The sequence below is a fragment of the Chenopodium album genome, chromosome 7 (assembly GCF_948465745.1).
Source record: "Chenopodium album chromosome 7, dcCheAlbu1.1, whole genome shotgun sequence".
In the NCBI taxonomy this organism is placed as follows: domain Eukaryota; kingdom Viridiplantae; phylum Streptophyta; class Magnoliopsida; order Caryophyllales; family Amaranthaceae; genus Chenopodium; species Chenopodium album.
Genome location: NC_137840.1, coordinates 69,161,792 through 69,216,116, shown reverse-complemented (window position 1 = coordinate 69,216,116; position 54,325 = coordinate 69,161,792). Strand labels below are relative to the sequence as shown.

General features: G+C 33.9%; 6 protein-coding genes across 8 annotated transcripts in view; 3 read left to right on the top strand and 3 right to left on the bottom strand.

Annotated features, from left to right (window-relative positions):
• Positions 1-733, bottom strand: part of LOC145639310 (general transcription and DNA repair factor IIH subunit TFB4-like) — a 7,213-nt gene extending 6,480 nt beyond the window's left edge. For both annotated transcript variants that reach the window (XM_081690520.1, XM_081690522.1), the window contains exons 1-3: positions 660-733; positions 455-543; positions 78-369 (exon numbers count right to left, since the gene is read on the bottom strand). In XM_081690520.1, coding sequence (XP_081546646.1) covers positions 78-369; positions 455-543; positions 660-690 — 412 coding nt within the window. In that variant the 5' untranslated portion in view covers positions 691-733. The remainder of the gene's footprint in view (positions 1-77; positions 370-454; positions 544-659) is intronic.
• A 1,268-nt stretch (positions 734-2,001) lies between these two features.
• Positions 2,002-3,322, top strand: LOC145640588 (aspartic proteinase nepenthesin-1-like). The gene is made up of 3 exons (XM_081691840.1): positions 2,002-2,366; positions 2,494-2,982; positions 3,085-3,322. The coding sequence occupies exons 1-3, from the start codon at positions 2,002-2,004 to the stop codon at positions 3,320-3,322; spliced, it is 1,092 nt and encodes a 363-aa protein (XP_081547966.1).
• A 66-nt stretch (positions 3,323-3,388) lies between these two features.
• On the bottom strand, positions 3,389-7,191 carry LOC145638241 (lysM domain-containing GPI-anchored protein 1-like). Its single transcript, XM_081689207.1, has 5 exons — positions 6,223-7,191; positions 5,182-5,299; positions 4,911-5,072; positions 4,796-4,827; positions 3,389-3,925 (listed from the first exon to the last, which is right to left on the bottom strand). The coding sequence occupies exons 1-5, from the start codon at positions 6,902-6,904 to the stop codon at positions 3,630-3,632; spliced, it is 1,290 nt and encodes a 429-aa protein (XP_081545333.1). The 5' UTR covers positions 6,905-7,191; the 3' UTR covers positions 3,389-3,629.
• A 2,640-nt stretch (positions 7,192-9,831) lies between these two features.
• On the top strand, positions 9,832-23,988 carry LOC145639309 (uncharacterized). Of its 2 annotated transcripts, none has more exons than XM_081690519.1 (17): positions 9,832-10,952; positions 11,313-11,370; positions 14,379-14,551; positions 14,806-14,973; positions 15,086-15,379; positions 15,494-15,582; positions 16,351-16,435; positions 16,604-16,804; positions 17,420-17,479; positions 17,712-17,791; positions 17,874-18,181; positions 18,324-18,415; positions 18,502-18,631; positions 19,452-21,607; positions 21,704-21,993; positions 23,349-23,516; positions 23,628-23,988. In XM_081690519.1, exons 1-17 carry the CDS (start codon positions 10,563-10,565, stop codon positions 23,755-23,757), a joined length of 4,872 nt encoding a protein of 1,623 aa, XP_081546645.1. In that variant the 5' UTR covers positions 9,832-10,562; the 3' UTR covers positions 23,758-23,988. The 2 variants fall into 2 exon arrangements, with proteins under 2 accessions (XP_081546645.1, XP_081546644.1); XM_081690518.1 differs by having other exon boundaries at positions 11,310-11,370.
• Positions 23,989-33,997: 10,009 nt separating this feature from the next.
• On the top strand, positions 33,998-35,987 carry LOC145638240 (uncharacterized). The gene is made up of 3 exons (XM_081689206.1): positions 33,998-34,544; positions 35,195-35,316; positions 35,472-35,987. The coding sequence occupies exons 1-3, from the start codon at positions 34,137-34,139 to the stop codon at positions 35,620-35,622; spliced, it is 681 nt and encodes a 226-aa protein (XP_081545332.1). The 5' UTR covers positions 33,998-34,136; the 3' UTR covers positions 35,623-35,987.
• Positions 35,988-37,843: 1,856 nt separating this feature from the next.
• On the bottom strand, positions 37,844-42,052 carry LOC145638239 (UDP-galactose transporter 1-like). Its single transcript, XM_081689205.1, has 5 exons — positions 41,633-42,052; positions 40,243-40,492; positions 39,941-40,148; positions 38,755-38,986; positions 37,844-38,317 (listed from the first exon to the last, which is right to left on the bottom strand). Exons 1-5 carry the CDS (start codon positions 41,738-41,740, stop codon positions 38,096-38,098), a joined length of 1,020 nt encoding a protein of 339 aa, XP_081545331.1. The 5' UTR covers positions 41,741-42,052; the 3' UTR covers positions 37,844-38,095.
• Positions 42,053-54,325: the final 12,273 nt, after the last annotated feature.

Here is a 54,325-nt window from a genome sequence, read left to right as displayed (position 1 = left end):
CAATAATGTCCTCAAACTTAAACATTCATTAGCAATTAAAACTACAAAAAAGCTCGAAAAATCGAACCAAAGGATACAACAAAGAGCCATGGACAGGGAACCCGATAAAAGAGAGGAACCCACGCCATTAGCAGCACCAACGGAGCTCAAACTCTCATCATTACTCACAAAATCCTCCAAATTCTTGAGCACTTCCGAGCAAAAAGCCGGCATTTTAGCATCATCAGAGCTCTGATTGGAAGAAATCGACGACGAAACCGACGTTAACGAAGAATCGTAAATGTAACCACAAGTATTGTGACCAGTCGCAATGATCACAACTTGGTTCAGCTGATTGAGCAGCAAAATTGAATTGATAAATGAGAGAATCTGCAAAAAAAAGATAGAATTATTACGAATGAAACAATAATGAAGAAAATTAAGGAATGAGAAAAATTAGGGTTTAGGGGTTTACGTGAGAAAGGAAATGGGAGAAGGAGATAGAAGATGAAGTCCAGAAATATGGATTGGTGTCGAGTAATAGTACCACCAAACTTACATCGTCTGCAAAATTCAAAAATTAAAGGTTTGAATTTGGGGATTTATTATTGTTAGGGTTTATAATTGGGGAAAATTCGTGATGAATTGAAGGAGGAGAGAGAAAGAATGTTGGTGATTACCAGTGTAGAGCTTGGAAGCAATCGGAGCCATTGCCGACGACGTGTGTATTTTCTGACTTGAATTTATTTTGATGACTTCACTTATTCACTTTTGTTAGATGTGTAGTTATGTTTAACTTCTTGTCCTTTGGTTTGGGTCGGGTTTTGACCGATTGGGTTAGGATCAGTTAAAGTTAAATCGTATTCGGATGATGAGTTTTTTTTAACCAAGTCCGGAGTAGATAAAAATTGAACATTTTTTTCCAACTTTTTTTTTCATGTAAGAAAAAAAAATTAAAAAACCTTCCTCCTAACTATTTATTGGATTTATTTAAAAAAAAAAAAAAAACAAAACATGATCGGTTTTTACCTTGTTTTTTTATGCCTTGTTAAACGCAAGAAAGTTTCCATTATTGTGACCTTTAGTTTATACCAGGATTTCGTAACACATATGAACTTCTTAATAGTAACATCAATGAACAAGCATAGAAACGTTCAAGACATGGACATGAATATAAATGAATGAATGTATGAGTGAATGGATATATGGGTTAGGAGTCTTATGTCATCCATGCATGAGCTCTGTCAAATTATTGTTGTTTTTAATTTTGACAAAAGAGAAATGATTAGCAGTATATTTTTGGAAAGATTATGGATAGTCCTAAATAAACACCGAGTAAACCTTAGTTCTCGAGTTTTACTGTTTTAGCCACGCTTTAAAGTTTAAACACTGGTATAATCAACTTTAATGAAGGAAACTCCCTCAATACCCCAATTTTAATTTGATAATAACTCCATATCAGAAAGAAAAATCAAATTACAATTTAAAATTCTAAAGCTACATAAATTTTTTTGGTATGTTTGAAATTTGAACATGTAATGTTGATATATATTTCCTGAATTCTTTTTTAATCGCAACGTATTTCTTTTAGGAAAGTTATACGGAGTAAAGTAATTGAAACATCACATGGACAATGATTCTTTCTATCTCTCTCCTCATCATCTCTCTCCTCATCACATTAATCACCCTTTTTTATTTTTCTTTTCTATCTCTCTACACTCGTAAATTACCGTGTAACTCTCCTATATTACAATTTAAAAAGAACGAAATAAGTACCAGTGGGAAATTAGGTGCAAGTGCAAGCCCTGCAACGGCATTATATAGCATCATAGTGCTAAGTTGCTCATCAATCTATTTTAAAGTTGTTATTCGGTTATTCCACTAGCAGTAATAAGTTGCTTTAAATTTTGACTCACAAAATATAAACACGATCATACTAAGAATTTAAGATTACTTCGTACTTCATACTCCATACTATTCTTAGGTAACGCTCCACAATATTAACGAAAGGAGTATATGTAAATGGATCCTTATTTGCATTTGCATCATCACAATTCCATTGGTGGCCATCTTTTCAAAATGTTCAACCCACCTCTACTACAATTCTCTTCACCAATTATTCTTATGATCGTCAATTTCATTCCATTAGTATTGACAATATCCACTTCACTTGCAGTCACCCCTTCTTCCCAAGTGAGTTTTCGAGTTGATATTGCACGTATTAATTCCAAGTTAAAACTTCCCAACTCGCAAACAGCTAAAAGCACCATCAAGCTTGAAGGGTTTAGCACACAGGCCGCGAACCCTACACCATCTCCTAGTTTCAAGTCATTAGTTCTTCAAGCTGATGGCGAGTTCATAATGAACATGAACACAATGCATGCCTTGTATGGCTTGCTACCATCAAGCCACCCCTGTTTTTGACCCTAATGCTTCATCCTCTTTCTCTCCTCTCCCTTGTTCCAGCCCTTTATGTGCCTCTAAAACGAAAAAATGCACGAGTAATTTGTGTAGATATAAGACCTTATACGGGGATATGTCTTTCACACAAGGGTACCTAGCAACGGATACTTTCATCCTAGGTAACTCGACACACAATGTGTCTATACCGAACATAGGATTTGGCTGTGGGAATAATAATGGAGGGTCCGGTCTAGACACCGTGGCAGGCATTATCGGTCTAGGACGTGGCCCTCTGTCCCTCGTCACACAGCTTAAGGTGAAAAAGTTCTCGTATTGCTTGCCAGTGCTAGGAGAAAACAAAAAGGGTACCCATTCTTTCGGGTCTCTGGCAGATGAGGGCTTTAATACTAGCAGTTCTCAGGGTACCCCAATTCTCGAAAACCCAGTATTACCATCTCGGTACTATGTATCTCTAGAAGGGATATCTGTTGATGATACTCTTCTTCCGATAATGAAATCAACATTCAGGTTGAAGAAAGATGGGACTGGTGGGATGATTCTTGACACTGGAACCACATTAACTTACTTGGGGCAAGAAGCGTAACAGGTGCTGAAGCAAGAGTTTGTGAAGCGAACAAGGCTGCCTGTTGTGTTCTCCTCATATACAGACCTGGATTTGTGCTTTCGTACACCTGCTGGTAGAAATGCTTCGAGCCACAGTTTCCCTAAACTGAAATTACACTTCAAGGATTTGGTGTTGGAGCTGCCCAAAGATAACTACCTGACTGATGCCAGCAGCCCGAGGATGGTGTGCCTGACAATCATACCGAGTAATGGTGTATCAATGTTTGGAAGCCAGCTGCAACAGAACTTTGTAATTCTTCATGATCTCGAGAAGCAGACAGTATCCTTCTTTCCATCTCAATGCGCATATGGTTAGATGAGAATTTTTTGTATTGGTAGAGCAAAAACCAATCAAAGCAAAAATTATCACAAGAAAAACTAAAATGAACAAGGAATAACATAAAGCAGCGTCTGGCTTCTGATTCAAATTTCAAGACATTATCAAGAAAGGTGATAATTGCCGATAGTAGAAACTCATTAGTCATTGAACAAATATCGAATTACATGATGAGTTAACCAAATGCTCTACTGATACAAAAAAATTCTCATCAGGCATCCAAAAATTAGTAATTGTTACAATTAGGTCACATAGATACAACAAACAAGTTCAAAGTGGTAGAATATCAGAAGCCCTGACGAGCCCCCAGGCACACAAGGAGCACACATAAAGCAATTGTGAATTGTAAGGCAGCAAATGGATTCACCAATGAGCAACCTGAGGTAGCAATCCCAGCAGTGCTTGCAGCAGGTCCGCTGCCTGGAAATGAACCTAGAGGTGGTAAAGCTGCGCCTGTGGAACCAGGCACCCTAGCTCCCCGAGCATGTGAGGGTGATGGTGCTGGTGCTGATGCCGGAGCGTATATGGAATCCCGAGTAGCTGTAGTAGGAGGTGGAAAGACAGCAGGAAACTGCTGAGGCCCTGAACCATTTCGAAATTCAAATAGACCAAAGTCATTATGTTGTAACTAGACAGCTTAGCAGTGTTATGCAAATATACAATGATGCTATATTACATAGAATTGAAATAATATTAAGAGGAAACTAGAGTTATTGGTGCCACAAGTTAACAGCAAAAGGAAAAATAACAAGGTACATACTATGGTTCTGCAGATCTTGTTTAATTTAAATGTTAAAAAAATAAAACAGGCATAATGATCCTTTTATGTAGAAACATGGCTGCATATAAAGTGTTCAAATTTTCCATGCAAAAGTTAATAAGAATATTTGATAATGGCCTCATCTTTTAGTGAACGGGAAAAAATTAACACGTGGAATAGATGAACTGGTATCAATACCCCTAGCATCTCTAATTGAGATGGTACTAGCTGGATTCCTCGTGATTAGAAGGTGCTACCCCTTATTTGAACCCCACTGTTGGCTTTAATAAACTTTGGTTGTTCCTTGTGGATTTTAATCTCTTGTAGAAGTAGATGTACAGAACCTCATAAGTAAACTAGAGAATTGAAGTTTCCAACACAACAAAACCCTTTTTACAGGATCGCGAGGTCTGATGTTGCAATATATGATGAGTATGTGACTCATTCTGAATTCCTAGTAATACCATACTTGTATAGAATATGACTCAGAGACCCAGACCCTAACAGAACAATTTTTTTTTTTTTTTTTTTTGACACACTAACAGAACAATGGCTCATGCAACACATACTAGCAGCGGGAAAAATAAAAGAAAGACTCCTCTAATAAGCATTCCTCTTGTGGGCAATTAGGAAGACACAAAAGCATTAAACTGGACACATGAAGAACCCTATACATTAGTTCTAGGTTTTACCTGGGCAACGAGGTTGAAGAGATATGGACAACCTGCAAAACATCAATACAAATTTCAGCCAGAGAATTTTCAACCATAAATACCAAGAAAGATGGCAGCTTATAGATGGACATACGTAGTCAGAATTGTGCCATTTGAAAAACCATCGTAATTACAAGAAGTAACATTGCAACCAGCACTGGTTTGTTGAATAGTAGAATTTCCAAGCATAAGGTTGCTACCACGGCATTGCATGCTTGAGCAAGATACCGCCAATGATGCTGGCATGCAATACAAACTGTAAACATAACCACAACCATGCTTAATCTACCGAGCAAATTAGTAAACCAATACCTCCAAATAAATTTAAAAGGCGAATATCATCTTGAATTGTATAAGTTACTTACTTGCGGCTCCCTGGGCCACAACTGCACTGTACACAGTGACTTGCAGAGATTGCATAACTTCCATTTGGAACAATTAGGCCATAATCAGAAGCAGTTGTGGGAAAATTTGATGCACATGCTGCAAGGCAATGACAAAATTAGAAACTTTTCCATCACACCATTGTTTAGATAAAAGATACCGAGAGAGGATTCCAACAAAGTGAACCTCATTGCTTGTTTGAATACTCTTTAAATTTGACAATGTGAAGGCACTCAATCGTCAATCATAATCACAAGTAAACACACACACACCAACAAAGTGAACCTCATTGCTTGTTTGAATACTCTTTCAATTTACAACATATAGGTGACAACAGTCACAACACACGCGCGCGCACGCACTGACCCACCCACACACACACACACACAATATAATTCATTGTTTTGTGTTAACATGGCAATTTTAGCTAGAATTAACTAAATAAATTCTTAGATAATTCCTTGATGTATGCCAAAAAAAAAAAAAAAAGTAATACTACCTTGTTCAAAAAGCTTGTATTTTTCATACAAAGGTACTAAGTAACTAAGGTAGTACGGAGTAGTATACTACAATTCTAATCTTCAATAAACTTTTTTTTTAATGAATTCCAATCTTCAATATGGCCTTATTAGAGTACATAGTATTAAAATAACACATTTTTCTACTATAAATCTATAATGCACTTTCATACAGGAGTCTGCATTTCAGTTAATTTAGCATTTTATACATACTTGTATAACATAAAGTCTTCATGAGTCATAACAACCAATGTTGTAGCACAATGCAGAAAACTCCCATACTTGAAAGCTCAATCAATGTTGCAAGCTATACAATAAACATGGGCACATGGTACATCTTAAAACAGAACGAACTGGATGTATTCAATTCATGACAAAATCACGCGTCAATCAGTGTTATAAACAATGCTAAACCATCTTGTCATTCAACTTCATATAATGGGTTACATACATCATTTTCCAACAGTTAAAACAACAACAAGAAAAACAGGACAGTGTTCTCACCAGACAGTGGCACTGACAGTATATCTCCAGGAAAAATAGCAGTACTTCCCATAGCATTAACATTCATCAAATCAGTAATGGTATTCCTATACCTCGCCGCGATACCAGGCAATGTATCAGCAGGCTGAACAACATATGACAAATAGATAGCAGGCAAAGAGTTATCAGTATTATTAAAACAAGTACAAGGCAAAGGCACAACCAAATTCTGTCCAACATCAAGAACAGCAGTATCAGAAATTGAATTAGCTTCTCTAAGCTGATCTGCAGACACTAAACCCCCATAAATCGAGTCTGCAATCGAGGAAAGCGAATCCGAAGGCCGGGTTTTGTAATGGGTAGACACTGATTTTCTAATACCATCAACACAAGAACAACTAATGGGGATTCTGAGGAATAACTGGGATGGTAATATATGGTTTTCGACATCCGGGTACGAAATGTCGATTGAATTTGCGGTTAATAGAGCAATTGGGTCGATTCCAAAGAGGGCAGCTACCTCAGAGACTTTAAGGTCAGTGTATAAAGTGTAACCAAGCATAGCATTGCATGAGTCTGAGTTTGAACAGGGTTCAATGGTTGATTTTGAGCTTACTAATGATAAAATTGACAAGATTGTGAGTATGAAAACGGTTGATTTTGAGCTAAACAGTGAATTTGAAGTGGGTTTTGAGTTTAGCATCTTTAGGTTGCTTTTTTTTGGTCTGAAATGAGTGAGAAAAACCCAGAAACAAGAAAAATGGAAGAAAAAGTTTGGTTTTTTTGTTGGGTCTTTGCTTAAGTTAGGATTTTTCTGGGTGACAAAAAAACCAAAAAAAAAAATCTGGGGTTTTTGAGAAAGATGTAAACGGTTGGAAATTTGAAATGGGTTTTGAGGGTTTGGGAAAAACTGGGTTTGAGGAGAGAGATTGGAGGCGGAAGAAGAGGGAGGAGAAATGGAGAAGTCTGTTAAAGTTGTAAAAGTAAGGAAGAAGTGGACAAAAGTTGTGCAAGACAGAGGTGTGGGGGTCTTGATTTTCGAGCTTTTTTTGTGAGTTGTGACAAGGCTATTTTCAATTTTACCATGATTCCATGAGTTCTTTTTTTCCCTTGGTCTCACTAAAATTGTACTCCCTCCGTTCCTGAAAGAACGACTTATTTGGCCTAATTTTAGTCCTAAAAAGAATGACCCATTTACATTAAAATACCCACCAATTTGCAATAATATCTGTGCAAAATTAGCTTCTCCATATCAAAAATTGATTTTCCATGTAATTTTATTACTTTAGTGTCTGTTCTCTTACGTAGAAATTCAGTTCAGTTCAGCTCAGCTCCTAATTTCCCTCTCTTATAAAATATTCAGTTCAGTTCAGTTCAGCTCAGCTCCTAATTTCCCTCTCTTATAAAATATTCAGTTCAGTTCAGCTCAGCTCCTAATTTCCCTCTCTTATAAAATATTTAGTTTAGTTCAGTTCAATTCAGTTCAGTTCAGTTCAGTCAATGAGAACAGGCCCTTATCTTTCTTTTTTTTTTACAAACCCTAAATTTATCTTTTCAATATACTTTTACTTCTTTTTATTTAACTTTCTTAATAACCGCGTAATCAACCCAAATGGGTCGTTCTTTCGGGGACGGAGGGAGTACAATATTAGGGTCTATCTATTTTCATACGATTATTTTCGGCTTAATTCAGTTCAGTTCAGCTTCAAATTTTCTTCTCTTATAAAATATTCATTTCACTTCACTTCAGTTCAGCTCTAATAAGTTTAGTTTAGTTCAACTCATTTCAATCAATAAGAACAAGACCTAAGTCTATTAAAATAGATTGGTATTGATATAAAGTACTATCATAAATTCATAATACAATTTATTTTTATAATTTTTATTAATACCTGTATTTACTCATGTAAATTATAAAAATAAGGTCAAATTAGTAAATCGATATATTTGCAAAGTTTGAATGTGTCAGTTATTTTCGGACATAATGTCTATGTACTTTGTAGTCTATATCATTTCATTTGGAAACATTTTTTTTCCATTTTGTGGTGATAATTGAGTTGTTAAGGGAAAACAATATATTCTCTTCGTTTCGTAATAATCGCAACTTAATTATATTTCTTTTTTTATAAAAAAATAAAAAATAAAAAATAAAAAATAAAAAAAAAACATTACTTGAATATAGCCAATAAATGTTGTGAGAAATAAAATTAAGACTTGTGTTCTTGAATAAACTTTGCTTGTAATACACTCCATGATTAACATATTACTAGCTTGCTAACTTCATTCTCATAAGTCATAACAACTTATATTGACATATTACATTTAGATTTATAATTAATAAATGAAAGCAATGACGAACCTTTATGATGCTTAATGCAAAACCTTGTCATGGGTACTAAAAATTTGTTCTAAATGATGAAGTACAAACATATACCCAGTATTGGCCTATTGGGTTTCAATAATCATCTAACTTGCAATACACTCCCTCCGTTTTTAAATACTTGCTCAACTTTTTTTTTTTTACTAGCTGTTTTAAAATACTTGTTTCATTTCTTTATTTAGAAAGCCTTTTGCCTTTACAATATTAAATTATATTCTCTCACATAGTGGACCCACCATGATCATATTTTATTATTTTAATATTCACTCTATTTCAATATTCTCCACTACTTTTGCAAGTACCCATATTCTACTCACCGCAATACCTCTATATTTTATTACTTTCTCCAATTTCTCCTACAATTTCGCGCATGGAGAAAATGAGCAAGTATTTTAAAAATGGAGGGAGTACTTTCTATGTTTTTTTAGTATTTCATAGTGACATGACACATAAATCGATGCAAAACTTTAATCGATATTATCTTTAATTATCATTAACTATAAATTTTAACAATTGAATAGTAATAATCTACAAGTACAAATTTGGTCCACTTATCGTTTCTTTCTTTTTCTTTTTTTAAAAAAATCTTAATGTCAATTGACTCTCGGCACATGTGCAAAATATCATTTTAAATGGTATCATTATATAGTTTAATTACTGGTAAAAGTTTTTTCAATTTAACAATACATGTTTATCAATACATTACGTATAATATAAAATTACTTTAGTATGAAGCGAAATAGTATATAGTGTAACAATTGAATATTAATAGTCAATTCATTGAGACGAGTCAAATAAGATTCAACATGACAATATTTGAAGAAATCTCAGTGGACCCCCCATCAAGGATTGAGGGAAGTAACTGTCTCAAATTCATCTATTGTCAGAGTAAACGAAAACCCTTGTGAGATTGCACCGAGTGAAACATTGAGTCTAGATGCAAAAATATATAAGGTAGAGGCATCCTTTCACATGAAGTTCAGAACCAGATATTTGAAGGAAATAGCGAATGCAATATTATGAAGAAAATTGAAGAGCCCGAGGTCAATACGCTAAAGGGTGCGACTAGCCAATTTAGTAATGGAAGAGAATGTGATTTCCTTGATTGGACAACAAAAGGAGAGGGGATTTTGTTGTGAAGGGAAGCGACTCCTCCAATCTTTTAAGCCGAAAAACCATGTCAAGATCATCTTCCAAACATAAGAGTTTAAAGATCGACAAGTTTGTCCGTGGAGGTATGTATTGTGCTGGTATGAAACGACAAAATGATGTCCTCCCACTATTGGTCCTTTCCTACCATCCTCGAAATAACTAATGTTTGTATTTGTTTAAGTTCGTATGTCTATTCTTATAAAAAAAAAAAAAAGGTTCATATGTCGTGTATATTTGTATTTGTTTAAGTTTTTATGTCTGTTAGTGTTATGTTTTTTAAGGCTGTGATTTTTAAAATTTAGAATCTAGCTACATACTAGAAAAAAGAGTTTTAAACATTATTCTTACCGGAGTTTTTTTTTATTTTTTTTTATGATAGTTAAGGAAAAAAAAAAACAACATAGACACATACTTTGCATGTAATTAAGCCCCCCCCCCCTCTTCTTCTTTTTTTTTTTCCTTAAGAAGTATTTAAGCTTTTTTCGCCAATATTTTTTTTTGACAAGTATCAATATTTAATTTTTTTTTGGGAAGTCATCAATATATATATATATTTTTTTTTTGGTGGGAAGTCATCAATATTTAATTATGTACACTGTAGTTTATCATTTTTTTTGAAGTTAGATCAAAAAAAATAAATTAAAAACCATCCTAATTAATTTAGGAATCCAACAAGCTCATCCAAATTGCGCGGGAATCAATCTTTGATTCCCTCAATCACTCTTTCTCTCTCCTATCACATGTAAAACTCTAGTGTACTCCCGCTTAAAAAACCCCTAAATTCGATTGATAAGCCCTAATTTTCCACAAACCCTAGCTCATCAATTCCATGGATAATCAACCTGATCAACCCGATCAACCCCCAATTTCCAATGTCGTCGATCTTCAATCACCGGATCCGAAGCTCGTTCGTCGGAAATTTGTACAAACAACGCTATTTCCTCTCAAACCGCACGACACCAAAGTCGAGGAAATTGCCGCCGACGATGGTGATGCGGCGGAAGTTGGCGGCAGTCAAGGAGGAAAGAGAAAAAGGGGTAGACCTAAGGGAAGTACTACGCCTCAGAAACGGGGGTCTAAGAAGGCGAATGATGCTAAGGTTGAGGTGATTGCCGACGATGATGACGAGGAGGAAGTGTGTGGGAGTCAAGGAGGGAAGCGAAAGAGAGGACGGAATGCAAAAGGGAATTCTACGCCGTCGAAAAGGGGGTCTAAAAAGGTAGAGATTGTTTTATTTGATGTGGGTTTGGGTTTTTAATTTTTTATGCTTTAATTGTTTGATTGAATTGTGAGAAAGTTGTTTAATTTGAGCTCGATTTTGTGGTATTTTAAAAGTTTGATTTATTTTTTCGATATGTTTATTGAACTAATATGAATGTGGTATGCTAAAAGTAAGCTATGATTATGATTTAGTTGAGTATGGTTGAATTTGGTGGAGTGTTGTTTAGATAATCTTATGCAATAGGGAATGTGTTCATAGTTGTGTGTTATATTACCTTATCTTTTTTTCTGTACATGTTTTTGTTCATCTCACGAATGATGTTCTTGTTAATCTATGTGCATTGTGGTTGAAAAGCAGGCGGCTGTCAATGGAAAAGATGCTTCTGTTGTTGATCTCGATGATACGGAATCTCCAGGTAGTCCTAAATTAATTTTCTCTTGTTGGTGTCTGTGTTGAGATTTTGTTGTAGTTAACTAGTTGTCCTAAATATTAATGTTAAACAAATTGATGTTACCTGGAGTTTGTCTCTCTAGCTTTAGGGATGGTAGGATTAGGTTTATATGACATATGTGTTTATGACCATGATGCTTCTACAACGGTTTGGAGGCCATGTCAATCATGTGGAAATCTCTAGCAAATCATAAGGTGCTGATGGGGTACTCAACAGAGCTGATCTCAACTGAAGAGGCAAAGAGTATTTTTTGGTAGAAATTATAAAGGTAAAGGGAGGGGATAGGAGGGAAGGAAAAGAGGGGGTGAAGTTTGAGCTTGCATTATCCTTTCGATTTTTCTCAAGTCTCGACATAGGAAGATTTTATGCTAAAGAGGCAACAAGCCAACAATCACTACATGATTCCAAAACATCATAAGCCCTTTCCTAAAAGGTATTGCCATTACACACCAACCATGGCACTACTTGACTGCCATAGATGTGTACCCCAAAGAACCCTGTGATTTATTATTTGTGAAAGCAGCACTTGCATTCGCCCATCAAAGTGGGATGGAAAGACCAAAACTATCTTTTATATCTTACTGTCTACCTTTAGTGTAAGTAGAGCATGAAAATGTATCATATATGGATTGTCATATTTCTCGAGAAATGAGGAATTTTGCATCCTTATAGTATAAAATGCAAATTAGGAAACAAGGCTCTACTTGGCCATTGCACCTTAGATATTAAGAGTGTATTCAAAACTGCAGCCTACATAAACTCATAAAGGCGGTAAACATCATGGGGGTTTTGCCATCCAAATGCAATTGGAAGCAGGAATATAGTAAGATTTGGTATTTTGCAAAGTGCTCTATGCCCCATAGAAACATTTACAAAGTAAATGACTTGAAAAATGGACGATCCAGATTCTTGACTAGCATTATTAAAGCATAAAAATCCAGGAAAATCTTACAGATGGACAACATCATGTTGTACAAAGAAGCTTTAAGACAAGCTAATAAACCTCGCAAACTATAAGCTGTGAAATAGAAGCCTGGTGAAAGATGGACATATGATAAAGTCGAGGGGAAATAATGGATGCTTTCTTGTCCAAGAACCCTCCATAACCGTTCATTAGTCACATAAATGGACTCAAACTTGGCCAAAAATCAAATTATAAAGATATCTCTAAGAGTCTAAGGTAGACTTCGATGGCGTTAGATAGCAAACTTAGTGCTACCTTAAGCCTTGCGGCAATTTTTGCTGAAGATAAAGTTTTAACTTGGTCTTCCTTGTGACTTAGAGTCAGGTACCAAACGAAACATCTTTAGCTGCTTACCCACTCAGATAGCACCGTGCTTCAAAACCTAAATTCCTTCCCTATTGTGGTCTATGAACTAAATCTCACACAACAGACTGATGCACTCTCCCCTCATTGACTTTTGATTGGAGAAAATTTGCATATATTCTCTTAACTTTCTTGCTACTCCATAGAATTATTTGAAATTTGCTCACAAGTTGATTCACTTAAATAAAAGTGAGTATGTTTTTGAAAGTAGAATAGGATAGTAAAATCTAACTCTGAAAAAAAAAGTCAAAGGTGACTTTTTTTTTTTGTGTGTGTGTGTGTGTGTGTGTGTGTGGCAATCTAAGGATCAGTCAGAATTTTCAGCTTGAGTTTTTGGTGTGTGTGTGTGTGTGTGTGTTTATGGGAGTGTTGTTGGACTTCAGCACTTTATTTTTCAAACCAACTCAGACACCGTTGAGTATCTGAAGAGCTAATTGTCCCTAAGTAATGATATTTGTAGGAAATCAAACAAGCTGAATATTGGGCCCATTATTATCTTCAGCTGGTTATGAGCAACAACTGATCTGCCTGTCTTAATGGACTGCAGTTATTAAACAATTTTGGCGTGTGAAACATGATAAAGCACCCATTTATACTGTGTCATTTCCTCACAAACGAAGGGAAAATCACTTGTGTTGGTTCGAGCATGTAATAGACTAACTTACTGCAATTATAATTTAAGACAATTTGCAAGAACCAAGGCTTAAACTTGAGTATTTGATTCACTGATGATTGAATTACAAAGGATAGGCATAACTTGAGGTTATGAATCTCACAGTAGCTTTAGGCCACAAGTCTCTCATGTGTTTTCACTAATTTCTGGATGATCTCTACTGCCCCCTAACTACAATACATATACTCAAGACTTAACTAGAACATGTGACATTAATTAACTAAAATAGAAACCCACAAAGGTTATGATTAAAGGAGGCTGCCTTCTTTCCTCAACTTCCCCTTAATTGGCCTTGTCCTGTTGTTCATTGTTCCTTCTCACAATTGACCCTTGCTGCTGCCCCTGTTTTGCGCGCCTGGAGTACACCAAAAGTGGTGGTTGAATTGGTCCGATAGCTCTGTTGACCTTATTGACCCGTTCCATAACAGAGCATGTAAGACGGATACCCCGGGGACACCGGTACGAAGAGTGGAAGAGTGAGATCATGGAGAGATTTAACGAGGTAGAGGGAGACAAAAAGTGACTTGGCTTGAAGGAGTTAGGAAGGATATGAATTTGCATGAGAATGAGGTATTTGATCCTAAGGGATGGAGGATGAAGATTTTTGTGGGTGACTATACAGAATAATCACTTTTGGTTAATGTAGCCGACCGCACATATAAGATTAAGACTTTGATACTTTGATTGATTGTGCTCAAGAAATAACATAGACATTATGAATGGAGGGAAAGTTCTCCAATTCACATTTACCTATTCTATGACTAAAGTTTTTTTTTTTTGTTTTTTTTTTTTGTTTTTCACTAGTAGATCAACGTTAAATTTTATTTCTGCACTTACCTCTTATATTTGATTATCAGTAGATAAGACGCTAGTTAGAAATTTTGTCTTGGAATGCTTATACTTTTGGCGTCATACAATGCTTTACCCATTTTTTTGTGGTAATATATTTTAATTTGATATTCATTCCTGAAGATGATGCAAGCCCTCATCAACTAAAAACAAAGCAACGCGCTTCAACAAAAAATGGAAGAACTAATGGAAATAAGGCGACATCCACGTCAAAGCTATCAACTCATCCAATAGCTACCCTGCAATCTCCACAGCCTGTTCCTGATCTGTGGCTGGAGGCTAAGAAGACTGCCGAGGTTTGCTTCCAACATCATCCTTCTAATTTCTTTCTTAGGCAATATTTTTTCAATTCAAGTGATAAAATATGTTGATTGCTTATGTTTGGTTTAAGTCATGAAGACTTAGCTCAGCTCTAATTTACTGTTTTGCTCTCTGCCAGTCTTATTATTTTTTTTCTTCTAAAAAAATGTATAGTGAAAATTCAGCCTTTAATGAGTTGTTCTCTTAATGTGTAATTTTCTACGTGGCTAACTCTATCAATTCTAATCAGGAAAATTCACGGATTTTTGCTGGAAAGCAGATACACCCATTTTTCTCCTCGTGGAAGGCAGGAAAGAAAGATTTGGAGACTATTGAGGTGGAGAATAATGGGTGCTTTGATAAAAGGAAGGAGAGAAATGTTGAGATCGGTCCTATTCATGTTTTTGATAACGTTAAGGTAGATAAACTGTTCTAGTAGGCTTCATCACACTTCACTCTCAATTAAATGCTTTCTATCTCCAGTTGAGTTGAAGACAATCTGTTTTTTTTTCTCACGTTTGATTTAACAGGATGATTTATATTCTCTTGATTGGAGCAATTGGACCTTTGATGAGGGGATCTTCAGCACCTCTTGTAATCAAGAAAGGAAAAGATCTTGCTTCGAAGGCATTATTGGTTCCCTAAATTTTGATGATATTTCGAGAGCTTCAAATACTTCCAGAACTTCACAGCTTCTTAAGGATGTTTCTTTGGCTCATTTCTGTAGTACTGATGAAGACTCGTCTGTAATTTTTAAGTACACCTCTCCTATAGTCATCGATGAAGACGTGACACCATGTGACTCGTTGAAGAACTTAGAAAAGGTAAGCACATCATTTTTATACACGAGGTTACGTCTCAAGATTAATTTAAGTCAAATAAAATCTTTGTTTGGTTTGCATTTTACCTGCTGCTCTGACTAAGTGCTGCTTTGTTAGAATTCTGAAGAAACTGAACCTTGTATCTTTGGTAAGGTCGGCCAGGTCAGCACACATTTTGAGCAGCAAAATGTTTTTCCACAGGAAAGGTAGTCATGCACTCTTTGCTTTTAAATTTCAGTGGATGTATCAAGTTTTTGTGTTTAATTATAATGAACATAGATGTGCCATTATATCATATGTCTGTATGTACCATTCTGGTTCTTGGCTCTCCATTTCTATTAGTCTTTTACCATTTCCTGTAAGATATACTCTTTCCCTGTGGAGCTTGTATTTTTTTTTAAAGGACTATCTTATAAAGTCACCAAGGGGTGACATACTGACATCCATATACAGAAGGAAGGCTTGACATAGCCTGTAGAGAGTGTATAAGTTAAATCGTGGAGGCCCATACTTTTAAGTATTTTGATTCAAGGAAAGCCCTAAAGTAGAAAATAATAGTGAAACTGTATTGTAGCAATCCCTAGAAGCAGTAACAGTAAAGGAGACAATAAAAAAAAGTATGTGGTGATGGGGATGTTCAGGGTACAAATTCTGTATATACTGTATTCTAGGTGTCCGTTTTTCGGTTGTCTATTAGATACTTATGTTGTTTTGTCTTCATGATGTCTATGTACTTATTACATCAATAAAAAGCTTAACACCTTTTGCTGCTGTTCTCTGATATTGTCTCAATTGTTAAAAAATTTTCATGTTTCTCTGGACCAACAAAATGTGATCCTATATAAAAATGTTGCTGCTTTTGACTTTTTGGGCAATTTATATGCTTAGAAGATCCTCCTTGTTTCTTAAAGCAATGTTCTGATTGAAGAATATGTCGGTTTTAACTAAACCTAACTGATGTGGTTGACTTGCAGAAATATGGCAGATTATCTCAATCGTGGTAATTATCCAGAGAATAGCATGTGGGCAAACAAATATCATCCAGAAAAGGGATTGGAGGTCTGGCCTTTGAATTTTATCTTGATACAGAACAACTTTTGTTTCTTTTACATACTTCGTATTTGTTTCACTTAAATTTTTGGGGTGGGTAGGAGGGGGAATCATTATTTAATATGTACTTTTAAATGTTTTTTTTAAAAAATTTATCTTCTCTCATTACTTTGGCAGGTTTGTGGTAACAGTGAAGCTGTGAAGTTTATAAATGACTGGCTTCGTCGTTGGCATGAAATGGATTTTCGTTTCAGCAAAAGTTCTTACTCTGCTGACAAGTGCTCGATCCAAGATGGTGAATATGATAGTGATTCAGATGCTGAAAATTTAGAGGCATCTGGCTTGAAAAATGTTCTTTTGGTGACAGGGCCTGTTGGGGTATGTTCTTGTTCACAATGCAGTTTATGTTCTAACAGTGTGAGAGTACATAAATAAGTCACAATCATGTTTCTGATCGTTATTAGTCTCTTTGTATGACATATCCCTTCTTTTCACTGTATGGTCTTTTGACTCTGTTCTAACATTTGTCCTCATGTTCAATTATATATATATATATATATATATATATATATATATATATATATATATATATATATATATATATATATATATATATATATATATATATATATATATGTACTCCGTATATAACAAAAATCTTTATACAAATCAATTATAAAGAAATATTGTTGTTATAATTTTTTTCTGCATCAAGAAAACTTTAAAGCAGAGTGCTAGTTGTGCTTAGAAGTCAGAACACCAAAGATAGATTGCAAATTTACCCCGGTCCAGTAACTGTTAGAATTCCCGCTGCCTTGGCCCACAAAGATGTTTAATAAGTAATTCTAGCCCACAAAGAAAAAAACTTGTTATAACAATTCATGAAGAAATTGCAATCATATCATGTATCACTATGTCAGGTTAACCTGTTCCTTCTCTTTCTGGATGTTTTGTTTCCTTTGATTTTTCTAAGCTCTTTGTTTTGGCATGCAGAGTGGAAAATCGGCGGCCATATACGCTTGTGCAAAAGAGCAAGGCTTCCAAGTCATTGAGGTATGTTGTTATTTTGTTGCAAACCCCGTATTTGTTGCTTGAGGCTAAAAAATCAGCTCTAGTGTCGGTTAAAAGTCAAATGAGCTTCATATTGTTTTGTGTGTTTCCTTACTCTGTTTTGGATACTTGAGGGGACACAATTTTTTAGAAGTAAAATAGTTCAATTTTGCTGATTGTTCTTCTTAAACAACACTTATTCATTTTTCTTGCTGCTTATTCATGCTGTTTCAAGGTTAATGCATCAGACTGGAGGAATGGAGCTCTTCTCAAGCAAAAATTTGGCGAGGCTGTAGGATCGCATTTTCTCAAACGGTTTGCCTTTGATGCCCATTGTCTTGAAATCATTCTTAAGATAACCCACAATCTCCTGAAATTGACCATTTGTATTGCCTAGGGCCCAGGAAAGTCCTAAGGGTAAGCTCAACTTAAAGACTTCACCTGTAAAAACAAATGGAGCAGCAGAACAGTATTTGAACAATGGTGTAGTTGAAGTAATATCTCTCTCAGAAGAGGAAGATTATGTGGGTAATAATGAAAGTCAATACCACGGTAATGGTAAACTTTCTTGTGACAAAGGTGACATCAAATCATTGATACTTTTTGAAGATGTGGATGTTACTTTATGCGATGATCGTGGATTCATTTCTACCATACAACAACTGGCTGATATAGGGAAGCGGCCCATGATATTGACCAGTAATAGTAAGGGATTACTAATGAAGATTTTCTTACAAGTATATCAATAACATTATATATGCTCCACTAGCTAATAAACATGATAAATATTTCTGATATGTTCTCCTATTTATTCGGTTGTGAAGTTATTCACAGTTATAATTTTCAGATGAATGCCCGCTGCTGCCAGACAGTTTGGATAGAGAAGAAGTTTGTTTTACGATGCCATCACTAAAGGAGCTGGCGGATCATATATTTCTGGTTTGACCTTAATCCTCTGACTTTTCTCCTGTTTGGAAGCATTTCCGTTCACTCATCAAATATCTCATTGTTGTCTTGTTCTACAGGTTTCTTCTGCTGAAAAGGCCAATATACAACCTAACCTTATTGAAAGATGCATCAAACTTTGCGGTGGGGACATTCGTAAGACTTTGATGAATCTTCAATTTTGGTGCCAGAGTAAAGAATGCGTTAAAGGTAAGATAGATTCAGAGTGTAATACTGTCTAGGGAGATTACTTTGCTAACCACACGTCCTTTCCCCACCACTCCATTCCACTCCCCTCCAAACAGTAGTACCTTTTAACGAAGGCGTGATATAGAGGTATTAGCGCATATTCCAGGAGAAAGCTAGACATCGGATCGGAAGAATGTATGCTATGAATTGATATAAGAGGGATACGCAAATTAAATAGTTGCGTTATGATCTATTGGCATGGGTAATAAGCTAGTTAGTTGGAGAGAGAGCTTTGATGGAAGGGACACTAGGCGGAAATATTTGAAGTTTTACCCTGCAAAACAATATGCATCTTTAACAGGGGAAAAAAAGAAAAAAAGAAAAAAAGAAAAAAATAGAGGTTTTAACTAAATATCTTAGATAATAGGTTTTTGATTTTTATTAACTAATTTGCTTAAATTTTGAAATACATATGAAGATGTAAATTCTAAACATGTTAATTTAACCCTAAAAAACAGAAAGCATTTATCATAACAATATTCAGAGCTCTGGTCAAAGACTAGTATATCATATTTGAAATGTAGGTATATATTTTGCTTATTCAGCTCAGCTTATTTTCTGAAATCCTGCAAGATATGAATTGCATGTACATATGTGCATATATATCAGAGTGTAGGCTTGATGAAAATTATGTACGTGCTGCTTGCAAATGATCTACCTAAAGTTCTTAAATAATTAAGAATCTGTAGTTCAAAATTAAAGTATTTGTTATATCTATATACGAATTATGTATTATTTCCAAAAGTGTTTTTCTCAGATTGGTTTTTTTTTAATGCTTCAGATGGAAATATGCGAAGTATATTCAGTCCTCTGATGTTCAATCTGGAAGCTGGCCACCGTGTATTACCTAAACTGATTCCTTGGGCATTACCTTCTTCATTATCTGAATTTGTTGAAGCAGAAGTTGCCAAATCCTTCTGCAAAATGGAATATAATCATAGCTTGTTAGGACTGATTGAGGAAGAAGAGTCGGGTGATGTCAGTATACAGGATCAATTGGATCTTGATATAAGTGAATCAGCAAGCATTGAGGCAAAGAAAGAAGCAATTTTAAGTGGAGATTGCTTTCTACATGTAGATAATGATATAATAGAAAGAAGCAATACTTGTGAGTTCTTCAATTCTTCAGGCTCTCCAGTAGCATTTGCTCGCCGCAATGTCCGCAGAAAATCTGACACTGTGCTGTCTGAATCTGAAGATGAGATCTGTAATAATGAATATCCTGCTGTTTCAGACAGTTTGCCTGGTGATGCTAATGGTACATTACACCGGTCACCAGACATGGAACATGCTAACGACTTCAACTTTTTTGCTGTGGGTAATTCATGCAAACAATCAACTGACCTTTTGGTACACTCTGCAGAGGAAAAGCATCAACATCTGGAATTTGTCCGTGCAAACTGCAGTAGTAATGGGGAAAACAATGACTGTCTGAGCCTGTTGAATGACCTGCTTGTACACACTCAAGGTGGAAACTTAGATACCAACATGCACCAATTTCCTGTAGTGGATTATGAAATGTTTTCAATCATTGGCAACTCTAATAATCAGTCAGCGCAGCAAGTCTTTCATTTTGGAGATGCAAATGGTGTGAAGATAGAGACAGAAAATGCCAGCAATCTGTGTTTGGACCCGTTGAGCAACCAGGTAGGACAGTACAAAGAGGGGGAAAACCCAATAAAGAGATGCTTGTTTACACCTTCAACACATGCTGATCCCATCAGTGGTACAATAGATAGTACAAGGAATCAGTCCACTGGCCAACTCATGCAGTGCATAGAGAAGGCTAGCATGGCTGAACCTCAGCATTGGCATCTTGAAATGGGAACAGTGAATCGTGATGGTCCAGTAATAGCTGATGTCTCTTTCAATCCATCATTTGACAATCTGAATCTGGAAAAAACTCAAAACAGTGAGCATCAACATCCAGAAACAGCAAGTGCCAATCCTTTCAGCTATACAGCACTGGGTGACTCTTTGAACCCTTCAAACGACCAGCTATTTCATTTCGTAGAAGCTAAAGAGAAGGAAATTCAGCACCAGCGTCCGAAGACAGGTGATAGAAGTGACAATAGTTTTGTAGCTGTGGATGTTCCCTTGTTGCAATTAAGTAACCAGATCTGTGAAATAGGAAAGGAGAAGAAAATCCAACAGCAACATCAACAAGTTCCCACTGTCAAGCATGCTAGTTGTCTGCAAGCAGATGATTCTCTGAAACTAATGAGTGAACAAATATATACAGATAAGGAAAAAGCAAAAAGTGCCCAACATCTATTACCTGATAAGAATAATGTGGTTGATTTCACAAGCTTTCCTGCCGTAGATAATTCTCCAAACCCGTTAGATGGGCAAACACTAAATTTGGCAAAAGCAGAGGAGCATCATCACCAATATTCAGATGCTACAAATTTTAATCACTTTAAAGATCAGTGTCAGTCATTCGACATGTCCTATGTGCCTGAGTCAACATTTGTTCCAGAGACTGAAGTTAATGATGGAACAGAGTGTCCATCAGGAACAGATATGATGGAAATTGTCTCACCAATTGCAACTGATGACGCTGACCCGTCTGTTATTGGATGTCAAGCTTCTGACTATAGATTCTGTGGTATTGACTTAAATGTGAATGCAAGGGATGAAGAGATGGGAGATTCTCATAGTAATGAACATCATGAGCCCAGCACCTCTGGATGTCAGGTGATGGATGAGTGCAGTCGCATGGATTTCTTTAAGAAATCTATAAACTCTAGGAGTTCTGCAATAAAAGTAAAAAATCCTGTGCAGGAAAGGTGGAATGAACTCCGGCAGACAGATTTGGGGCAGTATTGTGTCACAGAACATAAAAATGCGCTTCAACTTGTGGAGTTGGGTTATAGAATGAGCAATTTAATTTCAGAGGGTGATCTTTTACTTCATGACTATGAATTTTTACTCAATGTAAGCAACTCAGACGATTTTTAGCTTTACTGTTTGTTCTCACTATTCTATGGTATGCTCATTTTTTCATCTATGATAATTTGTGTATGGTTGCAGAATTCATCAGGTCTTAGTGAGGAAGATTTTTCTTTTGGTTTGCATGATCAGCAAATTCAGATGGCATTTTCAGTTGCACAATATGGCTATTTTTTGTATGCTAAAGAAATTGATGCTTTACAATCAAAGCTGGGCCTTGCCAAAAATCTGCATCTAGGTTGGGAGATGCTCATATCAACAAGCAATTCAATGGCGTTAGGAAAGTTACTAAGTCTAAATAAGAGGCAAATTCCATTGGTTGACATGAGCATAAAACAGGCGGCAACAACAGTTGATATTTCATCCACAAGGTCTGAACATGAACTTAGTTATGCGCTTGACTGTGATAAATGCATTGCATAGTTATTATTGATTTAAATCCATTCCATAATGTTCTTGTGTCAGAACTAGGAGTTTGTTCTTTTTAGCTGAACATTCCCACTCATGAGCTGAATTTGGTGTGTTTTGTGTGTTGTGAAATGTAGCTATAGCCTAATATAAACTTTTTTACCCCTCATAGAGTTGTATCCTGTTGATCTCAATGCTGTTGCCACCTAATAAGTTTACAGGTTACTGTAATATTTGTTTGCATTTTCGTCTGTTTAGTCTAGAGTTGTAAATAAAATGACCATTATATGCACCCTCCTGGCAGTAATTAAATGGGGATTTTTTTTTTATTTTTTTCCTGAAGTGAAGACAAATCGTATCTTAATTTTACATTTAGGAATACCTTTGCAATTTTAAAAGCATTGACTTATTTGGGGTGAATTCGGGGGAAGTCACACGCACGCGCGCACACACACACACACACTTGTGGAGGATGTGGATTACGACCAACAAAGTAAGAGGGTCAGATCCAAGTCAAGATTTATTCTAGCTGAACCAAAACATGAACTTGGAGGTGTTAGCATGATGATCGTCATTGAGTGATGCAGCCATTCTTTTATTCTTAAGTGATGTCTAAGCCTCTAAGGCTCCTTTATATAGATTGTCTGTTGATGCACATAAATCAGAAGGCTTTTGTATGTCATGACTTTTAGGACAGTGGAATGGAATTGCTGTATGCTGGACAGCTTTCTTCGATATTTGGTTTTTTTGGTGAGATGTTTTGTTGAATAAACGTGGAAAAGAAATTATACTTCGTAATAAACAGTGGTGTCAATTATGGCCTGTTTGTTAGTGCATAATGGGATGATTTTGTTTGTAATTATGTGAAGAAATTCTTATTTCAATTTCTATGGTAATGCTAGTCCATCCCCAAATACCTCTTATATTTCTTTGAATTTCATTACCAACCATTACTATTTTAGAGGTAGTATTGAGTGGTGATGGTGTTTTATGAAGATCAACACTCATTTGTGATGGTATTGCATTACCATGGCAATGAACATGAGCGTTCCTTACCAACATTTTTTGTATACAACTTCATCACCATTATCTCAATTTATGACCTCTTACCAAATGGGATGTTGGTGTTCTACTTTATTAAATTTTAAGATTTCAAATTTTTATTGTCCAGTTTAATTTTCGTTATACACGTTCTCTGGTTAATTTATCAAGCCCTACAATTTTCCAGTTTCTTGTAATATTTGTGGTTTGTCTCCTATGTCTTGTGTCTGTGAAATGTTTATATAGAGTATACCTAATCTGCTGTGACCTATTGCAGAGAAAGGGAGATGTGCCTACAGAATATTGTTCAGTCAGTAGTTCCATTGAGATCTTACTTGACAGTAAGAGGATCTGTACTCCATGATTATCTATCTTCGCTGACTCACATTTCGAGATCAGAGGCTTCCCGATTGGCTGAAGCTGCTGAGAAGACAAAGCGAAGGAGGTAAGTCACTGGCTGTTGTTCAATTGACCTTGTTACTGGTATTATCGAAAAGAACCAACTTCATTCCTGAAAACATGTAATTACTATTAAACTAAGTTTTGTGCATTGCAGAGTACGTGTTGCCAAGAATTATTTAAGCTGCGGTGGTCTAGACTTGTCGCAGGACGATATCTTAAAGCTGAACGAGTACGATTTTTATCGTAGAGATTCATCCAAATCAACACCTGAAACTTATAGGTAGAATACATCAATTATTTATAATTAAGCAGATAGTTATAATTTTGACAAGATGGCTGTTGTAGTCTTGTAGAGCTGTAGATAGATAACATAGCTTATGTTGATCCTTCATTCTTGTCTCCATAAAATTTGATGAGCAGGATTTGTTGTAAATGCTACAGTATTTATGATAAAATTCGCTCTTTAAATTCAAAGGTAACCTCTCACAATCAGTTTCAAGTAATGGCATACTAATGATTCAGACATGAAATCCTTGAGTTGGGCCTTGGTCAGTTCTTACCTTTAAAAAAAGTACTGTAGTATACTTTATCAAACAGTGTACTGTGTGTACTACTGTATATTTCACCCATCAAATTGACAAACTTTATCTTTTTCACAAAAATAAGACCTGAGTTTCATATTATTTCGAAAAGCTAATGATAGAGTACTGCAATATACTCATACTCCAACTATGTAAACGCAGTCTGTAGACATGTAAGTCTGTGACATAAATACATAATACAGTCTAGAAATATAATTGCAGTAGAGAAGAGTTTGTGTACACTTGACATTTTACAGGCTTATTGTAGTTACCGCGGTAACACCACAGACACATTGGGTTAATTCAGTACAGGTCTACTTCGAGCTATACTAGTCCCTTCGTCTCATTATATTATCTGCTCATGATCAAAATTTTTAACCACTGATTTACTTTGTATAACTTAGTCTTAGTTTTTTTTAGTAAAATCATAGAATATACCAGTACCAACCATTAATATTTCACTATCAATTATCAAAGGTGTGTGCCTTAGGAGTAATTATTGTATGATATTGGACCAATGTTCTTCCGCATTACAATATAGTTGTTACCTAAATTGTTAAGAGATATACAAACTTTGTCGCTAATTGATCCTTCGGACATATGATATTTTTTAAAAAAACTTTTTAACGGTTATCTTTACTATTTTAACCGGCCTTTATTACGGTCATTTTAGACTAAAGATAAGGTATTACGAAGTATAAATTTAGAATTGCTCAATTGTTTATTCTATTTCTTTTGTTTAAGTCTCACGGCACGGGCCGTGATGAAGCAAACGATGCAAGTAACATAAGACGAATGATATTTTAGTTTTTGTTAGTTTAGAAAGATGATTGAGAAAAAGTTAGGTTGGTTTGTGTGTTATGTTGTTCACAAGATGGCCATTCATAACAAGAATGTTGAACACTAACTTGTCTCTTCTATCTTCTTCTGAGTAGAAATGTTTAACCAACCGAGATTAAGATAACATGGATTTACAAGTTTTTGCGCACTAAAATGGCTTTCATCAGCTGGCACAAATTCCTATTTGTCCGGTATTCCTATTTTTCTTACTTTTTTGAGTTGTGAAGATCTTGTCATGTGATGTTTGAATTAGAGAGATGTTATTTATTTAAGTGTCTGTTTACTTCAGCTTAATTTCAGTTCGGTTTGGTTTACTTCAGTTTAGTTTCTAATTTCTTTCTCTTATAAAATATTTATTTTAGTTCTATTCAGTTCAGTTCAGTTCAGTTCAGTTCAACTTCAATCAGGTCATTTCAGTTCAATTCAACTCAATTCAGTGAATGTAAACATGTCCTTAGTTTTATTGATATGTGAAACTATAACTATCAATCAATAAGAAAAGTGAGTTCAAAATATGAATAAAATGATATATTATATATAACCATTATAAGACCACATATAACTGATATAAGGAGGTAAAAGTGAAAATATTACACCAAGTAATACGTGATTTTGTCATACTTTAGTCAAAATTAAATTTTTGTTGTGGTAAATAGAAAATCATGAGGTGTATGTCATTTGATGAAGATGAGCTGAAAATACAAGCCTATTGTCCTTTATAAATTTTATCTATCAATATCAAATGCGAAGTACAAAGTATATTTCTATTGTTTGCTAAAATTGTGATAAGTTAAAAGCCATCTTAAAAATCCTACTCATTAAAAATTACTCTAAACGTTTATAAAAAATAATAATAAAAATTTACAATAATTGTTTTTAACTTTTTAGATGGAAATCATATCTTCCCATCCCATGTAGAATTACCATTTCTCTATTTTATTTAGATATAGTGATAAAATTACCAAATTTAGAAAATATTTAAAGGATAAAACGAACTACAAAGGTTAAAGATAGTTGGAATTAATCTTTCTTGGTCTTACAAAAAATTTGTGTGAAAAAAGTAGTGGTTTCAATAATTGGGAAGTTGGGGGTTAAAAAAGTTTTACTGTTTAAGCCCAAAAAAAGGCAGTCTTAAATTGGAGTATTCAGAGAAGAAGATAGGGCCCCGGCGAATTAATCGGGAGTAATTATATTGGAGTTGTGCAAACTGAATTTCTGACTTCCTATTTAACCAAATCCATTGGGCCCACTTTTGTGGGCCCATCTGAATGATATTTCACTTTCAATTTTGTTGTCATTATTTATTTGGCAGTAAGAAATATGCCAAAAATATAATTTCAATATATTTAAAATTTTGGATATTAGAAATTTTATTATCCATTTCGTTTTATATTGAGAGTTGAGAGAAATGTAGTACTACAAGTAAATAAGTACTCTCTCTCAAAAAAAAAAAAAAGTAAATAAGTACTCTATTCAATAATTGTATAAGATTCTAGTATTCTAATTATTGGGTTTTCAAATTGTTGAATTTCACGCTTTTTACTATGCACGTAAGAACGTAACTATGGAAATAGAAATTGAACTATTCTGTTTTCACACTTAAGATGATTATTTTCGTAAGAAATAATAATAATAATAATAATAATAATAATAATAATAATAATAATAACTTAAGATGATAATTGTACATACGCATTATTTAAGTTGAAGCGGGAATTTGTTCCAAAAGACCAAAATAATATAAATGTTGCTCACATATAATTATTAACATGCATGAATTTACCATTAGATTTTTCTTTATATAGAATTAGTCACTCGAGTCTTAAAAAAAGTGTCTCAACACCCTTCACGATGGGTATTCTTAGTTTTTTTCGAAGGAGGAGGCTAAAGAGGTCAAAATTTATCTACATCACCTTTTAAATGAGGTGATCAAATTCTATTCTCATGAAGAGCGATAGGCAAGGCCTCGATGATGAGTCATGCTATTTTGCCTAATAATTGCGCCCAAAATCATATTAAAAAGTGTCTAATTATAGGAGACTCATTGAGTTCATCATCTCTTAAAAAATAACCAAAAAAATTACCTAATTTTATAATGTTTGATTAGGATCAATTGCTAGCACAAATTCAATCGCTTATAAATTCACCTTAAAATTGTTATCATCTTTTATATTCTTTTCAATTGATCATCTCCATTTCAAACAATTGAGCATTTGAGTATGAAATTTGAGGGTGCTCAATTTCTCATGACCACAAACTTTCTCTCTCTCTCTCTTATGCTTTACCTCTTGATCAGCTTTTATAACAATATAAAAAATATACAAGTATAAATTATTAAATTACAATCTTCCTACTTCAATCATCACAAAGGGACTACACTCTTTTTTCTTAAACCAGCAATACCCATTATGAACCATCATATTCTAGACCCAATTAGTCTTTTTAAACCAACAAAAACAATCTCATTATTTGTGCCCAAAATTCATAGCAATAATAAATAGGTACCTCGTAGTTGGTTGGGCATCATATACCTTCCAACGTTCACAATGATATAAGAAAGGCCAAATTTTGATAAAAGTGTTGTATAGCATAAAATCCAAGCAATAATGCTTCATCATCATTCCATTTTTTTTTCTTAGTTGTTTAAAAAAACACACATTTGTTACATATTATTTGCAATGATTTAATATAAGAGAGAAAAAATGTCTAATCATTGCAAATAATATGTAACGGGTAGTATTAAAAATTTGATGACAAAATTTGACAAAAAAAGGTAAACATTATTTGGCCAATTAGAAGGAAGAAGGCACTAATAAAGTAAATAAAGGATCTGAAAAATAATGATATGAAATATGGAAGCAGCTTTTGGTATGATTTCAATTTGTCATTACATGCATGCATGCATTATATATGCCTGTTACAAGCTGGTACGAAATCTTAGCCTCATAAATAATAATGATGCAATTGCCTATACATGCCTATGTATGTTATTAGTTCTCTGTTATTGTAATTTGTACAATGAGTGCACGTACAGTACATATATAACCTTAATGCCAAGGTAGGTGCAAGTTCCATGAATGGATGGAGAGTTGGAGACCATAGATCAAGGGTAGCCTCTTTCGTTAGTGACCTCGTGTTCTGCCTATTTGTTTAACTGTTAAGCAGTTGACATAAGATAAAATATCGATTGTTTATACTAATTTTTTCCATTAATTAGATTGATTAATTGACATATTATCCTCTTGATAATTATTGATCACATTTCTGGAACGAAATTTTTAAAATTGCTTTAGCGTTTTATATAATTTAGAGAGTAATCTATCAAACTAGGATTATATTCTCTAGTTCTCATTGACCTTGAATTAATATCAGACCATTTAATCTAAGTCATACATTAACCGTTGCATTCAGTACAAATTAAAATATTTATTGCACCTTGTATCTTCATTAAGTTGTCACATTCCCACCCCCTAACTAGAAATATAATGCAGATAGTACTTTCAGTACGTATTATTCAATTCACAGGATTGTACATTTGGAAATTAACATAATACACTGTTAAATATTTAAGTTGGTAAATTTTGTGTAACTCGTATTGCTATTCGCGCGTACTATAATACTTTATTTATTGATTATGTTTAACTATTATAAGCACAAATCTTGTCATTAATATCATCTCCACTGGTGAGACTCAATTTTGAGCATTGAAATACAAAATGAGTTGTTTTTTACCTTTGATGGTAATACCCATATCACTTCACTATTTAGCAACTCATGTTAAGTCCAATTTCCCAATTTAGTAACTTTGTTTTGGAGTTGCATGCTTAGTTTAAATGCCAACTTATTGATATCCTTTGTAAAAAATATTATCTCTCTCCTAAAGAAACTCCCTCAAATCTCACCATTGGAGATGATCTTAAGTACACTTTAATGTTAACTTGTGGTACGTACAACAATAAATAATTTATGCACCTAGAGTCCTAGACCAAGCTACCTTTTGTTTGTTTTGTGGTTTGTACTTTAATTTGTACGTATGTATTAGGAGGGGATAACATTATACGAAGACTTATTTCATTCTTACCACAATTTTATTTTTTTTTATTTTTATTTTTATTTTCTTAAACGGGTAATATGAGATAATAATAACCCAATTAATGGTAAGCAAAAAGTATTTGCTCTATCAACATTATATTGTTTACTCGAGAGATATTACCAACCTTAATTTATCTTATTTCATATGAAATGTAATATTTAAATTTAAAATGTTTTAATAAATTTAAATAAAATCTTTATTTATAACAATTCAAATAAATAGAAGTAAATTAAGTACATACCATGTATGTACGATTATACATCCATACAAGTCAGATTTAGGGCTTGTTTTCTTCGCCTTATTTTCAGTTCAGTTCTATTTCGAATTTTCTTCTCTCGTTAACAATTTATTTCAGCTTTATTCAATTAAGTTCGATTCTATTCAGTGAAGTTGTTTTCAATAAATCTGAACAAGTCCTTAATTTAAACACTTTCATTATCTAAAGTCTCATGTTTAATAAAGCTTACTTAATTGGTAGATATAGTGAGAAATCCACCTTATAGTTTTGAAGTAACAAGTTTAAGTCTTACCAATTACATATGCTTCTTAGGTGTAGGGAAAGTTCTCTTAAATTATCTTCCCTTCTACGAAGTATTTGACATGTGACTATGTGAGAGATGCTAGTTCCGTAGCTACCTATACTGCAAATACGAGTAATAGGCTAAAGTACGTACTATTACAACAACTTCGTTATGTCCAACTTCATGGGACGACCAAAGAGTATAATCTACTCTAATCTACACATTATTATTTCAGCCAGTTTGAACAGAGGTATCATTGTGCTAATATTCCACAATCTTAATTACCTGGTGAATATAATTAATTTGCATTTAAGAAGAAGAACTCATTATCAAGTGACCAAATATCAGAGACATAAAGACATTGATTGAGTGTATGATACTTCACTATACTCTGAACTTTAAAGTCTATATTTTATGAAGACGTGCCGTGTGCCCTTACTTTTGTCCGTATGAATCACCTTCATTTAAGAAAGTGTGATATTTGGTAAATTTTTATATATTATTGTACATTTTTGGCATTTTAGGGTCATTTCAAAACTAAAGGGATATATTTAAAAAATAATAATTATTATTTAAAAAAAAAAAAAATTGAGATGTAGGGTCTGTTCTCTTTAGATTATTTTCAGTTCAGTTCATTTCTGCTATAATAAGTTCAGTTCTGTTCAATTCTTAATTTTCTTCACTCATAAAATATTCAGTTTAATTCAGCTTCAATAAGTTCAGTTCAGTTCAGTCAATCAGAACAGACCCACATTATCTTCTTCTTTGCACGACTCTTTTACCAATTCCAATAACATAACTTTATTTGATTTGATCATATTATGCATGGAGAATAAAGGTTATATGTATATATTGGTCATGTATAACTTTCCTTATTAAGAAAAGATTTCAAACAGTCCCCTGATTTTTATGCTTTTAAGTTAGAATCAACCTACATTGAAGGACATGGTTTGAAAGATCAATGCAACTCATGCAAGAAAGTATAGAATATGGATACATGGATTGGAAGGAGTGGATTGAAGAGACAATGATGATGTAGGAAGGCCTTATAAAAATTCACAACAAACATCTTTGTCATTTCATATTTCTATATACCTATACTATAGGGAAATTGACAAAGGTTTTTCCCTAAAATAACGGCGATATGGAGTAAGTTCTTATTTAATTCACCTGATTTTCATTTATTATTGTCTGAAAAATTAGTTAAAATAAGATAATTTTTAAAACAAGCTGAAATTAACTTTATAAAAATCATTCAAGTTTAATTTACAACTATAATATGTTTAGATCAGTTCTAATTAGCTCAAATAGGTTCACATATATAAGTTCAATTATATTCATATTAGTAAAGATCAAGTGAATAGAAACCATAACAATAATCACGATGACAAGTACATGATAGATTAAACATCGTAGTCCAAAATCTTAGATACACTACTGAATCCGTCACTAACGACCAATAACTCTCAACACCACACGTAAATTAAAGTGCGAACTAATAAATATCCCTACACTACTCCAGGCAAATAAATCTCTATTTAGTTGGTCCCGACTTTTTTCCTTCATTTAGTTTGCTATGTCCAATAATAATCCAATATATAGAGGTCCCTCTTTCCTAGTTAAATTCACGTTTTAAGGATTTATACGACTTGATAAAGAGGGCAATTCATGCAATATGAATATATATATATGATAATGTGGATGAAATTCACGGGGTCATTTGAAAGAGATGATACGTACAAAACATACAAAACCCAATTACAAATTGTTGTGTTAATTACATCAAATACGACATAAATACGTTTATTTAGATTATAAATAATATACCCTTTTTGGCAACGTACATGCTACGTAATTGTCAACTTACGTTCATTTATTTTAGTTTGAGAATCAGATTAATTTATTTATTTATGACATTTGATTTAGATTATTAGATTATCATGTGATTAATTAATGTACCTATTTATGGATCTATTAAGATTAGGATCTTGTTATTTTTATTTATAGATTCGTTTAGTAGTCATAGCACACGGTTACAGTTAGCTTTTTGTCTAATAATTTATGTTCTTGTAATTAATTTGTCTAATGATTAGAAGGACACAAGAACTAACCTACACTAATACGAGTACTTTGTTGTTCCTAGCTAAACAAGCACTCTTATGTGAAGGGCAAATTCCTTTACTTAGACATCCTGCCGATGACTGGAAGTTGCCGCGAGGTGATGGTGTTGAATTGCCTAGCTTTTCGGCTTAGCGTATTTGATGCCATGGTGGTACGGTGGTGAGGAAAGGGATCAAAATGTACGTTAAGGATGGAGTGACCGATTTGTTTAATCAATAGGAATAGGTTCTATATTTGTAAAGAGGAGAGAAAGAATGGGTGATGGAGTGACAAATTTGTGTGATCAATTGTGATAGGTTCTAGCTATATTGTTATTGCATCAATGGTTATCTAACACACTAGTAGTACGTCTATGCGAATAATTCTAAATTCAATTAGGGATAGTGTTCCTTACTTCAATAACTTTTCAAATCATTTTGAGCTGATTTGATTTTATTTAAAAAAAAAAAAAAAAAAAAAAAAAAACCAATAGTATGTACACTATGTTATTGTGTAATGAAATATTGATATGCATAAGTGTACATATTATTTTAAGAATGGTTATGGCTTTAATTCAAGTATTTCAATTAGTTATAATATTTTTTTACAGAGGAATGAAACAAGCTTTTCATTAAGTCGTGACTCGTGTGTATGGTCAGAAGGTTGAGCATGACCCACAACACATTATAGTTAGCCTCAATTCCTATGCTGACATTTTTAAGGGGTTAACCCATGATACGGCTCACGTGCAGATTGTGCAATCAAACCTAAGCTTAAATCTGTGCTAGACTACCCAACGTAAAATGATCGATACATACTCTTCTATATTGGCTTGTCGGGTTAAACTTGGCTCGTGTTGGACCAAAACTTATTAGGTCATATATACTTGTGTTGTTCTCTACTTGCATTGATTTGGCAAACATGAAAATTTAGTGTACAAACCATTACAGGGATCTCAAAATACATTAAAGTAAGATAACTATCAAGTACAAAAATACGGAAAATTAAAACAAAGATTAAGGAAAAGGTAGGGAATAAAACTGAAAAAAAGAAAAGCAGTGGTACAAGAAAGATAAACAAAGATCGAATCTTTCTGGTAGATGAAAAAAAAAAAAAAAAAAAAAAAAAAAACTGTATAGGAGTAGAAAAGCAAAGTATAATTTCAATAACAATGATGATAAAAACAGAAGACTAGAAAAGTATAGTGATGCTTTTGCTAGATCTGGTGCTACAAAGTGATTCTCGTGAGCCTTTAACTACCCATAAAGTGTACCATTATCATTCATCCCACGACCTTTACTTCCCCAACCTCATCATATTCATTATTAATTCATATCTTTAATCTAATTTTTCTTTTTAATATTAATTCAATAATTCTTCACATAATCAAAGATCCTTTGTTAATTAAGATGATTTGGTGTGGGGTAGCTTAGAGCGTAGATTTGATCGTTATTGACGAGGCGGGAGAAAAAAAAAAGTGTTTATGCCGTTTAAAGAATGGGTTATTTTGTTTAAGAAACAAACCCTGGTTATCTATAAATGATTAAAAGCTCGGTTGAAAGTTTGAGCCACTTTAGTAAGCTTGACTATAAATTTTAAGACTAAAATGTAGCTCGATTCATTAATTGATCAGATTTTTTGCTCTTCAATAGAAGTTAAGTTGATTTGATAAGTTGCTCGGATCTAGCTAACTTAAAAATGGTTGGTTAGAATTGCGATTTTCAATACATTTTACTCAACGAAAAGAGAGAGTAATTCAAAGTATAGGTTAAGATGACTATAATGTACGTTGTATACCTTGTATAATAACTACAAACATTAGAGATGATCATGAATCAGATTTGAGTTAAGAAAATACAAGTACTTGTCCAATGCCTTTCAACTCAATCTCAAGATTAGAAGAGAAGCGGATATATTGATACCTCATTTCGTTCATGTAGATTTGTAGAGAGTTAAAATGGTTGTTAAATCTCATTCACACAATGATGTTTAAATAGTTAAGAAGCTAAAGTGTACTCTGTGTATTCTTCACCACCAGTTAGATAGCGTCACATAAATAAAATCCACCATATTAAGCTAGTCCACATCCAAATACTTGTACAAATTTATACCTACTCTTTCCTTTATGACATGATTAATTAAGTAATCTTGGGATATATGCTTATATTTGTAATTAATTCATTGCCATCCTAATTGATTCCGTCAAACCCACACACACACTCTCTCTCTCCTCCTGTTAATCACATCCATACGTCCATCACATCCCATCACAATTCACACTCATCCATCCGTCCACTATTTTGTCTTCTTCACTTTACCTCACTTCATTCAGTGCTTGTCTCATTATAATACCACCTGCAACCCCCATTTACCCTTCTTTCTCTCTCCTAAACCCCCATTTCTAACAATCCCAGCAAAACCCATTAACCCATTTCTCTTCTACATTCACAAAACCCTTCTTCTTCCCATTTTCCCCATTTTTTCTTCACTCACGCATTTCATCAAACACCTTACCTGCATTTCTCAAAATGCCAACCCCAGGTTCAATCTTGAGGCAATTAAGCGCAAAAGAAGGATGGAAGTCCACATCAAAGAGATGGGCTAGCTATGGAGGTCGAAACAGCCATGGAAGATACTCTTATGGAGGTGAAAATGATATGGGTTCTTGTTGGAAACAGATGAATGGGATTAACAGTATGTATGCAAATGAGTATGGAGGTGGTAACAATGGAGGAATGATGGCACAGAAAAGGGTAATGGTGGTTGTTGATGAAACTTCTAGATCTAAACATGCTATGATGTGGGCATTAACTCATGTTACTAATAAGGGTGATTGGCTTACTCTGCTTCATATTATTTCTGACTCTGATTCTCATTCTACTGCTTCTACTCTTGCTAGCTCTCTTGGTTCTCTTTGCAAAGCTTGCAAACCTGAGGTATCTTCTTCTTCTTCACTCTATTTTTTTAAAAGATTGATTTTCAGAGAAAAAATAAAACAGAGTAAAGTTGGGATCTTTTGTGTTTAAAGTTTAAAAAAATTATATTGTTGCATTTAAATGGGTGAAAATGGTGATTCATAAAGGTTTATGAAGAAAGTTAAGTTAAGGTTTTTGTAAAAAATGAGGTAAAGATGGGATCTTTATTATGCATGTAAAGAAATCTAGGAATATACTACTTTTTGTTTTATCACTTTGTAATCTTGTAGTTATCTTTGATTATGAAATAGTGGAAAGTGACTTAAGCAAGAAATTTTCATTTTATAATGGGATGTTATTTTGTTGTTTTTTCTTAGAACTCCTTAATAATTAAGCATCAATGTATGATAAATTCAAATGTGTAAATGAGTAAATCTTTGGGAAGAATTCTTCCTAGGTGGGGTATGCCCTGAACTTTAAATTCAGATTAGTCAAAGTCGAATAGGCTTTGGTTGCTCTTAGTTCAAATTCGGATTAGTCGGAGTCTAATAAATTTTGGATTAATGGCTAAAAAGTCTAGTAATTTTGGATTAGTGGCTAGTAGTTCATAATTACATGCTAAATATATTAGATTTGCTTGTAATTATTGGAGTTCGGTATTCTATTTTCAGGTGGAAGTAGAAGCACTAGTGATACAAGGTCCTAAGCTATCAACAGTATTGAGCCAAGTGAAGAAGCTAGAAGCATCAGTGCTAGTGCTAGGCCAGAAGAAGCCCTCCCCAATAATGACTTGGTGAGTCCAATTTTTTTTCTAAGGAATTTAATTAATTTTTGTTTTAAAATTTATTACTCCGTAGATCTACCTTATAAAAAAATTTAATCAGATATTTTAGAATCAATTTTAATTATTGTATTAAGCATAATTTTAATTATTGATTTTTTGGGCAGTTTATTTGGAATGAGCAATTCAGAGGATTTTGTGGAGCAATGCATTAACAATGCTGAATGCTTGACAATTGGAGTCAGAAAGCAGAGCAAAGGCATGGGTGGTTACCTCATTAGCACCAGGTGGCAGAAGAATTTCTGGCTCTTAGCTTAAAAATAATTTAAAAAAATTAATTTAAATTAAATTTTATGTGGTTTGTAGAGAGAAAAAAATGAAATATAAAGATTTAGGATTTTAGAAGGGAATGAAGAATATTATTAATAATCATTAGGGATCCTTTTAAGTAGTAATATTTGGGGTTATATGTTAACCCATGATGTAATTACTAACTAAACTAATTTATATCTGTTTATGAGATGGGAAAGTATCATAATCATGATTATCTCCTTCAATTAAATTCCTCTGTAAATTTATTTTCTTTAATTTTGATATGTGACAATAATGTCAGAAATTGTCAGATTTTGAAAATTGATTAGTAACTTTTGTCATAATTAATCAGAATTTAAAACAAGGTGAAGGGTACCTTTAGATTTGTGAGATATAATGGTGCTTGGTTGGATTTTGAATGGTACATTGTTTGGTTGTGGTTTTTATATTGCATTGAAATGAAGACTTCGTATTGCAATCAATAAGGTGCCTTGGAATTTGTGGGTGCATAAAAACTTTGGGTTAAATTAATTTAGGTTGTATAAACTAAAGTAAGATAGGACCATTTTTATGTCTTATACTATGTTGTTTATAGTATTTGATTTTATATGATGTCCAAAATTCTTAATTTATGGAGTTTGAAGTTGTATGTAGCCGTTCTAAGTAAAAACAAAACATTGAGGCCATCAAAGCCTAACCACCCTTTTAATATTTACTTGAAAAATGATGAATGTGAACTTTAAAGATTACAAAGATGCTTCAAGACAAATGAAAAAGTAGGTAAACTTGAAGAAAGTCCATGTTACTGTATTATTTACAGAGGTTACTACAAGATTGAGGTCTAGATGATTCCTTGATATGGTCCGAGGAGGGCTGTATTGGATAATCAACCATGTCGATGAAGGGTTGGAATCATACTTGTATAGTTGTATGTATTATTCGCGCTTCATATTTCACGGTTTGAAGTTGAGTTTTTTAGCTCCTTATTTGTAACCCTTAGCATTTCATGTATTATCTTTGTCTATCAAATAGGTGAATGTAAATACGACAGATTATTTGATAATTTGATAACAAAATAATAGACAAAGAACATAATATCCTCATATATCGAGAAGATCTTATCCCCCAGTCTAATATAATGATAGATAGTCAACCATTGAAGTCAATTAAGGCATGGATTAGCTAAACATACATACTAGAAAATTGCATTACGGGTTTGAATACCATTTCCTCAACATTAAAAAATACATGTGCAGGTAAATTAACGTCAATAAAGAACTATTTAAGCAACTAGTAATACGAGTAAATTGCTATTGAAATATCAGGTTGTTTGCATAAACATGAGCTTCATAGTACTACAATAGTGCAATGAGTAAACTAAAATGAGCCGAGTTAGAACAAGTTTTTGAACTTGACCAAAAGCTCAAATTTCGACTCGGTTTCGCCTTAATAAGCTTGAACATGTATAGAAAGTTAGAAACCAACTAGATTACTCCTAAGAGTAAGGACTAAGGAGTACCATACCATTCTGCTCACAGGTCAGTGGCATGGGCTGCGCGAAATGGCTCCTAAGAGATATAAGGCCCGAAAGTTTCTGGTCTGTATCTTAAGAGCTTATATGAGTAAATCCACAACTTCGTATTACCATTGAAGCCCCGTGTTAATGTCTAAAATGGTTGGTTCAGCCATTCAGGTAAACCAAACCCTTACTAAAATATACTATTCTGTATATGCGCAATGCATTACTCCCTCTTTCTCGTATATCTACTTACTATCTTTCGCGTGTATATACTCAATATCACTATCAACCAGAGCGTCTATTCTCACTCTACTATCTCTATTAGATTATTTACATCCACTGAATCCACTCCATTTTCATTATTATGCCAATGTGTTAGCACATTATTCAGCTAAAAAGGAAGTGAAACCAAAATAATATGTAGTTTAAGTAAACACTGCCTACTTATTCTATTTTAACAACCAATACGAATATAACTCTCTTTTTTAGACACAACACATACTATGCAATATCCTTTAGTCCATAAGCATAAACTATATTCATTTCCTTTTCATCTAATCAGCTGTTTCTATAAAACATACCTATCTTTGTGATTTGCTAGCTCAACGTTAATGTGTACTCCCGTCTTTAGGCATAGATAAATTCTATGGAGAATATGGAAGTATATTTTTCAGAGCAAGAGGGCAACAGCTCTAAGAAAACATACTGTATAAAGCAAATACTGGCGATGGTAAATTCAGAAATTGAAGAACTTCTTAAACAATCATTACTTCTAGAGCTACTACCTTTTTTTCCTCTATATATATGTATGAAGGGTTAGAAAAGAAGCATCTATTGAATTATAAGAATCTAATCATGTCTACACAACAAAGAAATAAATATCATCGTCATCACCTATGTTGTCTTCCTATAAACCTATTCCAAGCACCTTGAATTTACCTGCAATATGCTACTTTTGATTCAGACCTTGTCATCTAACTTCTCATTCACAAGGGGGATCATTTCTGTCCGACTCCGTGGAGTCCTGGGTGTTCTTGGTGTGCCGGGCGGTTGTTGTGATATCAAGTGCCTCACATAGCCATAGAAAGTACACCCAGCCAGGGTTACAGCACACCCAAGTGCATTCAAACCCGATATTGGGTTTTTGAATATCAGCCATGAAATGAGAACGGCAACAGCAACCTAAGAAAAGCAATACAAGCAAATTAGGTGTTTTATTTATTTATGTAAAAAAAAAAAAGAAACAACCCACATAATCAGAATATTTAGCAAATATTATCTCGTTTAATTTTTGGATTACATCCTTTGCTAGGTTGTTGTAATAAACTATAAGCATATTATCAAGTAAAGTTCTATGAAAGATGTATTGTTAATCTAATGATTGTATTGATACAATTGTTCTGGGCATTGTATTGATATACTTAATGTTGCATTTGTATTGTAATGTACAATGACTTGTATTTTGGATTGAATTAATAAGCTAAATCGATTGATACTTTGGTTCAGAGGGAGGTTTAAGTTCTTTGAACTCGCAAATAATGAAGGGTAGAAAGATTCAACAAAACAACTTTAGATCATAAGGGATGCCAAAAACAATAACCAGAATCATTTCAGCTCACCTTGAGATTTCCAGCAACGTTGAACGTGACTGCTGTAGTAGAATGAATAACATAAAAGATGGAGAAATTGAGACAGAAAGCCAATACTCCAGAGCCAAAGACGATGCTCATAGAAGAGAAGACTGAAGGGTGTGTGTTAAGCCATACAATCACTCCAGGACCTTCAAGTACCAAAGCTGGTAATGCTAAAATAATTGTTGCAAAAGGGGCCATGTAGTAGACGGTATTTATGCTGGAAAAATATCAACACAGAAAAAATCAGTTGCAGAGAAGAACCAGATTACTAAAGACCAAAGAGAAGAAGGTGAATGAAGGCAAACACAGGCAAGGCAAGGTAAAGATTGTAGCAGACAGCTAAACAAGCATATTTGCATTTTGCCCATAGATAGACAAGATTCTGAATACAACCAAAGGCTCATATGAAGAAATGATTTTCAGTACACCGCTAGATCCAGAAAACAACGAGTGATGAGGAGGAAAGCAGAAATCCCCATTCCACTACCTCCCTACTTCACCAATCAGAGCTAGGACAAGGCAAGAATGAATGAACAATGAAAGGTTTACTAATCATGAATTCCTAAGGTACATTAGTGCGCAATGTTACTAAAGGTCGCATTCCTACTAATCAATCCAGATCCAAATGAAATCATTTTCTCGTATCGTTATCTTTTCCTTCTACTTATCTCTAACTCCCTTTTCAGAATATATAAGAGTATGTAACAGATGGTCGATAACACAGAAAGTTAATCACCGCATAAAAATCAGGGATGATCTGTAATGATCTCAACAATGGAAGAAAAACAGGGAGTGGGATGTGCTTCATATGTATAGTAGGTGTCTGAAGAATGAAGCAAAGTTGCTGAGTCAGCCAACAGACGTTTACAGATCTAACAGAAACCGCCATTCTAAAGTATCACAAGCATGATAATAGAGGTTATAGGTCAACATGTAATGCACATGAAATGATCTTCTTTGATGAATAAAATAATTTGGAAGGTATATGAAAAACCATTAATTTCAGTATTTCACACGTCCCCTTTATCCTTTCAATTAACAACACAAAACATGAAGAACAATAAAGGTCAGCCTATTAGATAGATCAAGTATGAGGCACAAAGGTCTTAATGCAAAATACATAACACATTGGCAGAGCAGGAAAAGGAAACAGATAGGGATAAACAAGTACCTATCAAACTTGTAGCCATGCAAAAGAGACTCTGCAAGAATAGTTTTGGTTGAGGTCGCCAAGCAACCAAACAAAGCAGCCAAAAATCCAAACATGTTGAAACTAAGTTCCGTCATAGAAGTTAGAAGAATCCCACCAACAATTGGGACCAAAGATGCCCAGATTTTCCACTCAAAGTATTTTCTCCAAATGAGCCACTGCAAAATAACTGTTACAATTTATGTTCAGACAAAATTATTGCAGAAAGCCATCTTAAACCAATTTGGAGACAAAAAATCGATAAGTTTGATTCTAAAACTGACCAGTTGTTGCTGGAGTGAAGGATTTGATAGTTTGCATAAAGGAGACTGGTATATATCGAAGACTCACATTTCCCAAGACTATGTTGACGCAGAAAACAAATGACATGGGAAATATCCTTTTCCAGCGATCTTCAGGGTCAACTGTTATTAAAGGTTTTACCTTCATAATCTTAATTGCTACATAAGCTCCAATGGAAGAGCATATGAAGTGGACACAAGATACTGTAAGAGGAAACTTGAAGTCCAGTTTCTGTTTAACCAATACCCAAAAAAGAAAACATGTTAACATTTGCACAAATAACTGGCTCATGAGTAATTTAAAACAACACATAGTTATGCATGCAATGGCACATTTGACATCAATGGATCTGATCTAAACTGAAGAGAGGAAATTGTTATCTCTACTTCAGATAAATTCAGACGTTCTTCCTAGGACAACACTGAATTACCAACTACGAGTTTCTCTAGCTGCTCTTAATCCCTGCGTTCATTTCAAAGGAATTTATTTAACAATTTAACTGCTTTCAATCTTTCATCACACCATATAGGCATATATAGCACATTCAAAAATTAGGTGAAGACACAAACATTACCATCTGACTAGATCAACATACTAGTAATTCCACAATAGCAACTTTCTCTAAGAAGCCAATAATACCGTCTTTTACAGTAATACTATGCATCATAAGCCATAACATATCAAGATTCACGAAAAATAGATGCACAACAGAATTGAGAAGTCCATGGTAATACAATTGGCATTCTAATCACTTTAATTATACATGAGTTCCAACATTATAATGAAAATCAATTGTGTAAAAACTAACACGAAATACGTCGATCCATCTCCCTTGGAGGGATGCCAAATGTGATAAAGCAAGAACTTCCCTTTCCTATTTCCCCCCCTGTTCTAATTAAAAAAACCATTGACAAACTAGAATAAGCATCAATCAGTCGTAACATCAATTTGATCATACCCAAAAGATAACCTCACTTAAGAAGTGTAACATCAAACGAAACTGAAAGCGATTCTAAACACATACAAATACTAAAACAAATAGCAACCATATTATTCAGAATAAATTAGCAACTGGAAGAAATCATTTTTTCACACGATATAACAATAGAAAAACGATAATAAAATACACAAATAATCAACTAAACATTAATTACAACAATTGACACGCAAACCTCAAAATACACATTAACGATGGCATCACAATCCAATAATACAGAATCAGAACAAAGGAAACCTCAATTTGTACACATTTGAATATAAATATACAGGAAGCAGCTCAGATAACCCACCAAAATTATTAAAATAAGATCAAAGATGGATAATTTATAAACACCCAATTAATAATAATAAAAGGAAAATATAAAAAAAGACCTGAAAGATCCATTTGTTCATGATGATAACAGTGACATTGAAAGCCCACCATTGAACAATAGCAAGAAGAGATCGGATCACTCCCCAATTACAAAACCCCTCCTCCATTTTTCAAAAATTATCTCCCCTATTTCTTCACAGATCCAAATAAGAAAAACCCAGATCAAAATCACCCCTTAAAAATTAAACAAAAACCCGGAAAAATTAAACAAAAACCCAATTGAAACAGCAAAAGAGTGAAGAGAAACGAGAGAGAAAACCCTAAATTTGAGTCAATTGAAATTGAAATTGAGAAGGGGTTGGAGTGTCATGGAGAGTAAGGGGATTGAAGATTTGAAGAGGAGAGAGAAAGAGCATGGAAGGCATTTGGGGTGTTTATAGTGACAACTGACAAGAGAAGGTGAAGCTGTTTCTTCTTCAACTATGTGATGTGAGAAATAAGAATTTTATGTGAAAGAGGGATATTTGTGTGATTTTTTTTTTTTTTTTTTTTTTTTTTTTTTTTTTTTTTTTTTTGTTTTAATTTGTTTTTTGATTTACTATTATCATTTGTGAATTGTTGCCATTTTGAAATATTTCCCTTAAAGATATTAACTTTTGAATAAAATGGTGTAAAATTAATATTGTTCTTAGTATTTTGATTGGTTATTAAAGGACAAATTAATTTGAATTAATTTTTAAAAAAGGACAAATTAATTTGAAGGGAATTTAAATTAGTTCAAACATATTATAAATGTTTACTAGAAATAAAAATTACGCAAGTTTATTTTATGATTGATATAAGTTCTATCGTTCTATTAAGGTCTTATATTGTTCATAATAATTTGATTTGTTATAGGACAAATATATTTTTTTTTTATATATAAAAAGTTAACAAATTCAAATTAGTTCAAACAAATTCATCTACAACGGAGTAATGGTTAATAAGAATTACAAAAGTATACATTATGATTAATATGGGTTTTACGAAGTAATACGTTTAAATGAGTGAAAAATTAGATAGGGGAGTTTTTTTCCGAATTTTTAGATAGCCACGTAGGATTTAATTTTTTCAGCGCGTCACGTAGGATTATAAATTTTAGTGGTAGCCAATTAAATACGAGAATATTAATTTTTTTCAGAATTAAATAATTTAAATAACACGTAAGCAAAATTGGCGAATGAGATTTCCTATTTTTAATTAATTAAATATAAAATATTATCATTTGATATTTAAAAAATTATCTAAATATATAACAAATTTTAGCACATAATATATATATATATATATATATATATATATATATATATATATATATATATATATATATTTTAAAAAATTCAAACAAACTGTGCATCCATCTAGTTTCCAAACCAAAAGCAAATTAAAGAAAACTTTATCCTTAGCTTCTTTCAAAAAAAAAAAAAAAAAAAAAAAAAACCATTATCCTATGTCATCTATTTGATTTGTTACAATAAATTTGATCATTTTTTTCTCTATATTAATTGAAAATTTATTTATTACTCCTATTAAAAAAATGTTGTTTGATTATCTATGTAAATTTCATAAATTGTTAAAATTTTAAAATGTTGTTGCAATGTAATACGGAGTGTTGTAAAAGAATATCTACTTTGTATTTCTCTTTTCAAAAAGTACTCCTTATCATAGACTGCACAATATATGACGTATAAAGTACACGTATTTAAACTTATACTTAGGTGTATTTATCATAATAATTTAAGTTAAATTGGGCTGATATTATTTTCATCTTAAAATAAAGCTTTTAACACATGCACCATGCGCATGTCTTCCCCCCTCTGCGCCTTAACAACAGATAAATATTTATTAAAGGCACTTCGAAAATTATAAAAAAAATAAATAATTTTTTTTTTTTTCTGAAAGAATAAAATAAAAATTATTAAAGGTTAGTAGGGCCCACAGAAAACATAACATTCGAAGGTTGGAAGGTCCAAAGAATGGCAGCCGTTTGTTATAAAGTAGGCTTGTTGTTCCTGTAAATGTGGAGAATTAAATGTATTCTCTATTACGTGGCTGCTAATCCAACGTTTGACAAGTCGAACACCGAGTATTTCCTTTGCTTCATACACAGTATTTTTTTTTTTTTTTTAAAGATCATAAACATATTACTCGTAATTGACATAGTTAAATTTGACATAAATACTTATTTCACTTGAAATATTTTTCTATCATACATATGAATTATCGTACATAAATAAAAGATTAAAATTTAGTTAAATTTGACAATTAAATTAGATCAGATCAAATAAGTAAAAATATACTCCTAAACAAACAAACGCTTAGGGGTTATGAAGGGAATACGAGTATTAAAAGAACTTTGACTGAATATTCCATTACATGGAGTTATACTTAACAAGGATTTTATATTGGTCAGTGAAATACTGCAATGCTGCAGTTACAAATTATAATTTCATTTAAAAGCAATATTTTCCTTGAATATTTGGGATACATTAAAGGCTTAAGGTTTTTTCTAGTTTGACTACCATGGCAAATCGGCAATATCATTGGAAATATGAATAATTGAATATATCAACTAGAGTTGGCTCAAATGGTAAGTAGTTTGATGTCCCTTAAAGGAGGTCTGGAGTTCGAGACTCACTAAATGTAGAAACTCTTGTTGGGAGACTCACCCACCATAAGTCAAAATGTGCAACCCGGGTCAGATCCGAATGTAGTTAGGACTAAGCTAGACAATCCCACCAAGTATAGGAGCAATACCCAGTCAATTCCCCAGATTTTGTTTATCTGGGGGTATAATTGTCTTTTCAAATACCAATGAAGGGGTATATGCGTCTTTTCATGTACTAGTTGAGAGGTACATGTGTAATTACCTCACCAAACAGTAAAAGCAAAAAACAAACAGTCTTTAGACAGCTCACCAAAAGTACTGAATAAATGACCTTGCTTTTTCAATATATTAACTTATATTTTCCCCAAGTATAGTCGTATAGAAAGAATGCTTGTTCATTAGTCTATATAATGTATTGCTTTCAATAATCAATCAATTCTAAGTTTGCATTGTGCCGTCGTATTATAGATTTATTACGGACTTGGACTTTGGTCTTTTGTAGGGTGCAAGTGTGCCCAACCCTTACCAAGAATGGTTGGTACTCAAACATTTAAAATTACAAAATTATGGATCAACCATATGAACTAACAAATCGCCCTCATGCATCAAATATGCCAAAATTTTCATCCACTCAATATAATCAATACAATATGCAGGATCACAAAGACCCAATACTTTTTATTGTTCAATCCTAATCTACCTCTTATGTGTAAACTATTCTTGACCGACATCATTATTTCTTGTATTACCATAAAAAAAATTGGAAAATAAAGGGAGAGACATAAAAAGGCGGTTTATGATATAAGGTTCGTTTGGCTTTACTGTGGTTTTCTGTTTTTTGGTTTTTTGTTGTATAAAAATATATGATATATGTCACATAATGAATAAAAAATTATTTAAACTTATTAAAATCATAATAATTTTGAAAACTGACAACAAAAAAGTGGAAACACCTTTTTCTTGTTTCCTGTTTTTGGTTTTTAGTTTATAAAAAAACAGGAAACTAAAAACCAAAAATGATACCAAACAAGCCTAAATAAGTTGATATTTTGTTTTTTTTTGCATAGTAGTGTTTTTACTCTAGTGTACCATTATGATGTATAATGAAAATTTCAATAAGGGCAATACATATACAAATGGGATTGGAACGAAGTTGAACTGATAACGTATCATATTCTATTTATCCCTTCAATCTTAACGACTAGGCCTAATCTCATTGACCGGATTGTTTGATATGAGGGCAAAATATAGGTCGACCAATTGCTCAATAATCAACATAGGCCAATATGAAACGTAACACTAGGAAAACGTTTTGCATTCAATTTTCTTACCTTTAAGTTAGACTTTTAGTTCCTCCATAATGAAAGGAGGTATGAATGTATGATTATGATATGTTTAGCACATGGCAAGTATTCAAATACGCATTAAGTTTAGCCTTTTTGTGTTCTTGGTAAAACTTGAAAGTTAGAACTCCATCTATTTGTGGCAAAATTAATGCCTATTTAGGCATTTTCATACTTATAATGATACTTTTAATGTAACTCCACTTTAATTTGCTTGATTTGTTGGTCTTATAAGTGAGTGATTTTGTCAAATAAGTTTAAAGAGGCTTAAAATTATAGAGTAATAAAGTGATCAACATCTCATTAATTACTTCACTTTAATCTTCAAGGGTGGATATGTTTAACTTTGTTAGAAATGGAGAATTTGTCTAAACTTGTTTGATTAAAAAGGAAAATATCTTTAATACATTCCACATTTTGAAAATTTATTTATTGTACTGTTAAAATCAATTAATCAATAGCGCTTGTCAACCATATGTTGAGTCAGACACTCAAATCAAACTCTTACATAGATTGTCTCTATATAACTTGAATCCACTAATTTTGAAATTGAAATCATTTCAAGATTAATTAAAATACTGTTTATCACCCTCGTGTTGTAACTCGAGCTTTATTTACTCCATCAACGATCTTATAACAAAATAAACTATCAGTGTTGCTATTGCAACTCAATCTGTGTTCAAATCAAGCATGTCATTAATAACTACCTCATCTTTATGATTATATGGAAAGTTTAGACCTAGGCTAATGGATGTATAGGGCAGCATTATTTAATTTTAGAGGTAACTTCTTGTTAGAGATATGAGATATTGGAAAATATTGTGTGATATATTTTCCGTAGATATCATTCAGAGAATAATATATTTAGGATATTTATGTTAAGATATTATTTTGAGAATATATCTTTAGGGTTTATGATTATGGTGGTATATCTTTTAGGAATATTGTTTCCTATTTTATGTTCGTAGGTTTTGTATAAATACTCTACCTATTGATCAATAATAAACAAGCCATTCTATTCTATTTCTCCCTAATATGTCACTTCTCCTAATTGCTCTGCACTTTTATCATCAATAGTGCAATGTTTGCAACGTTTCACTTTTACAAAAGTTATAGTTATTTATTTATTTATATATTGTAATTTGCATGTGATTGCAGTCCATGTATTTCTTATTTATGGTTTACTTTCTTTTCATTACACATTATTAGCTACATTGCATGTTACAATAGCAATAAAACGAACAAAGTATAAGGAGCCCACGAGCTAAATAAGTAAATATTACAAATTTCTGAGTTTGTCCATTTTTATTTGAACTTTTAGGTAGAGTTTGAACTTTACTCATTCACAACATAAGACTAAACAATAAAACAAGGCAGGCTATTAAACACCAAATTCAAACTATGCATGAGTGACTCAATTCAAGGCTACCATGTCACAAAGTGAATCTTTCTTTACTATTTGGGTTTAATTTGGGATGAAAATATGGAAAATTAACATTTTATCCTATTTTATTTTGTCAATACAAAAATAATCATAATATAAATCATTACACGGCTAAAATTAGACAGATTTACCATTAAAAGATTAATTAATAAGCCAAAATTGTCTTATAATGAAATCTAAAACTTAGCAAAAACATTAGACTATGTAAAAGGTACTTTTGAGTTTTGACCACATAATTTATGGTGCTAAGTAGCCTAACATCAGATATAAAATACGGCAAAGTACCATTAATTTCTGTAGCTGCGGCATCAAGTCAGTTACAGACCTCTAATTCAATTTTATGAGCACTATAAATTATTGGTGTTCAAAGGCCTAAAAGTGAATTTGGTCCTCAAAGTTACAAAAGAAACAATTAAAATAAATGGTATTTTATATAAATTAAAATAGTCTTGGCATCACCTATATACTAAACATAATACCATCTTTAAATAATAGTTAAATCAACTTTTACAAATTTGCTAAATTTTGTCAATTCTACCCAAGTATGAAACTTGTTTGAATGGAAAGTGAAATCAATGAAAAATAACACTTCAACCTAAGAGTATTGTATGACCAGATGGTACCTTACGAATCACACTTAGGTCTGGCCCAAATTGTCTTCGTGCAAGCTAGAGCTGTCAATTCAGGTAAACGGGTCGTGTTTGGCCTGAGTTGGTAAGAGTGGGTCGGTCAATTCGGATTAATTCTATAACCTATGCGGGTCGGGTTTGAGTTGGGTCATGCTTGACTTAGGTCACGTCGGATCATACTTATCGGGTTTGGGTCGGGTTTAGGTCGGGTTAATAACAAGTCGGGTTACATTCGGGTCGGGTGAACAATAGGTCGAGTTTAATTCGGGTTTTCACGAGTTAAAACGGGTTAGGGTAATTCCCGGGTTCGAGTCGGGTTCGGTTCAAGTCAATAATTTGCGGGTTAGAATTAGGTCGGGTCATTCTCAAGTTTGAGTCGGATTCGGTTCAAGTCAATAAATTGCGGATTATAATCAGGTCGGGTCATTTTCAAGTCGGGTCATTCTCGGGTTCAAGTCAGGTTCGGTTCAAGTCAATAATTTGCGGGTTATAATCAGGTTGGGTCATTTCCAAGTCGGGTCATTCTCGGATTCAAGTCGGGTTATGTTCAAGTCAATAATTTGCAGGTTACAATCAGGTTGGGTCATTCTAAGTCAGGTCATATTCGGGTTCAACTAACTATAAATAGATAATTATCATTTTTATCAAGCTAATTATTTCATTTGACTGTAATATATATGAAAATATACTAGGGAACTATAGTCTATAATTTAGGAAGATAATTATCTCCTTTGACCATACAACAAATATATAATATATTTAACTCTTAAATTTGAGGATGATGATCCTTTCTTTTGCTGGCCTGGATCGACTTGGTCTCCCTAGATAAAATGCTTTGATCAACAATAATAAGGTGGTCTAAATTGCATTTAAGGTGATTTGAAATCGGGCCAGGAACAATTTGGGTTGAATTTAAGTTGGGTCAATAACAAGTCATGTTTAATTTCGAGTCGGGTTAGTAACATATCGGGTTGAATTTTTGGGTCGAGTAACTAATAGGTCTGGTAAAATTCGGGTCAGGTCAATAACAAGTCAGGTTGAATTTGGGTCAGGTCAATAACAAGTCGGTTGATTTCTGGTCGGGCTTGTAATAGGTTGGGTTAAATTCGAGTCGGGTTAGGAACGGGTCGGGCTGAATTCAGGTTAGGTTAGTAACAAGTCGGTTTAAATTCGGGTTTTGACGGGTTAAAACGGGTTAGGGTCAATTTCGGTTCAAGTCGGGTTTAATTAAATTGGCCGTTATAAACTAGTAAATCGGTGCAAGTTGTAAACCAGTAGATTGACCATTTAACAGCAAATTGGATGGTTCCACACACCCAATTGGACTCCCGTAGGGTATTAAGGACCATGGTAAAAATTTTGGCAACTTTTATTTCCAAGCAAAAAAATGTCAAAAAATTCCAAAATTGAAGGCTAATACCCAAGCTTTTTGAGAAATTTTGGAGGTTTCGGGGGCCGGTGTCGAAAAGCCTTGAGATTTTAGGGAATACATCTCGGGGTCATATAATGACGTTTGGAACCATACATGATCATTATATGTTGTCATAAATATCTGTGGTAGGCTTGATTTAATGAAATCGGTGCAAGTTGTAAACCGGTAAATTGGTCGTTTAAAGGCAAATTGGATATTTCAACCCACCCAATTGGACTCCCGGAGGGTATAAGGAACCACAGTAAAAATTTCGACAATTTTTATTTCCGCGCGAAAAAAAGCCGAAAAATTCAAAAATTGAAGGCTAATATCCACGCTTTTTGAGAAATTTTGAAGATTTTGAGGCTCGGTGATGAAAAGTCTTGAGAATTTTAGGGATACATCTCAGGGTCCTATAATGATGTTTGAATCATATATAATCATTATATGTTGTCATAAAAGTTCTTGGTAGGCTTCAGTTAATGAAATCGGTGCAAGTCGTAAACCGGTAAATTGGCCGTTTAAAGGCAAATTGGATGATTCCATTCACCCAATTGGATTATATCGGAAGGTATTAGGGACCATGGTAACAATTCGACAATTTTTATTTCCGGGCCAAAAAAAAGTCAAAAAATTCCAAAATTGAAGGCTAATATCCACACTTTTTGAGAAATTTTGGAGGTTTTGAGTCCGGTGTCGAAAAATCTTGAAATTCTAGGGGATATATCTTGGGGTCATATAATGCCGTTTGGAACAATATATGTTCATTATTTGTTGTCATAAATGTTCGTGGTAGGCTTGAGTTAATGAAATCGGTGCAAGTTGTAAAACGGTAAATTGGTCGTTTAAAGGCAAATTGGATGGTTCCACCCACCCAATTGAACTCTCAGAGGGTATTAGGGACTATGGTAAACGTTTTTTTAATTTTTATTTTCGGGTGAAAAAAAATCAAAAATTTCAAAATTGAAGTCTATATCCACGTTTTTTGAGAAATTTTGGAGGTTTCGGGTTCGTTGACGAAAAGACACGAGATTTTAGAGGACACATCTCGGGTCATATAATGTCATTTGAAACCATATATAATCATTATATGTTGTTATAAATGGTCGTGGTAGACTTGATTTAAAGAAATCGGTGCAAGTTGTAAACCGGTAAATTGTCCGTTTAAAGGTAAATTGGTTGGTTACACCTACCCAATTGGACTCCCGGAGGGTATCAGGGACCATGGAAAACATTTAGGCAATTTTTATTTCCGGGCGAAAAAAAGTAAAAAAAATTCAAACATTGAAGGCTAATATCCACGCTTTTAAAGAAATTTTGGAGTCTTCGGGGCCGGTGTCTAAAAGTCTGAAATTCTAGGGAATACATCTTGTGGTCATATAATGTCGTTTGGACCCATAAATGATCTTTATTTGTTGTCATTAATGTTCGTGGTAGGCTTGAGTTAATGTAATCGGTGCAAGTTGTAAACCAGTAAATTGGTCGTTTTAAGGAAAATTGGATGGTTTCACCCACCCAATTGGACTCTCAGGGGGTATTAGGGACCATGGTAAACATTTTGGCAATTTTTAATTCCAAAATTAAAGGCTTATATCCATGCTTTTTTAGAAATTTTGAAGTTATCGGGCCGGTGTCTAAAAGTCTAGAAATTCTAGGGAATACATCTCGGTGTCATATAATGTCGTTTGGAACCATAAATGATCATTATATGTTGTCATAAATGTTCGTGGTAGGCTTTAATGAATGAAATCGGTGCAAGTTGTAATTCGGTAAATTGGCCGTTTAAAGACAAATTGGATGGTTCCACCCACCCAATTAGACCCCCGGAGGGTATAAAGGACCATGGTATACATTTCGGAAATTTTTATTTCCGGACAAAAAAAAGTCAAAAAATTCCAAAATTGAAGGCTAATATCCACAGTTTTTGAGAAATTTTGAAGGTTTCGGGGACAGGTGTTGAAAAGTCTTGAAATTCTAAGGGATATATCTTGGGGTCATATAATGACGTTTGGTACCATATATGATCATTATTTGTTGTCGTAAATGTTCGTGGTAGGCTTGAGTTATTGAAATCGGTGCAAGTTGTAAACCAGTAAATTGGCCGTTTAAAGGCAAATTGGATGGTTCCACCCACCCAATTGGACTCCCGGAGGGTATTAGGGACCATGGTAAATTAAATATTTCGGCAATTATTATTTTCGGATGAAAAAAAGTCAAAAAATTCCAAAATTGAAATCCACGCTTTTTGAGAAATTTGGTATGTTTCGAGACCCGGTGTCAAAAAGGTTTGAGATTTTATGGGATACATCTCGGGGTCATATAATTCCATTTGGAACCATAAATGATTATTATATGTTGTCATAAATGTTCGTAGTAGGCTTGAGTTAATTAAATCGGTGGAAGTTGTAAACCAATAAATTGGCCGTTTAAAGGAAAATATGATGGTTCCACCCACCCAGTTTGACTCCTGGAGGGTTTTAGGGACCATGGTAAACATTTCGGCAAGTTTTATTCCGGGCGAAAAAAAGTAAAAAAAAAATTCAAAATTGAATGCTAATATCGACACTTTTTGAGAAATTTTGGAAGTTTCTGGACCCGGTGTCGAAAATCTTTTAGATTATAGGGGATACATCTCGTGGTCGTATATGCCGTTTGGAACCATATAATATCATTATATGTTGTCATAAATGTTTGTGGTAGACTTGAGTTAATGATATCGGCGAAAGTTGTAAACCGGTAAATTGGTCGTTTAAAGGCAAATTGGATGGTTCCACCCACCCAATTGGACTTCCGGAGGGTATTAGAGACCATGGTAAACATTTCGGAAATTTTTATTTCCGGACTAAAAAAATAAAAATAAAAAAAAAACTCATAAATTGAAGGCTATATCCACGCTTTTTGAGAAATTTTGGAGGTTTCGGGGCCTGTTGTCGAAAAGTCTTCAAATTCTTGGGAATACATCTCGGGGTCTTATAATGTCGTTTGGAACCATATATGATCATTATTTGTTGTAATAAATGTTCGTGGTATGCTTGAATTAATGAAATCAATGCAAGTTGTAAACCGGTAAATTGGTCGTTTAAAGGCAAATTGGATGGTTCCACCCACCCAATTGGACTCCTGGAGGGTATTAGTGCCCATGGAAAATGTTTCGGAAATTTTTATATTCGGGCGAAAAAAGTCAAAAACTTCCAAAATTAAAGGCTAATATCCACGCGTTTTGAGAAATTTCGAATGTTTCGGGGCCCGATATCAAAAAGCTCTGAGATTTTAGGGGATACATTTTGGGTATATGTAATGCCGTTTGGAACCATATATGATTATTATATGTTGTCATAAATGTTTGTGGTAGGCTTGAATTAATGAAATTGGTGCAAGTTGTAAACCGGTAAATTGCTCGTTTAAAGGAAAATAGGATGGTTCCACCCAGCTAATTGGACTCTCGGAGGATATTAGGGACCATGGTAAACATTTCGACGTTTTTTATTTTCAAGTATAAAAAAGTCAAAAAATTCTAAAATTGAAGACTATTATCCACGTTTTTTGAGTAATTTTGGAGGTTTCGGGTAGAGCTGTTAATTAGAGTAAACGGGTCGGGTTTGGGTCGGTAAGAGTGGCTCAGGTCAACTCTGGTTGGGTCAATTTGGATTAATTACATAACCTATGCGGGTTGGGTTTAGGTTGGGTCATGCTTTAGTCGAGTCACGTCAGTTCATACTTCTTATCTGGATTGGGTCGGGTTAATAACAAGTCGGGCTACATTCGGGTCGGGTGAACAATAGTTCGGGTTTAATTCGGCGGGTTAACGGGTTAGGGTAATTCTCGGGTTCGAGTCGGTTTGGTTCAAGTAAATAATTTGCGGGTTATAATCAGGTCGGGTCATTCTCGGGTTTGAGTCGGGTTCGGTTCAAGTCAATAATTTGCTGGTTATAATCAGGTTGGGTCATTTCAAGTCGGGTCATTCTCGGGTTCAACGTGCGGGTTATAATCAGGTTGGGTCATTTTCAAGTCGGGTCATTCTCGGATTCAAGTCAGGTTCTGTTCAAGTCAATAATTTGCAGGTTACAATTAGGTCGGGTCATTTCTTAGTGAGGTCATATTCGGGTTCAACTAATTATAAATAGATAATCATCATTTTTTCAAGCTAATTATTTACTTTGACTATAATATATATGGCAATATACTAGGGAACTATAATCTACTTGTATAAATTAGGAAGATAATTATCTCCTTTGACCATACAACAAATATATATACTATATTTAACTCTTAATTTTGAGGATGATGCTCCTGTCTTTTGCTGGTCTAGACCGACTTGGTCTCCCTAGACAAAATACTTTGATTAACGATAATAAGGTGGTCTAAATTGTATTTAAGATGATTTGAAATCGGGTCAGGAACAATTTAAGTTGAATTTAGGTCGGGTCAATAACAAGTCGTGTTGATTTCGAGTCAGGTTAGTAACAGATCGGGTTGAATTTTTGGGTCGGGTTAGTAATAGGTCTGGTAAAATTCAGGTCGGGTCAATAACCAGTCGGGTTGAATTTGGGTCAGGTCAACAATAAGTTGGGTTGATTTCGGGTCGGGTTTGTAACAGGTTGGGTTAAATTCGGGTCGGGTTAGGAACGGGTCGGGTTAAATTCAGGTCAAGTTAGTAACAAATCGGGTTAAATTCAGGTTTTGACGAGTTAAAACGGGTTTGGGTCAATTTCGGTTCAAGTCGGGTTCAGGTCAATAATTTATGAGTTACATTCGGGTTGGGTCATCTCCAGGTCAGTTAATGTTCGGGTTCGGGTCTCACATACTCGGGTCAACTCGATTCTAGGGTTAGTTTCTGGTCGGGTTTGAATCACCATTTTTTCTAGTTCAGATGGGTCGGTTAATAATCGGGTTAAAGTCGGTATTTCGAATCGGGTCAACTTTTGACAGCTCTAGTGCAAGCTAGCGGTTGGCTTTGCACGCTACATGTTTGTAGCACTAAACACGTCATATCATAGTTTATGGGATCCCCCCATGTGATGGGGTTCGATTCCTCATAGCTCCCTCTCCTGTGATAGGAAAAGGGCCCCTCCCCCGTAATTTACTGAAGAAAAAAAAAAATCATAGTATATGGGACGAAGACCATACCACAACCATGACACAAGAGTTCAAGTTAACCGCATGTGGCAGCTGGACATGGACGGTACTGTCAACTTGTCAAGGGTTTAGGCAGCCCTGTGGATTTGACAGCATGACAAAAGAGCTTGGGCAATCCACTGGCACAAGAGTAAGAACTGAA

Coding starts and splice junctions, on each gene's coding strand:
- LOC145640588 (XM_081691840.1), top strand. CDS start 2,002: ATGGATCCTTATTTGCATTTGCATCATCACAATTCCATTGGTGGCCAT. Junction 2,367..2,493: donor ATGAACACAATGCATGCCTT/GTATGGCTTGCT, acceptor TAATTTGTGTAG/ATATAAGACCTTATACGGGG. Junction 2,983..3,084: donor ACTTACTTGGGGCAAGAAGC/GTAACAGGTGCT, acceptor ACCTGCTGGTAG/AAATGCTTCGAGCCACAGTT.
- LOC145638241 (XM_081689207.1), bottom strand. CDS start 6,904: ATGCTAAACTCAAAACCCACTTCAAATTCACTGTTTAGCTCAAAATCA. Junction 5,073..5,181: donor TGTGGCCCAGGGAGCCGCAA/GTAAGTAACTTA, acceptor TTATGTTTACAG/TTTGTATTGCATGCCAGCAT. Junction 3,926..4,795: donor TCTTCAACCTCGTTGCCCAG/GTAAAACCTAGA, acceptor GAAATGGTTCAG/GGCCTCAGCAGTTTCCTGCT.
- LOC145639309 (XM_081690518.1), top strand. CDS start 10,563: ATGGATAATCAACCTGATCAACCCGATCAACCCCCAATTTCCAATGTC. Junction 14,974..15,085: donor ATGTTTTTGATAACGTTAAG/GTAGATAAACTG, acceptor TTGATTTAACAG/GATGATTTATATTCTCTTGA. Junction 18,182..18,323: donor CATGATATTGACCAGTAATA/GTAAGGGATTAC, acceptor TATAATTTTCAG/ATGAATGCCCGCTGCTGCCA.
- LOC145638240 (XM_081689206.1), top strand. CDS start 34,137: ATGCCAACCCCAGGTTCAATCTTGAGGCAATTAAGCGCAAAAGAAGGA. Junction 34,545..35,194: donor GCAAAGCTTGCAAACCTGAG/GTATCTTCTTCT, acceptor TTCTATTTTCAG/GTGGAAGTAGAAGCACTAGT. Junction 35,317..35,471: donor CCCTCCCCAATAATGACTTG/GTGAGTCCAATT, acceptor TTTTTTGGGCAG/TTTATTTGGAATGAGCAATT.
- LOC145638239 (XM_081689205.1), bottom strand. CDS start 41,740: ATGGAGGAGGGGTTTTGTAATTGGGGAGTGATCCGATCTCTTCTTGCT. Junction 40,493..41,632: donor TGAACAAATGGATCTTTCAG/GTCTTTTTTTAT, acceptor TTGGTTAAACAG/AAACTGGACTTCAAGTTTCC. Junction 40,149..40,242: donor CTTCACTCCAGCAACAACTG/GTCAGTTTTAGA, acceptor AAATTGTAACAG/TTATTTTGCAGTGGCTCATT.